This window comes from Dreissena polymorpha, chromosome 6 (genome assembly GCF_020536995.1).
Source record: "Dreissena polymorpha isolate Duluth1 chromosome 6, UMN_Dpol_1.0, whole genome shotgun sequence".
Taxonomy (NCBI): domain Eukaryota; kingdom Metazoa; phylum Mollusca; class Bivalvia; order Myida; family Dreissenidae; genus Dreissena; species Dreissena polymorpha.
This window is the reverse complement of record NC_068360.1, coordinates 100156744-100228832: the sequence shown is the minus strand read 5'-3', so window position 1 is coordinate 100228832 and position 72089 is coordinate 100156744. Positions and strand designations below refer to the sequence as shown.

The window sequence follows — 72089 nt, the reverse complement described above, 5'->3', positions numbered from 1 at the left end:
TGTTGTTGTTGCTGCTCTTGCTGTTGTTGTTGCTGCTGTTATTGTTGCTGTTGTTGTTGGTGGTGGTGTTGTTGATGCTGTAGTAATTAAAGTAGTAGTTCTGCAGAAGTAGGAGTAGTTGTTACTTTCAAAGCAATTTCTACAAGTTTAAATTCCTTAACCCTGTCCAAGTGGTATACACACACTGTTTATTCTCAATATCAAACTCAGCAAGTCCAGGTTGTCAAATAACAATCTATCTGATAACCCCAGCGTGTGCTTTGCATCAGATGTTGGGTATGTTTGCTGCAAACCTATTGGTTATAAGATATAACAGCCTTTTCTAATTGGCTGAATTCAAATACAAAAAAGTTTACCTGTTAGATTGAAACATGAAACATGGTGGACAATGTACTGGTTTAACTTGTTAAAATAAAGTTAAAGAAATTTAACAAACAGAAGAGTTCATGAGTTTTTCCATTACAAACACTTTCTTAAAATACTTATGTATTTATATCATTTGGAAAGTGACACAAAATATTGCTAAAGAGTGATGCATACAGTGTTTGAGCAGTCTGTCTAGGAATAGAACAACAAATGAAGGTTTGTGATTTTTATTATTTCTAAATATTCCTTTAAATTTAATCTTCTTATGACATTATTGTAGACCTTTTTATGTGCTATTTGAGGTTTTAGTATGGCAAATATTAGTTTAAAAGCAGATGTCACCCAAATTTTCACCAAATTTTCACTTAGTGGAGTTTGCAGGTTGAAAAAGGAAGTAATAAGCCCTATGTGGAGAAATTAATAATGTTGAATGTAGTATCGGAATTTTATCATGCAAGGTTATGGAACTGAGGCTAAGGAAGTTTTGTACTGTGCATGGTGAGCACTCAATGCTCATTAATGGTGTTAATGTTTATTATTATCCCCCGCCATAGGCGGAGGGATATTGTTTTGGCGTTGTCTGTCTGTCCTTCCATCCTTCCGTCTGTCCGTCTCTCCATCCGTCCGTAGCCATATCCTGGAAGTGCTTTGGCGGATTTCATTGAAACCTGGTTCGAGTATATATATGGATAAGAGGATGATGCACGCCAAATGGAATTGTACACTATCTGTTAAAAACGGGGTTATGGCCCTTTGTATCTTTAAAAAATGCTTGTTTGAGTGTCAAATATAATACTTATGTGTCCAGAAGCATATTGGCGGGGGATATCAATTCAACGTATTTGCTTGTAAATAAAAAATTAAATCAATGGAATTGGTTTTTAGGTATCTGAGTGTGCATTTTCATACCAATAGAATTACACATCATTCTAATTATAGCAATAATAAATTTGTACTAATCATACCAACAAATTAAGTTATGCTTAGTGCTTTGCGATGTATTCACTTCGTTTTTAGTTCTCTTTCTAAAGACCATTTAACAACTTAATATTTAAAACAATTCGTGAATTACGTACCCTATACACTTTCATTATGTGCTTTAATTACCATTAACCAGTTGATGGAAGATACTGCAGAGTTTGGCAGGGAAATAATCCAACAGCAAAGCGGCTCTTTAAGCGCATTTACCTAAAGGACTTACAGGGCCACAAATTCATGGTAAATATTGTCATGCCCTGGGCTAGATAAGTTATTTAATGTTAACCACCTGAAAGTATTTTGTCTTTTTGGAATTCAATATATTGGTCTTAGTCAGTTACACTTTTCTGGATCCTGGGATAACTTTAAAAGTTCTAAGTATTTTTTCATGAAACTTGAAAAATGAACAGATGACAATAAGGACATTTTGCACGTCATTTCATGTTGTTTATAATGCAAGAATTCTGGTTGCTATGGCAACAAATATATTTAACAAACTTAAAATAGTGAAGTTAAACAGGTAGGGGACCATATTGCTTTGCAATCTCTTGTTATAGTTTGAATGTAAATAACTCTTTGCTTTAGACATTTTTATGATTTTTTATTCTGTAGAGCACATGTGAGCAGTATACAATGTACCTCATACCAAAAAGGACCCGGAGGCAGTGACTGGTGTTCAATATTCTCAGAAGAAAAGGAAAATGGCAGTGGAAGACTTGGACAAACATTTTTAAAAACTAGCCTCTGTGTTAAGCCTGGCAGACTGTGGCTGGTGACATGTTTTATTTTGGTTACTTCTTGTATAAAAGAGACCAGTTATTTATTTTGTGAATTGTATTTTGTGTTTGTTTTTTGTCTTAATTTATTAGGTTTTTTTTTAATTTAGGAATTTGAAACTTGGATAATTGAATAAAGTCCGTGTTCAACAGTACTGAGCATACTATAATAAATAACAAATTTACAACAGTTGTTAATTTGTTTTGATTATTATTAACTATGCTCAGTACTTGAATACTGGCTGTCTGCATAGGAATTTGTTTTCTAGAAAGTTGGTTTCAGACTTAAATATTTGAAGTTAACATTCGGAACTTTTCTAGAATTGTACTGGAACACATCAACTAGAACTGAACTGTTATCATACTGAAAGTGTTCTAGAATTAATAAGGAACAGTTGTTGAACGTTAAAATTTATGAGAAAAAACTCTAGAACAATTGTGCGTGATGTGTGTGTGCATGTAATTGTGTGTGTTTATGAACATATGTGAGAAAGGAAGCATACTTGTCATAAGAGAAATGTAAAATTCTACTTCTATGTTTTATATTTTGCCTTTTATAAGTTTTTCTTTTCTCACCTGTATATGCGGGCATGTTTATGGATGTGTTTTTGAATGTGTGCATGCATGCCTGTGGTTAAGAGAGTTGGTACTTTATGAAAATGTAAAACCACTCATTTTTGACTGTGACTGCATGTGTGTGGTTAATGATTGATGCCAGATCTTGTTCTTGTTTAACTTCTATGATGAAACCTTTAAGTTACATTCACATTTGTTTTTCAAAATGATAAAATGCCTTTGATCTATAATCTGTTTTTTTCTATTTTATTCCAGTGTTTTATTAAATTCCATAGCTTTTCACGGAATTCCATATAATTCTATGGAAATCCACGGCATTCTATGGAATTCCACGGCATTCTATGGAATTCCACGGCGTTCTATGGAATTCCACGGCGTTCTATGGAATTCCACGACATTCTATGGAATTCCACGGCATTCTATGGAATTCCACGGCATTCTATGGAATGCCACGGAATTCTATGGAATTCCACGGCATTTTATGTAATTCCATCCCATATCAAATCCCTCTTTTTTTTTTTTACTTTTCCATTGATTGCATGGAATCGGATGGAAAGTTAGTGCCAATACTCCACGGAATTCCATCTAACGATTTCCATAGAATTCCATATGATTCCACGGCAAATCTACAGACGGATAATGGCGTAGTGTTCAGCAATCAGGAGACCCTCTCGAATCTCCCCCTTAGGGTAGGTTGAACAACACTTCATAGAGCAGTCACCAGCTGATCAGGTCTGAAAACTATACTGTCATGGCCTTTGCAAGGTGCGTCTTGTGCATGATCTCATTTGAGATCAGGTCCTGAAAGATATTTTATAATGTAAGTGATAAATATTGCTGTTATGGTATATCTTGTTACTATAAATATTATTAATTTAAACCAAAACAAGTTTGTTTGCTTGTTGTTTTTGTTTGTTTATTTTTGCAATTTAAATCCTGTGATCACATGTGACTTAACGCTTGTCATAAATAATAAAAAGAAATTTCGTGTGGTAGAAAATACTGTTTGAAAATGTACCAAGATATGTGGTCTCATTTGGCTGTGTGGACTGGTCGGAAGTGTGACGCCTTTCAAATGCTAAAACCTGTATAGTTTTACCTCTCAACAAATCCAACTTTTCTTGGTCAAGGACAGGGCTCGGTTTTCCCACTCCTGATCTCCTCAAGTTGGCCTGCTCGTGCAGGGTAAAATCTGGTGTCAAAATCCATACATCAGTAAGTCCCCCTTCTGCTGTCTTTTGGCAGGAATATTCTATCCAAAGAATCTAACAATCAATGTAAATTTCACCTTGGGAGTTTAACCTTCAAATTTAAAATATAAAAGTTTTCATTCAATATGTGGGAAAGAAATCTGTTCATTAATGACCAGAAATAGGTATAAATAACATTTAAGATGACAATAATCATAAAATACAGCCATAATTATTCAAATGGTGTTGTTTTTCCTTATAATTGCATTACATTTCTACTTATCCATTTACATTTCCCAGTGACAATACATAAATATGATAATGATCATAATTAATTCAATATAAAACTAAATAAAAAAGTGATGTAAAAATGAAAATACAAACCTAAAACAACTGTTCTTCAGTATTCCAAGATAACAGGCAGTTGATGAATTATGAGACCATATCACTTTAACCATCCACTTTGAATCTCCTTTGCAACAAACTTATTGTTGATTTACACATTGTAGTAAATACACATTGTTTTCACCACACAATACTTCATGCTGAAAGTTATTCAAGACATTTTAAGGTAGCGCACCTCTAATGGGCACATATCCAAATATAATTTAATTAATTATTTTCTTAATCAGAATCATTTCACTGAACTACATTCAAATTTGTAGGTAGGCTTTCCATGCTTTAAAAAAAAATATACCGATTTTTTCAAAACGACCCTCACGATCAGCTTTTGTCCAGTTTATTTTCACCCCTGGGGTATATAAAAGGCTATAATTCATTCAGATTTCCAAATATGGGCATGCAGTTGGTGTGTACAGATGCAGTAAAGGTGTTCAAAGTTTAAACAAGATGAAATAAGTATTATTTTAAAGACATTTATTTTTTACAATTTTTTATCTATGGAATAGCGCCATGAAATGTAAGTGATTTCAGCCAAGTAAAAATTGAGTCGGTTAAAAACAAAGTGTCATAAAATTCTAAATAGTATCATTTAAGTTATATTTTAAACTATTTTTTTTATAGAAACACTATTTACAGCAAAAATACCAAGAAATAGACAGATATACCGTTTACTTTTTGAATTAAAAATAAAAATACAACATGCATCATTCGTATTTTCAGCAGTAAATTACCCAATTTAGTCATAACGTTGTTTTAATTTTAAAAATTGAAGGATGTTCTTACAATTTTCAACATATTTGACAATAAATATAGCTTATATGCTATATTAAATCAAATTACGTTAGAAAAGAAATCAAACGCGTCGCAAAAAGTATGCGATGTCGGCAGGATTCGAACCTGCGCAGGAAGATCCCAAAAGATTTCAAGTCCATCGCCTTAACCACTCGGCCACGACAACTTCACATCAGTGCAATCTTTAATTAAATATCCATAAGTAAACAGGTAAAAATGTTTGTCGATCTTTGAAGTAATCGCGAAATCGTATTTTTCAGATGATAATTGGATCGAAGTCAATATTTATTGTAAAAATAATGTATTCTAAATGAATTAGGTAAACACATATCAAAATTCGAAGTTTGAAAAAAATAAAATGCATCTCTCGGAAATAAACGATCATTTGAGATCGGCAATGACCAAAAATAAATCGCGGGAAATCATTAGAGGTGCGCTACCTTAAACTAGAATTATAAGTCTTAATGTTACTCAATTATACCTTAAAGCTCAAAGTCAGTTGATGAAAACCCCCTTTGTTTTCAAAACATAACTTCCTGTCTCCAGCCAATCAAAGTCGCTTGTTTTCAAATAGATGGTGGCTCAGCCAATCAAAAGTCTATCAACACCCCTTTGTTAGGCCTATAGATGGCACACTGATACTGTGATAAGGATTAATGTTTATGATTTAATGGGGGGGGGGGGGGGAGGGCTAATCTCTTATGTGCATACATGCCATAATTTTTTAGGCCCAAAGCGGGACATTCCATAAAAAATTGTCGGGACATTTGACCCAAAAGCGGGACACCTAAAACGATATATCATTCCACCTTTACTGTAGTCAGTATAGTACTAACAAATACTCTTGATACATTTATTCAAGACATAAAACATCTGATATGAAGCATGGAGTCTAAAACATAATAAAAGTTTTATAAAATAAGACAATAGCTTATTGAGTAGATTCTTATAGCCTCAGTTCACCAAATATAATTAAATGTAAATTGAAAGGCATCAGTTGTTATGCAAAACAGTTATGTTTATTTCACTGGAAACTATTGCATTGTGAGAGGTGCCTTTAATTATGTTGGTATTCCAAAACTATTTGTGCAGTTAGAATATTTACTTTACACTAGGTTGAAATGTATTGTAACATGGTTTTGCGGCTGTCTATTATTTATCAATAAATAATGACCCTGGGGCTTACGTAACATGGTTTAGCGGCTGTCTACTATTTATCAACAAATCATTAGCCCTGGGGCGTATTTAACATGATTTAGTGGCTGTCTACAATGTTTTAATAAATCAAGACCATGGCGCGTATGTAACATGGTTTAGCGGCTGTCTACTAGGCTTCAATAAATCATGACCCTGCGGCTTATGTAACATGGTTTTGCGGCTGTCAACTATGCTTCAATAAACCATGAACCTGGGGTGTATGTTGCATGGTTTAGTGACTTTTGATCGAAAATCAAAATCGATTTTTATTTGTGTCAAGTTATTTCTTGGTTTGAACATGATATATCTTTTTTTATTGCTTAGTTATAAAATAAAAAAAATGCTTCAAAATAGGGATAGAAGTGTTTTCAGTATTATTTTACTAAGGCACTAATGACTTATTTGGCTGGATGAAAGATGAACAAGATGTTGAAATAAAAAAAAATGTTTTTTAGAAACCTTCATTTGGAAATTTTTAGGTCCCCTTTTTGGGAAAAATATATACTTTGTATGATCCGGATCAAATGATTGGGGGTACATTGTTTTTGGCCTGTCTGTCTGTCATTGTATGTGTGTGTCTGTCCCAAAACTTTAAGGTTGTTCATAACTTTTGCAATATTGAAGATAGCAACTTGATATTTGGCATGCATGTGTATCTCATGGATCCGTGCACTTTGAGGGGTGAAAGGTCAAGGTCATCCTTCATGGTAAAAGGTCAAATGTATGGCTTCAAGGCAGAGTCAAAACTCTAACCTTGGTCATAAATTTTGCAATATTGAAGATTGCAACTTTATATTTGGCATGCATGTGTATCTCACAGAGCTGCACATTTTGAGTTGTGAAAGGTTAAGGACATCCTTCAAGGTCAAAGGTCAAATTTATACTTCTAAGCAGCGCAATAGGGGGCATTGTGTTTCTGACAAACACATCTCTTGTTCCACTTAGGATATGCATATTATTGATATAGCTATGTCTCTATATATATATATATATATACAGTCAATCTTGTGGATGCGACCACTTGTATTAAGCGACCTTTGTCATATGCGACCATTTTGAAATCCCTCGGAGCTTTTTCGCTATATAATGATATTGTATTCAGCGACTTTTGTCTCACGCGACCAGCGACCGCTGATTTCTATGTATTTTGATGACCAAATCTTGAATTAAGCGACCACTAGGAGGTAAAAGTGGTTAATGTATTGATCTTTCAGGGACAAATCCGTGTTAATTGTTTATCTAAGCCGATTAGATGTACTGTTACACCGCTGCTTTGTTTTCACACCAACCATTATGATTATGCTTTGTCTTGTTGACCGGTTCTGACCGGTATTGTTGTAGACTGCATATTAATTTACTGAGTTCAATAATAGAGGAACGTTTTATGCACAGTCTACAGCTTAAAAAGTTTACTATGTGGAACGTTAAGAGACAACGCCGATTTTTCTCGAGTATAGATAACAGGTGCAGAAACAATGCACTGTACGCGACAAACATTTCCTGAGAAGTGCGGAAAATAAACTATTAATCGGCAACATCTGTCGAAATCCGTACATTACCAATTTGTAATTATGCTAATTAGTAGATATTTGTTAGCCAATCACATTGTTATTTACTTAAAAAAATTCCAATCAGGTCTGTTTGTTTGTTTTCAATTGACGTGTTTTAATTTTTTCAGCTCATTATATATCATAATCGAGTCAGATTTCCTTAAGCGTACATGCAGAAATTAAAATGTCAAACGAAAAGTGTTAACGTTGAACGAGAAAATTAGGGTTTCGGAATCGTCAAAGAGTAAAAGTGCACGTAAAATTGCAGATGAGTTTGGAGTCGGTAAAACTCAAATTCAGAACATTCTTAAGCGTAACGCCGAGACGCTTGAAGACGTGGAAAATTATGTGTCAGTGAAAAAAAACGTGAAAAATATTTCCTTGTCTATGTTGTTTTTGCAAATAAATATGTACACACAATTCATTTATAATATATGATAATTTATAATAAGTGAAAAAATAAAACACATTATAAGTAAAATATTGTTTATGTATTGTGTTAATATTCATTTTATTATAAAAGTTAAAATCATTGTTGACAAAAGAGATTATCCTTCATATAGATTAAAATTGAGGGTAAGCATTCTTCTGGAATGGCCTTTTTTATTTAAAGACCATTTTATTAAGAGACCACTTTTGATTACTCCCTTGAGTGGTCTCTTAATACAAGATTGACTGTATATGTTTTAGATGCATAATAAAGACAAGAGATAGATGTAAATCTGAACTCCAGACTCCCTATGACCCAACCCCCTCTTAAGAGGCCACCCCGCTTAAGCAGCCAATTTGGCCGTTTCCCTTAACTGGCTGCTTAAATGCTGGACACTTGCAGACAGGGAATATAGCCGTAATGCTCCAACATAAGACCCTGTCTTTTTGGAACCTCATGAGAATTGGGCTATGAAGAAGAGACGACCCCCCAGAGTGGCGTTAAGACAATATTTAAAAGGGATATTTGTAATAACCCTTATAAAAACAAGGATAATGATTACGTGTCGCCAAACGGTCACCTTTATAGGGCCACATAAAAATTATACGTAAAAAAATGAACTTTACAGTTAAGAATGAGACAGGACAGATAAATTTATACATTAAAGTAGATTATTTACATTATGTACAGTACTATATGCCACCCTGGAGGGTTTAAAGAAGGAGAGATTTGGAAGTGTAGGCTGGCGTGAGTGGGGAATAAACCAGAAGGGGCATTACCAATAGGTTGGTCTAAGGGAGGTAATTGTGGAGGTGGAGTCTATGACGGTTGTTTCCCATGGACCAGAGGGAGTGCACGGTAGGGCCACGACTTTTTTTTTTATTGGTTTACAAAAATTATTTTGAAAATGGTCCATCGGGCGGTCGAAAAAAAAAAAAAAAAAAAACATCATTGGAAAAATAAGTTAATACTAATAACATCAGAACAAAGACATCATATCTTTTATAACCTTAACACAGAGACGAAAAATCAAATTATGCAATGAAACACATCTATATCTTCAAATGAAATGAGTCACCTAAAAGCACCTTTTGTAACATCAGGCAATTTTAAACACTCCATTAAATGACATGCGTTCTTCTCCCATTAAAACGAAAAACTGCGCTTCATTTCCGTAATTCGATGCGCACCATTACGCAATGCGATGCCCGTTGCATAAATCTTATATAAGATAAACTACTCATACACAAAGTATGTGTTTGCTCTTATTGGACTTATGACATCGTCCATGAAAAAAAATCGACGTAGATCGATCCCCGCGGCGTGGCTGTAATGTTTGTTAAAGTTGTTGTTGTCATGAAAACTCGTTGATTTACAACGCAAAACGTCTTATTTGAACTGACGCGAATTAATACAATCATATTTGTCAACTTGGCTTTTGCTTTATTTTGATAATTTAATCCAAAGTTTAATGTTTGCAAGTGTTTTTACTGGAATTGTAAACAAGGAGCCAGTTAAAGTCTTCCGAAAATGTGCAGTCTGTGTGAATTGACAGTTTGACGTCATCAAAGGAAAGCCGCTTGCTGTCTGAAGCAATAAAGCGACAAATTTCGCGCCGACAAAATTGGCTTCCTTTGTCTAGCAATCAACATGCCGAACCAATCGTGCGTTTGTTTCTCAATTGCAATACTCCAATTTAATAATAGCACGTGCATAGCTCCGCATTCGAATCTTTTGCAGAGAACGGAGGCGGAGTTTAACAGTTAATTGAGCTAGTATTTTACGCAAGTTGAGTTCCGATTTGCCGAAATTACTCGGCCCTAAGCATTAAAACGACAAATACATTTATCAATGATTTTCCGAGATATACCGATTTGTTCCGATTTCCAAACTTTCTGTACAGTTCTTATAAACTATGGCGGACGTGTTTACAAAATTCCCAAACACATACATCGTAAATAATGGCAGTGTTTTATTGGATTATTTATACTAATTATCAAATTGCAAGGTAATACTTTTTTATCTACTATAATATCGGGTTTGTTTGATATAATAAACATGTTAAACAATATAGTTGCGTCACAGACTCGGAAATAAATTTTGATGCGGTCGACATTTTACTGACGCTGATTTTCCTATTGTCTGTAATTAAATAAATTTTGAGAAGTGCCCATAAAAGGACTGGTACATACTGTGTCACACTGAAAAATATCCCGATCTCTGTAATATATGTGAACCAATCGTTGATTGTACTTACTTGATTTTATTCGCAACCGTACTCAAACCGGATCGTTTTTTTTCTCGTTTCGCTCGTTTTTCAGTGCGGTCGGGAATAAAATATATAAAAAAAAGACGATTTTCCGATTTTATTTTTTTTCCCATTTTCCAAAAATTAGGGTCGGCGGTTTTGTAAACCAAGAAATATAAAAGTCGTGGCCTAGTGGAAAAAAAGTATGAAAACAATTGAAGGAAAATTAAAACAGTGTGATATAAAATTGGTAAAAAAGACCAAATAATACCTCAATGCAGGGGAAAACCCACAAAGTGCTCTTATCCAACCAATATTAATTAAATATTGGGGATAACAAGAGAGAAAATAGTACAAAAGTACCTTATCTGCTAAATAAAATAGCAATTTAACACAAAAATAAGGACATTTGCTAAATAAAATAGCAATTTAACACAAAAATAAGGACATTTGCTATATCGAATATTAATTTAACACAAAAATAAGGGAATTTGCTGTATAAAATAGCAATTTTAACAAGAAATAAGGAAATGCAAGGTACAAAATTTGCTATGATGGAAAAAAAGCAATACTAAGAAAATTTACAATAATACCAAAGAATTGGTATTACCCTGGATAGGGCTAAATAAGGGTTTTGCAAGGTATAAGGCCCTGCACCGTGCACTCCAGTCCGACATGGCTCTTCGAATTTGAAGGGAAAAGGGTGGGGTGTCAAGAGGGAAGTGAGGGGATGCAATGCAGCCAACATACCCGGGTTACTGGACAGCCTCGTCCTTTCTTTTAAATAAAAAATGCCATAAAATATGAATATATTAAGAATCTGAATAATGTAAATGGTGGCAATACCATTGACCTGATTTAGAAAGGGCAAGGCTGAACAATAATCCCGTTAAAAACTAAAACAAAGTTGTGTCGCAATGACACAAATCCAACACAATTACAATGACTATACGTAACGTCAGATTTGTCTTAAAATTACACGGTTTAAAATAAATCTGTCACATGACTGAATAGTTTATTTTAAACTGTGTAATTTTTTACACAAATCTGACGTAGTAAACTGCTAATTTTCTCAGCAAAAATATAAAAGCAAAAACAACATGCAATTAATTTATAAATCCACCAGATGCTGGAGCCTTGACCACTTGTACATGTATATGCGAAAACATAATTAAGTGTCCTTGTTTATGTGTGAAATACATACACTACGGGCGGGAGCCAAACTTAATTGGCCAGACACATTAACTATGCTTACATGTAAATGCTAATACAATCCGCGCACATTAAATTTATTATGATCTTAAATATTATTATAATTGTTCTTTTAAAATTTGTTAACTACATGTACCTAATCATTTTAAAAAGATTTTTTATTTATTTTATGATGCACATCCACTCGGCATCATGTCGCGAATTGCGGCTTGCCTCGGTGGACAGATGCGTAGCTTCGCGGCGAAATGCGACTTGCCACCGCATACTGACGCGGCTTCAACAGCTGACACGGCATCAACTCGTTTCATCTTGCCGCTGGGATCGCTAAAAACTTTGTTCCGCGTTGGCTATACTGTATATTATTTGCGTATTCGCAAGGTTACGGGTTTTATTTTCTGCAGTCAAACGATATTCATATTTCATTTCATGTGCAAATGAGATATTTCTACATGTTTTCGGACAGTTGTTTTCGGAAACGGTACGGTTTGTCAATTTTAATTTACTTTCAGCGTTCTTTATAACATTTTTATAGAATGATGAATACATATGCGGTGTTACGGATGGTCTGGTTGACAATATTTTGTAATGTACTAACCAGAACAGGGGACAAAAATTCCACTCGTCCGCTTGTATTGACGAGTGAAATCTTGAAAGGACGAGTGAATTTCCCTAAAGCTCTCGTCCTACAGTGAAAAAAAGCTGATGTTAAAATATGTATTTTCTGACCAGTAAGACTCTTTTTCATTAAATAAAATCATTTTCTTAAAGCATATCTATTCCGAAAGTAGCATGCAAATGAACTGGAAATTGTAATTGTTAATTTCATACAGCAGGTGCGCGTTGTTATGCGAGACTGTGTCCCGATTAAATATTGGGTTTTTGGTGTAAAATTTGCGCGTCCATGATGACAGGGAACCATCCAATTGCATTCACGGTAAGTATTGATATTTAAAGAATTATTTTACCGCTAAGTACGGTTTTAAACCAGTCTGAATTTCGTCTGAAAAATGTCTGACATACGAGCGTTCGTTAAAGGGGGCGGGGGAAATGTTCAAACGTCCGAAACGGAAAGCACGTAAGCATAAGAAAAAAGGAAAACAGCAGTCGGTGTAACTTTATTAGTCATATCACCCCTTTGCAATCTTTATTTCACACATATTTGAAGGACGAGTGCATGTGTTTGCAGGACGAGTGAAAATTTTAAAAATATTTTTGTCCCCTGCAGAACTTGCACCTGGACAGACTTTAAAAATTGATTAATTTGAAAGGACAGATTTCTTCTTTTATTAATAGTATTTTAATAAAAGTATTTATCGTTTTATTTTAAAGTATATATGTATGTAACTGTAGCTGATGTCTGGTTTGTTAAGTCACACCCACAACCTTGATTGTATTCTTAATTGTAAAGACATGATAATATTTTATAATAAAACGACACTGATATTAAGCTTGTTTTTAAGTATATATTATAACTTAAATCCATTAGATATACATTTGATAAAACATAGATAAAATGAGATTAATTGTTTTTTTCTTTTTGCCTTCAGTACCATTTTGCTGAAAAAGTATACGTCTGTTTTGGCTACTACCCGGTATTTTTTTTAAGGAAAACATTATGGCTATTATTTTCTGAAGGCCAGTGTGAGCACTGAACTACTATATGAACACTGTTGGAATATTGATGATACCTATAACACTAAGAAAATAAATTCATGATGGAAAGTCTCTTTAGAAAACTTTTATCATATTAACACCATAAACAAATTCAAAATATACAATAAAATAATTGGTGAAAATAAATAAAAAATAAATCTGCGAGCCATACTTTTTACTCATGAATTACATGTAAGTAGTCATAAACACAGTGCTGTTGACCCGTACTTTGTTTGTTGATACATAACATTTTACCCTAACAGTTCACATGGTGTTAACCAGCCTCTGACCTTAACATCGTTATCGAACACTTATGCACTTTTTCGGCATTTGATGTTTTACCCAGCTTTTCACCTTGAATGACCTATACATAAAACCAGCAGACACGATTGAATACATTCAAATATTTTATTGGTTGATTTGAGAGAAATCTCTTGAACAGACTACTCACTGCATATTTAAACGACAAATAGACACAAATTGTGGCCCAGTTGCATTACTGGTTATGTTACAACCCATCTCGCAGAATTTCAGGGTCTGTATTTGGTCACTTAATTGTCAGGGGAAGTCTTAATTGACTATTGATAAACACAGTTTTGCATTCAAGATTAGAAAATAAACACTGCTTAAAATACATAACACAAATGTTTGCTGTACTTGATCAGCACCTCTGGAAATCATTCTAATAGGCTACCCTTATTTACCCGGTTTGCTATATTTGCTATTTTAAGTTCAATTTTATATTGAAAAGCATTGTGCTCGATTGTGCCATTTACAATATGCTATGAGATTTTTAAAGACCTGTGTCATGCAAAAATGGGTCTTATGCCATATGCGCCTATCATAGCAATAGCTCACCCAGCCTACGCATCTTGCAGTCTGATCAGGAGATGCATAATTAGACTATGACAACTTTGAGTGAATTTATAGGGGATAGCTTGGCCTCTGACCAGACTGCGCAAATGCGCAGGCAGTGCTTGAGCTAGGCTGGCCCAAACGCCGTAAGACCCATTTTGCATGAAGCGGCTATGAAAGTGTGATTTAAATGTATCAAAACAAAACTGCCTGTTAATCAAATATTAAAATACGATATATTTCGATAGTGATAAAATAAACTCGTAGTAAGCCATGTGAGAACGATATGATGTGAACTCCCGTAGCATATTTGTATCTACTGACACTAATGTGTGGTTTGACATAAATACACACATTTCATGCGGTGACCGTGTATATGCAAAATTGTGGAAAAAAACCCATAATTATAGTTATTTTATTTCAATTTAATTATTTAGACACTGTTATTTTCAAACTTTATTTCAAAGTTAGTATTTACGCCGAATATCTATTGTAAAGATATTTCTTGTTATATTAAATTGTTTTTTTTTGTTTTAGCGATTATAAAGCATTTGTGTTCTTGTCTATAGTATACCTGAAGCTATTTGTGAACTCATGTTCAACGCTTTATAAATTGAGAACAGTGAATCTTAACAAAGTTTACTATGTACTAATGCAGTGTTTATGAAGGTCGATTATGAAATTAAGGAATACAGTTCCCGTCTGTAGATCTGCCGTGGAATCATATGGAATTCTATGGAAATCGTTAGATGGAATTCCGTGGAGTATTGGCACTAACTTTCCATCCGATGCCATGAAATCAATGGAAAAGTGAGAAAAAAAAAAACAGTCGGGGGACTTGATATGGGATGGAATTCCATAAAATGCCGTGGAATTCCATAGAATTCCGTGGCACTCCATATAATGCCGTGGAATTCCATAGAATGCCGTGGAATTCCATAGAATGCCGTAGAATTCCGTAGAATTCCATAGAATGCCGTGGCATTCCATAGAACGCCGTGGAATTCCATAGAACGCCGTGGAATTCCATAGTATGCCGTGGAATTCCATAAAATGCCGTGGAATTCCGTGAAAAGCTATGGAATTTAATAAAAAGCTGGAATAAAATAGAAAAAAAAACAGATTATAGATCAAAGGCATTTTATTGATTTTGAAAAACAAATGTGAATGTAACTAAAGGTTTCATCATAGAAGTTAAATAAGAACAAGATCTGGCATCAATCATTAACCACACACATGCAGTCACAGTACTCAAAAATGAGTGGTTTTACATTTTCATAGTACCAACTCTCTTAACCACAGGCATGCATGCACACATTCAAAAACACATCCATAAACATGCACGCATAATATACAGGTGAGAAAAGAAAAACTTATAAAAGGCACAATATAAAACATAGAAGTAGAATTTTACATTTCTCTTATGACAAGTATACCTCCTTTCTCACATATGTTAATAAACTCACACAATTACATGCACACACACACATCACGCACAATTGTTCTAGAGTTTTTTCTCATAAATTTTAATGTTCAACAACTGTTCCTTATTAATTCTAGAACACTTTCAGTATGATAACAAAAGTTCAGTTCTAGTTGATGTGTTCCAGTACAATTCTAGAAAAGTTCCGAAGGTTAATTTCAAACATTTAAGTCTGAAACCAACTTTCTAGAAAAAAAATTCCCATGCAGACAGCCAGTATTCAAGTACTGAGCATAGTTAATAATAATACATAACAAATTAACAACTGCTGTAAATTTGTTATTTATTATACTATGCTCAGTACTGTTGAACACGGACTTAATTCAATTATCCAAGTTTCAAATTCCTAAATTAAAAAAACAACAAATAAATTAACACAAAAAACAAACACAAAATACTATTCACAAAATAAATAAATGGTCTTTTTATGCAAACCATAACCAAAATAAAACATGTCACCAGCCACAGACTGCCAGGCTTAACACAGAGGCTAGTTTTTAAAAACGTTTGTCCAAGTCTTCCACTGCCATTTTCCTTTTCTTCTGAGAATATTGAACACCAGTCACTGCCTCCGGGTCCTTTTTGGTATGAGGTATATTGTATGCTGCTCACATGTGCTCTACAGAAAAAAAATCATAATAATGTCTAAAACAAAGAGTTATTTACATTCAAACTATAACAAGAGATTGCAAAGCAATATGGTCCCCTACCTGTTAAACTTCACTATTTTAAGTTTGTTAAATATATTTGTTGCCATAGCAACCAGAATTCTTGCATTATAAACAACATGAAATGACATGCAAAATGTCCTTATTGTCATCTGTTCATGTTTCAAGTTTCATGAAAAAATACTTAGAACTTTTAAAGTTATCCCATGATCCAGAAAAGTGTAACTGACTTAGACCAATATATTGAATTCCAAAAAGACAAAATACTTTCAGGTGGTTAACATTAAATAACTTATCTAGCCCAGGGCATGACAATATTTACCATGAATTTTTGGCCCTGTAAGTCCTCTAGGTAAATGCTGTTGGATTATTTCCCTGCCAAACTCTGCAGTATCTTCCATCAACTGGTCAATGGTAATTAAAGCACATAATGAATATATTGAGGGAACGTAATTCATGAATTGTTTTAAATATTAAGTTGTTAAATGGTCTTTAGAAAGAGAACTAAAAACGAAGTGAATACATCGCAAAGCACTAAGCATAACTTAATTTGTTGGTATGATTAGTACAAATTTATTATTGCTATAATTAGAATGATGTGTAATTCTATTGGTATGAAAATGCACACTCAGATACCTAAAAACCAATTCCATTGGTTTATTTTTTTATTTACAAGCAATACGTTGAATTGACATCCCCCGCCAACATGCTTCTGGACACATTAGTATTATATTTGACACTAAAACAAGCATTTTTTCAAGATACAAAGGGCCATAACTCTGTTATTAACTAATGGTGTACAATGCCATACGGAAGGATGGAAGGACGGACAGACAACGCCAAAACAATATCCCTCCGCCTATGGCGGGAGATAATAATAAACATTAACACCATAAATGAGCATTGAGTGCTCAACATGCACAGTACAAAACTTAGCCTGCAGTTCCATAACCTTGCATGATAAAATTCCGATACTACATTCAACGTTATTAATTTCTCCACATAGGTCTTATTACTTCCTTTTTCAACCTGCAAACTCCACTAAGTGAAAATTTGGGTGACAGCTGCTTTTAAACTAATATTTGCCATAGTAAAACCTCAAATATCACATAAAAAGGTCTACAATAATGTCATGAGAAGATTAAAATTAAAGGAATATTTAGAAATAATAAAAATCACAAACCTTCAGTTGTTGTTCTATTCCTAGACAGACTGCTCAAACACTGTATGCATCACTCTTTAGCAATATTTCATGTCACTTTCCAAATGATATAAATACAGAAGTATTTTAAGAAAGTGTTTTTAATGGAAAAACTAATGAACTCTTCTGTTTGTTAAATTTCTTTAACTTTATTTTAACAAGTTAAACCAGTACATTGTCCACCATGTTTCATGTTTCAATCTAACAGGTAAACTTTCTGTATTTGAATTCAGCCAATTAGAAAAAGCTGTTATATATTATAACCAATAGATTTGCAGCAAACATACCCAACATCTGATGTACAACACATGCTTGGCTTATCAGATAAATTGTTATTTGACAACCTGGACTGGCTGAGTTTGATATTGAGAAAAAAACAGTGTGTATACCACTTGGACAGGGTTAAGGAATTTAAACTTGTAGAAATTGCTTTGAAAGTAACAACTACTCCTACTTCTGCAGAACTACTACTTTAATTACTACAGCAACAACAACACCACCACCAACAACAACAGCAACAATAACAGCAGCAACATCAGCAACAACAACAGCAGCAACAACAACAGCAGCAACAGCAGCAGCAACAACTGCTACTACAGCAACAACTGCTACTACTGCTACTTCTATTGCTACTACTATTGCTACGTAAACTGTTAATGCTACTACTTCTACTACTACTACTACCACCACAACCTCTACTGATATAAAAAACACTACTGCTACTACATCAATTACTACAACAACAACACCTACTACAACAACAACAACTACTACTACTAATACAGCTACTACATCTACAACTACTACTACTACTGCTGCTGCTGCTGTCGCTACTATTAAGTCTATTTGGCTATTTGTAAGTGTAAGGTGTTCTATATGTGTTCTTATTCCCCATTAGAACTTTTGTAGAACTTACTGGTTCTTAAAGCGTTCTAGATGTGTTCTAGAACTACATTTTAAAACATTTTTAGAAATTTTTGACCATATTTTGTCCTTTAAATGTTCTAAAAAGGTTCTTCAAATTATTGGAACAGTTTCAGTCCTAAGCCATTTTCCACAAATGTTCTGGATTTATTCTAAAAAACCTGTTTTGGAACAATTCCAGAACATACGTTTTAGAACACAAATATGGAACAGTTCCAGAACTGTTCCAATTTCTAGAACAAATTTATAATTATCTTTATTGCTTTTTCTTTTAAATACAAAATACATTATGCAAATAAATTCATACATGTATTAAACTACAAATACATTTCAGACAACCAGCGAAAATTTTCTAAGTTATTTTCCATTAATTTCCATCCAAGAAAATGTATAAGTTATTTTCCATAATGATTTCCGTTGAAAAAAATGGCTAAGTCCAACTTTCCATGGTGTTTTCCATACATTCCGTGGAAATGCATGGAATTTTAGTCGAGATTCCGTGGAATTCCATAACAGCTTCAGATGGAAAATTGGCAAGTGGATGGAATTCCATCAAATTCCATGGATTTCCATCGATTTCCGTAGAATTCCATAATATTTTCTATGGAATTCCATAGAAAAGTGCTAATGACTATGGCAGATCTACAGACGGGCTGTATGCGTTTATATAAAAAATATGTTCAGAAAAATCCAATGTTTAAGTTTTATTGGCCTAATGCCTTTTGCAATAGAGAACTCTCCTTTTGTGTGACATAATGATATACTACGTATCCCAAGCAAGTAGAGAATGATGTTGGTGTGACATAATGATATATAACGTCACCCATGCAAGTAGTGAATGATATGTGTGCATAACGATATACTAGGTATCCCATGCAAGTTGAGAATGATGTTGGTGTGACATAATGATATACTACATCACCCAAGCCAGTACTGAATGATGTTCATGTGACATAATGATATACTACGTCACCCAAGCAAGCAGTGAATGATATGTGTGACATAAGGATATACTAGGTATCCCATGCAAGTTGAGAATGATGTTGTTTATATTAAGAACGAGAATGCCCTGATTACAATACATCGATTTAATTGGTATGTTCTGTCATACTATCAATAGAGCCATGAAAACACCTCATTAGGTGATAAATGCAATATTTATATTGGTCTTGAATAGCTAATGAACACACAAAACACAAGTATTTTTTTAAAACAATTGCAATTGTATATATGCCTTTACTTCTACATCCTGTATCCCTGATTTGTCTTGTAAAGCAGACATAGCAACATACATGTATATGAGCGAGATAAATGTTATATGGTTTCAGTTTTATAATAAGATATATGTTTACCTTTTTGGAAATAATTCATCTGCTAATTATTTTTCTGTTTTGAATACACAGTTGATGTACAGAGGGCACTTTGGCAAGCATGGGTCTCAAGCATAGTAAGCAAGAGAGATAGAACTTGAGCCAGACGCTGTACATTCACTGAACTCCATCCTGTCTATGCGAACAAGACTGTTGTTGGAACAGTTTTATATTGACCAGCAGAAACTGTTACTCAAGCTAAACACTTGACACTATAATGGCTCCCTCCTGTTTAGGTGGAAGTGACAGTGGTTGGGATAGTTATTTAGTGAGCAGCAGCAAACTCAAGTCAGACACTGGACATGTACTGACATCCAAACTGTCTAGGTGGAAGTGACTGTGGTTGGAATAGTTGTCTAGTAAGCTACAGAATATTTCAAATATTATTCTAGCTAGGCACTGGACATGACCTAACCTCCCTCCTGTTGTGGTGAAAGTGATTGTAGATGAAACAGTTGTAAAGTGAGCAGAGGGACTGTAACTCAAGCCAAACATTTGACCCTATAATGACCAACCTCCTGTTTAGGTGGAAGTGACAGTGCCTGGGATAGTTGTCAAGTCAAGAATCAAAAGCCAAGTCGTGTCAGGTAAGATTACATTTATATCAATAACATCCGCAGCCTCAGTGGCATGCAGCCCAATCACAGATTGTGTGCTCAACTGAGGTTAAGTTCTTAGATGTGTGCTATTGTGATCAGTCATTGTCTGCTATAAAATGTGTGTTGCCTGTCATGTGTAACGTAATGTACATATAATATATATAATAATAGAATTTATCTCATAGAACCTTCGGGTAGGGTATACATATAATATATATAATAATAGAAAAAAATCATTTGAAAGAGTGAGTTGTGTAACGTCATAGAACTTTCGGGTAGGGTATACATATAATATATATAATCATAGAATTTATCTCATTGTACATTATTGTGTTGTTATTGTCGGGTTATTGTTGTATAAACAAACTAATTTAGGAAATAGAACCTTCGGGTAGGGTGTAATGAAATTTGAAATTGATTATGTAGATGTGTAATGTAATGGGTTATAATGAATATGTTACTTTATGAAAAGTCAATAGAAATATTTCAGCGAGATGTAACTAACAGAAAACATGGGGGTCGTGACTCGCAAAATGCATATAGGCAATTAGTAAATCCATTAAGCAAGATTCGTGACTCGTAAAATGCATATAAATGGTTGGTAAATACGTTAAGCGAGAGGACTGACGTTCCGATGCGTGTTCCAGGTGTGAATACACCTGTGAACACAAATTGGCTTGTCAAATTACATAGGGGCCCGCGATTACAGGCGGTGTAAAATCTGTAGGGATCATACATCATCTGTCTATATACGTCAAGATACACACATTGACGTCCATTACTTGTTGACAGGCGTGGGTCACGAATTAAGCGAATACACAACGGGATCAGTATAAATAATCCTCAAAATAAGCAGACGGGGCCTCGCTTTCTCTTAGGAATTATTCACGTTATGTTATTTACTTTGACTTTGGAATTATTATAGTACAATTTTGGTGTTAGAGAATAGAGTAAAATAAAAGAAATATTTTAGACATCAGAGACTTGTTTTATCTTCACTAATGTACATCCGATTACGTGACACATGTTTTGGTAACACAGGAAAGAAGTTAAACCACCAGACATTTTGCAGTCCTACATGTTATCCAATTGAGAAATAATCTATATTTGATACTATCTATTGTAAATTTGTGTTGAACCAGCGTTTTTCCTCACCACTTTGAGAATGGTTCTGGTACTGATCGCATTGGGAAATTAAGTGGCGTTTTCATCCAAATTGGGAAATTAAATAATTATGCTGAAAACATTTTGAAACATGTACGAATAATAAGTTGCATATTCACATCAAAGTTGTAATTTCCTGCGAAATCTGTCACAATAACACTAAACTTATTAACACTCTTTTACTGAAGCAGCTTTTATTCACCCTGTACATTTATTTTATTCAATGTATACCCTACCTCAAGAAAATGTTTGTTCCTATCAAAACGATCATGTCGGATCTGATCAAAGTTTAATTCTCGTAGACTGGTGTCTGCTTCAACATCCAGATCTGGGTATGAATTTCCCCCAGCCTCAGCCATTGTTCATATAATTAAAACTCTGTGATTAGTTCAACTGTTAGCTGTACCTGAAAAACAGGAGCAATAATTATAATTCTTATTAAGTGAAATGAAAACATGTATGGTTGACCATGTTTTTAGAAGATCCATTAAATTGAAATACATTTAGGAAAATTACATACAGAGAATAACTTTCAACTTCAAAAATGGTACATATTAGGTGAGATAAACTGTGATCATTTCTATTATTAAGTCACAAGTCCCTCTAAGTTAACAAATTGTTCAATTTACTGCTCGTGAGCCGCCACTTCTCCACAGTAAACAAATATTTTTACAAGACATGTATGTCAAACTATTTCTGAATAGTTAATCAAAGCCAGTAAAATGGTCAATTTATAGTCGATGTTGGTAGCCAGTTAATTTATTATTCATTGTTGTTTGTAGTAAAGGTGGTTATGAACCAGGAAGGTCAGTTGGTCAAGTGCCTAGTTGCAATAATTCAACTCTCAGCTTAGAGCCACCATAGCAAAAATTATCAAAGGCTCTGGGAGTCCGTTTATATGGACTAGTCAAGTGCCTAGCTAGTGTTTTATATAAGCGGGTTATTGCATGGTTGACTTTTGTTCCCATTATTATTTAGCAGCGACTTGAGCACAGATTTTGGCATTTTTGAGAAAAAATTGTAAATTAATTTACAAACACAACTGTAATTTTGGAATAGTTTGAAAAAAATGGAATGACAAGGGAAAACACCTGCTCTGGGAATCAAACTTGCTACAAATACACCACAAAGGCTTATGCAATCTGCAACATAGTTTAAACCCTGTCTATGTAATACAAGCTTTTACCAAATTATTAATGAAAAGTGTTACAAACGCTAGTTAGTGTTTACTATTTTGATTGATTATTAATAAAGTAACTGATTTTAAAAAAAATCTTAGTCACAAGTATTATTGTATTATAATGCAAACATTCTTTTTTGAATCTATTACAATTGTTTTGGGAAATGTCATTCACCAACCTGTAAAGTTTTTTTTTTAGTATTTCAGTTTAAGAAAGGAGTTATTTGAGTAGGCTTTAAAGATTGATGGGGAAGAATTGAAGTGTTCAGTGGCAAGATACTCAATGGACCTGTAATTTTGTTATCTAAATAAATTATTTGTGGGGCCGCCTTATTTGTGCAACAGCAGCAAACAAATATATTTCACTGACTGTATCTGATTATGTTTTTCGTTTAAAATGGGGATTTAATTAATCGATGTATTGCTTTAGTAAATTAAAATAAAAAGATAAATAAATTATAAATCCTTACCAAAACAAGACACTTAGCAATTCTTACAAATAAAACATTTTCGTGCACCTAGAAATATTAGCCAATCAGATGCGCTGTTACAAGACTGGTTACGACAGGTGTCAGACATTTGTAAACAAGAAGTTGACAACCAACAAAATATGCCTGGTATGTATATTAAATTTAGTTTTCGATATGTTCCATTAGTTGTTTTTTACACATACACATTTTGCCTTATAAATATGGTAGTCGAGATAATTGCTTGAAGCCAAGACAGCTAAAAGACGACAATTTGTGATATTATAATGGGATTTGTGAATTTGTCAACGTCCATCCATTGGCATAAATAAAATTAGAGTATCATTGTGCATATCATGATATTTTAATGTTTCAACTTTTATCTACGAAATGTATTAAATCCCAAACTAAAATTCTGCATTATATGTTACATTTTTCTACAGACCATCTTTATTTCTTCGTGGTCTTCAATGTCTTATTTTAGTCCATATAAACGGACTCCCAGAGCCTTTGATAATTTTTGCTATGGAGGCTCTGGGATTCCATATGCACCCCTTTTTATACATGGGTGCAGTTCAGCCCACAGAATCCGTGCGCTTCACTAAACAGACGTCGATGGAGACAAATTGAGGAAAATAATGAATAAACATGTTAAATTTTACCTGAATGGCAACCTACTGATGTTATCCTTTGCATGCATCATATAAAAACACGACGATGTTTCAACACACTTTTCTCGCTGACATGTTTTTGTTTAAATTTGAAACAGTGTATTCCATATCGAATACCACATCGTTATCAACTTTATAGGCTGGAACACATAACCCGACATGCAAAATATTGGTGTGCTGCGACCTAACCAATATTGTCAATTTTCCAATATGGTGGAAACAGCGTACAAAACCAAACCAAAGTCATATTAAAAATCAATTATTTCTTGCTTTAATGGTACCATTTTGATGAGTTTGTGGTTTAAATAGGTAAACTTTAATAAGTAGTTGCAGTTTCAGTGTTTCTTAACCCTTGCATTGTTGATAACATTTTGCACCCATGGACAAGAGAGAGCGCATTGCAACTCTAAGCAGCCCATTGGGCTATAAAGCTTAGAGTTGAATTATTGCAACTAGGTCTTATTTACGCTCAATTGGTCATTGTCGGCTCGGGTACTACTTACATGTAACCCTGGTTACTCTTAAGTATACTTACATGTACCCAGGATACAGTAAATATACTAAATTGTACCCGGGAAATTTAACGCTGAATCAGTCGTTGTCGGCATTTATTTAAAATTAATTATATTCACATTAATGTAAATTTTCTGTAAAATGGCCTCTATATTAATCGATACTCATTCTCAAAAAGCATGTTGATGAGATTTTTTTAAAGAGAAGTTGGCTTAAGATAATCAGTAGCTCCTTTTACGACCGGGGCACATGTAAGTATACTTAAGAGTACCCGGGGTACATGTTAGTAGTACCCGAGCCGACAATGACCAATCAAGCCTTATTTACACCTATGTTTAAAATAGGGATTAAATCACGAGTGCGAAGTTATAAAAATAACTTTCGGCTGTTCTGTTGATCAGATCTCCGCCCTCAGTGACTTTCATTAATAAAATATCATATAATTACGCTGGTGGAAAATGTATCGGCATGTTTTGTTTAGTTACAATGCGTTCTCTAAGTGTATAAGCTCCGCCCATAATTATTGCAGAATAACCTATTTACGATTTTCTTCTTTGTTTATATGAAATTTTGCAGGTGCTGTGTAAGAATATAAAATATTTGAGCTACTCAATCGGAAAAAAAGGATAAATGTTCACAATTGCTTTCAATGTTAGGTTCAGAAAGGTTTAGCTCATTTGATAGAGCGCTGAACTACAAACCCAAGGACAATGATATAACATCTATGGCTGATCTCCCCTACCTTTGATCACAGGAAGTAAACTGACTGCCAAAATATGGCTTTGATACTGTTGATAATAGAAAAAAATCAAAATAAATAAACAAACAATATAACAAAAATTAAAAACAAGCTTAATATGGTCACACAGAGCCTTACTAGCAGTGATGACTAAAGCTTTAAAAAAGTTCAGATGTATCTGACTGTGAAAACTAAGTATAATATTGCAAAAATTGATCTTGGGTGAATGGTCTTGAATGCTTGTTGACAATATTTTTAATTGACATGACGCCTTATCAGTGATCGCTCCGCCCACTTAATAACGTGGCTAAGCGGGAAGAAAACCTAAACAAGCTAACACCAAATTGGCTTCTTTGCCTATAGACTGCATATAGATTTACGCGATATTCCAGGTGATTTTATGGACTTGTTTAACACAATATTACACTTGTTAAGAGGTTGATGCCATTTAGTTATTCTGCAAATGCAAAAAAATATACCATTTAAGAGAACATCAGCTATTTATAACGGGTAAATCGGTACATTAAACACGCTCTCAAACGCTTGCGCGCTTACCGCAATCGAACCCATTATTACGTGTAATGGTGGTATTTGCAATAAATTAACACTTCACCGGTATTTACCCGTGTTATTAACAAAATTATTACCGAAACATTCCCCCCTACCCGTGTATTTGACACGAAATAGCTCTTTATAACTGGGAATTCGGTGAAGTTTTACGCGCTTTCTGACGCCGGGTGGGTACCCCAATCCCACATGTTATTGCGTATAAAAGTGATATTAATCATATTAAACATTGGTTATGGGACATTTATCAATCACTATAATTTAAAGCGCAAAAACAACACAGTAAGTTTGGACATTGTCTGATATAAAATTAGCGTTGTACGAAATGGAATACGGTCATGCTATTATAAATTAATAAGGCTACCAATATCAGACGCTCGCGCAGGTACCAACTTCCCCGAAGTTACCGCATTTATTGGTTAACTAATATCAGTAATAATAACTCTCATACAATAGCATTTATCGATACGTCTTTATTAAAATAATAACAGATGGTTTTCACTTGTTTCTGACACACACAGAAACGCGATTTTTAATGGGGATTTCGTAAAGTTACACGAATTGGGTACCAAAATTCTCAATTATTTTACATGCACACATGACATAATACATACTTAATAATGCTTAGTTATTGCTTACATGACATTTCAAGTTTGTGAAATAAAATAATGTTCTATAAAGGGAATCTCGGTAATTCTTGAAGCTTCCACTCGCTCTTGTCAAGACCGCATTGCCGCGTTGGAAATGGTATAAATTCAATTCATCTAACTTATCTTTCTTGATACCAAATGTCAGAGTTGCATTAACCCTTTTTACACAGTTTTTGCCATATTTCATTTCCGTTTTTTAATCCAAACAAAATAAACGAAACTCGTTTCAAAAATGAGATCTAGGCATTCGAGCTCCTAGTGTGGATTAAAAGCCTTTATTGGTGACACCACATGAGTGCAAATGTGTAGATACCGTTAATAAGATAATATATCACATGTCACCTTCAAATAACATGTATGATGTCAATTAAGTGCATTACTATCAGAGTAATAAAACACAGCATGAATTAGGCTTCATGCTGGGTTTTATTTCTCTTTAAGTAATGCAGATGAACCTCGCTTCTGACCTAGTAACTGATAAAACTATTTTTAAAAAGTGAAATATTATGTGATAATCAGATCGATAACATAAACTATTTAAATCTGCTAGTATATCCGATAAAAATATATTATAATTGTCTTTGACAGTGTTGAAGTTCAGTTGTTCGTGGTGACGACCGCATGTATTTATACATCTCTTACACTTCCCAAGATCTCTTTTCGGCTTGGAAACGATATAAATTAAATGTCACCAACTAATCTTTCAGGATATCGATTTTCCGAGTTACATAATCCCCATTGACACCGTTTAATCGTTTTTTTAAAGAGGAAAACAAAAGAAACTCGTTGGAAAAAAAGTGAACCTAATCATGCAGCTTGTCTAGAAATTGGCGGACAGGTCGATGCTAACGAGTGCGCCCGATTAATCGATCGCTGATTGGTGGATCAATATTAGTGGGCGGAGCGATCATAGATAAGGCGTCATGTTAATTGTTTGTTTGCCTAAATAACTTTCTGATTTTTTATTTTTTTATTTTTAGCAAAGCCAGGTAGGAAATTGAGTGTACTTGTGCAGTCATGGCTGTTGTTGACAGTTTGTGGCATAGTTATAATCATTCATTTTTATAATAACATTTCTAGTTAGCTCTATATTTCATGCAAAATTCTGCTATTAAGACAATAAATAAATGACATATTAATTTTATGGTACATATTTACTTTCGTTTTAACAAACTAAGAGATTTAGCAAACAACATAGAATTCATTTAAGCATATGTGTTGTGCTGTACATGTTTCTGGTGTGTCTAGGCAAATGTGTGTGCACTCTTATTGGCTTGCACTTGTATTTATATTTGGAGTGGAAATATTTTCTGTATTGAAGTCGTATATTTAAAGGTGTCTTAAAATTTGCTTTTAAATGACTTTAAAATAAAATATACAAGATGTTTGGAAAAAGACTTGCATGGTTTTATTTTTAAGGGCCATCATTAATATAAATTGTAAATGAACCCCCCATCCAAGCATTTTGTGCTGGATGGAGGGGCATTATTGGAGAATGGCCGGAGGCCGAAATATACAAGCATATCACTCTAGTGACCCGCAAAATAGTCGCACTTTAAAGGTCAAAAAATGACCTTACACCACGTGATCCAACATACATATAAGCTCGAGATCCACGTGCAAATCTCATAGTTTTAAAGAAATTTATGTTGGCTTCTTAGAAAAAACAACAAATAAACATATGCATATTACATTATAAGAAAAAAGCATATGTTAATCCTCATTTTAACTTAATATTGTGTAAGTATTGTTACACAGACTCCAAGGACTAGTAAATATTTTTCAATAAAACAGGGTGGGCGTAAGAGGGAGGGTGCTTGTGCTGTATTGTGCTGTTTTGTACTGTTTGGGCAATCGGTCACTTGCCTTAAATAAAGGACCAACTAATTGTTTTTAATGAAAATTCAATACTGCTCCAGCAGCTGGAGTTTCACTTCTTTATATTGTATATTTCGGCCTCCGGCCATTCTCCAATAATGCCCCTCCATCCAGCACAAAATGCTTGGATGGGGGGTTCATTATTTTCGATGGCCTACGGCTCTCATATACAAGCATGTTTAAAGTGAAGACAACATAAATATAACCATGTACATTTAATTCACTTCAGATGCCACATACAGTCTATATTACTTTGCTTCATATACTCAAGCATCATCTGAACATAACAATATTGAAATGTTGAGCATTATTATGCAGAAAGAGATATAAATCAAAAAACAATTCTGCTTAAAAAACAAATCATAATATATAAACATATTGAATTTAATATGTTTAAATCTTATTACCGTGAATTCAATACACAATTCTGGTAGTTACTTTCAATATGATCGTTTTGCACATCTCTAAGATAAAAAACCTTGAAATTTTTGGCTGAAGACCAATTAGCGGTCTTGAGAATTTCAGACATTTTACACCCAGCCCTAGAAGCTGCAGATGATGAAGCTCCCCGATAAGAATGAGCTTTATATTTAACAATGTCTATTCCTGCTAACAAAAGTACATTCTTTAACCAACGAGCCAAAGTGCTTGAAGAGACTGCTTTATAATTTTTAAAAGAAACAAACAATTGAGAATCTTTTCTCAAAGACTGTGTACATTTCAAGTAATACTTCAATGTCAAAACTGGACATAACTCCTGTTCCTCGTATGAACATAATTTTATAACAAAATTTTGACCTGGTTTAGTGGTTTTCAACTGATCACCACAATCAAAAATTGCAACATCTTCCTTTATACACAAATGGTTAATATTCAAAGCCTTCAGATACTGCGCTCTTGCTGCCGTACACAGAGCTACTAAAGACACAAGTTTAAATGTTAAAAGTTTCAATGAAAGGGATTGTAATGGCATCCATTTTGCAATAACATTTAATACCTTTCCTACATCCCAAGTGAAAACATACCTAGGTTTTGGAGGGATCTCTCTATTAAGACCCTTCATAAATCTATTTAGTACATTAAAATTCAAAACAATGTTAGGATTTAAAATCTTGACCGTCTCTAAAATCACTGACTTATGACAACTTATAACACTATACGATTTTTTCAACTGTTTTAAATAAAGCAAATACGATATTATGTCACTTTCAAGCGGTTAAATGGAATTGCACATCCGGAGATTACACCACATATGCCATCGTGTCCATGCGGATGAGTACTGTTTTCTTGTTCCTGGCCGCCAGCTTTGAAAGACTGAGTCGATAGCCATTTGCGGAATGCCAAAATTCTGCAATTCTCTCCGGAGACAATCGCTCCAACCAACTGCAGATGTTTTTTCATTGGATGCAACTCGTTGTTGTGAGGAAGGGTAAGTAGGTCCTTGTGTCGAGGCAACCTGACAGGAATAGAAACAAGTGAGTCCAAAAACAATGGAAACCATGTCTGGTTAGGCCATAATGGACATATTAACAATGCTGCTTTAACCTGATCCTCCTTTATTTTATTCAACACCATGCCGAGTAAACGAAATGGCGGGAAGATATAGGGTTTCCATTTTGACCAATCTAAAGAGAAAGCATCAGTATATAAGGCTTCAGGATCTGGGGTCCATGATACATAGTTAGCCAATTGTTTATTTAATCGAGATGCAAAAACATCTATATTTGGAATCATCAACTGTGAAAACAATCTTTCAGTCACTGATGTTTTTAATTTCCATTCAGATGTATCTGAAAAATTCCTAGAAAAATAATCTGCCTGAATATTGCAGATGCCTGGCAAATGAAAAGCAGAAAGATATATATCTCTTTTAATGCACCATTTCCATATCTTTTTCGTTAATTTGTCCATTTCTTCAGAATTCATACCACCCATATTATTAATATATGATATAGCTGTGGTACTGTCACTCTGTATGGCTACATGAATACATGTGTTATTGCAAAGCCAGGTCTTCAAAGCAAAGAAAATTGCAAGCAATTCCAAATAATTAATATGAAAAAATGATTCTTCGCTTGACCAACGCCCACCAGAAGCTTGCTTTGTGTCAATAAAAAATGAGCCATAACCTTCACATGAAGCATCCGTTTGTATAGTGAAAGATATACGGTCTGGTCTTATTTTCCTGCCATTTTTTGAACCAATGTTCATGACCCACCAATGGATTTGTTTTTGTGCTTTTTCATCCAGAGTCATAATTGACTCAAAATCTGTTGTAACTTTTAACCTGAACTTTACATCTTTCTAAAGTTCTATAATGGAGTGGTCCTTCTAATATTGCAAAAAATGTACTAATTATCAAGCCAATAAAGGACGCTAAATCTCTTGTCTTTACCAGTTTCTTTGTCAATAAATGTTCGCCAAAACTTTTTACTTTACAAATTTTATTTTCAGGCAGAAAAACCATGAACAAGACCGAATCAATTATGTAACCAAAATAGGTTATTCTTTGAGTAGGAATTTTTACTGACTTTTCATCATTTATGAGAAATCCTAAAGATTCCAATTTTTTACTCATCATGTCCATGTTGGTTCTACATATTTCCTTTTCTCCATGCATATTGATACTATCATCAATATAGTATGAACATCTAATGCCCATTTTTCGGAAAAAGGCATACACTGGCTTTAATACCTTGGTAAAACAATAAGGAGCTGAGCTTAAACTAAAACAGAGACACACAAAATTATATAATTTATTCCTCCACTCAAATTTTAGATATTTAAAATATTGTTTGTCAATAGGTATTGACCAATATGCTTTTTTTAAATCCAAACTTGTGAAAAAATCATTTGGTTGTACTAATTCCAACACAAATGGAAATGTTTCTTGTTTAAATTTTTGATAATGAACAAATTCATTTAGACTTCGTAAATTTATTATCGGTCGAAATTCTCCATTTGGTTTTGGAACAAGAAAAATATTTGAAATAAACTCATTACTTTCATGAACTGTTGGAGTAATAGCCCCATCCTTCAACATATTTTCAACTTCATTATCAATTAATATTTTTTCATAATCATTAAATGAAATTTTATTTGGAGGTTTCTTTTGATATGGAGGATTATCAAATACAATTCTGTATCCTTGTATGGTTTCAAGTACCCATTTATCTGATGTTATTGTCAACCATTCATTGTAACAAGCCTTTAATCTATCAGAATTGCTTTCAATTACCTTTATTTTGAAGACCTTGGCTAGTTTGGGGCTTGAGGTGCAGCTGTGCTAGACTTCTTCTGTTTGAAGTCATGTCTATGGCCGAACTGCCCATACTCGGTCACTGCCGCCTGTCTGTTGGAGCCATATGTTCCACGACCATATGGGCGAGCCCTCCATCTTCCAGTGCCCCGTCGGCCCCTAATAGGACCAAGAGAAGTGGGTTTTATCATGGGATATTTCCCAACTCTAACGCTAGTTTCACACTTTTTCAGTTCTTTACTCACATCATCACCAAACAAGTAATTTGTAATAGGTGTATTGATATTGCAAATACTTGCATATTTTTGTTTAAGGAAAAGTCTCAACAAATACCTTCGCCGAACACTCATATTAAATTGGACTTGACCAAGCATTGTCAATGAATCTGCAATGAGTGTTTTTATTTCTGGAACTTTGCCAATATGTGGCTTTAAGAGTTTAGCCAATGTTAAAATGGGTATCATACCCGCAGTAACCAGATTCTGAGTATCCCGTAATAAACGGTCAGTGGTTTGAACCCTACGTTGACGTGCGAGATCACCCCAAATTTCCTCATTAACTTTTGGTGCCGACATAAATTGGCAATTTGAAGGTATTTTGTATTTGTCTACCGTTTCATTCACATTACACATATGAGTGCACGAATCGTTGATTAATTTGGCCAAGGACTCAGACACTGGGTCACCCAACTCTGGTGCCTTTAATTTTGCCTGTGGCAATGAATCATCATCAGGATTTTCATCCTCAAAATCATCAAATAGCGAATCCTCAAATCTGTTCGAAAACGAACAATTTACGTTTGATTTTGACCGGTTTTCTTTATCAGACATTTCTACCTCGTAACTATCGCTATCTGAGCTATTCAACATACCACGAGTAGGGATCGAAGCAGTTGGTTCCTGTAACCCCAAAGCTGCCCTTAATTTGTCCACAGTTTCGGGAGTGAGCTTATTTAAGTCAACAATGCTATTCGAGCTACCTGACGCTACATCGTGTCCGCCATTGTTATTTTTATCAATATGAGGCTCATTACTCGGTCTTGTTATTCCTCGGTCTTTATCGTTACGCGTTACCTTGCGTACAACTGACCGCAGTGGGGCTCTCTGCGGGGACTTTCTAGTTATCTCGTATTCGTCATTCGACCCAGAATCACTCAAATTACTTGTATCAGATTTGGTATGAACTGAATTGTGTTCACTGTGGTCAGAGAGAGACAAGACATCGTCTTGCTTACCACTTCTCTTGCGCCTTGACATCGTCAAGAAAAAATGTGGGCTTTAAAGAAAAGCCTACAAGTACAATTCAACACAAGTTGAATAATACGTACGTACTATATTATAGTAAATAAACAAAACAACACCATTAACAATTCGCGTTTGAATTTCAAAAAATTCAAGAGCATGCCACGTGGTCACTTACCAAACCAATGTTTAGCTGTGTTGAAGAACCTGCGACCGGGTTCGCTAAAATGACTATGAGATTTGCACGTGGATCTCGAGCTTATATGTATGTTGGGTCACGTGGTGTAAGGTCATTTTTTGACCTTTAAAGTGCGACTATTTTGCGGGTCACTAGAGTGATATGCTTGTATATGAGAGCCGTAGGCCATCGAAAATAATGTTCATATTTTACTTGTTTAAGTCAAGAAAAAGTATGCCAATATCCAAGGGGCTGTGACTATTTCAATCTGCATTAATTGTTATTATCTGCTTGTACAATCACAGTTAAACTGAGGCCCACCAAACCATTATATTGTCTGCTTGGCTGATAGCCCCCCCTCCTGCCTTTTAGTAGCGCCAGGCTTTATCTTTAGTGGTTGGATTGAAGACTGATAGATATTTCATAAGTACATTAATTTCATATATAGCTCAGAAAAAATACGCAAACATCCATGAGGCAGTGAATGCTGGGGATGTTGTGGCCTTGGAGACGATGGTGAAAGCAGCGGCCAACATCAACGAGGTCAACGAACGAGACAAGTTCACTCCCCTGCACTGCGCATGTAATGTGGGGGCTCTTGAAGTAAGTGCATTAAAATTGTGAAAATTCAAAAATAAATCTAAAAGAAGCCCTATGATAACTTAGCCTTTATTAACAGGTTTTCAACTAAGGCTAGCATGCAGCCGGTTTCAAGAAGGTGGTTTTTGCTCAATAACTTCAGTTTGTAGTATTCAATATTGTATACTTGTATGCAGACCCAGCTTGAGGCATGTCAGCCTGGTCAAGGTTGAGCTCACTGTTACTTAAAATAGAAAAACAGTTTTTGCTCAATATATAATTTGACTAGGTGAGGTCACTGTTCCTAAAAAAGAAAACTGGCTTTCATTCAATAACTTGTGTTCGGATGGAGTTATTTTATTGCAATTTTGTATGCAGGTAAATTACATGCAGACCAAGCTCGGGAGCATTTGGTGCCAATGATCATCACTGTAACTAAAATATAAAAAAATGCACGTAAATGGGGATTGCACAATTATCTTAAAAGTTTAAAGCCTGGTTTTGTGGCGTTGCCATGTTTATTGTTGATCTTATAGAGTAGAAGCAGTTACCGCCTCTAAAAATTTCAAATCATGTAGTTTTTCTTCAAAACTGATCTTTCGCTAATATTTTCATATTTTGTTGCTATGTTAATATTTCATCAAAATGCCAAATGTAATGTTAAGTTCCTGCACCACCACCCTCCCACCATCACACTCTGATAAAGATACAAGAGGTCAGAAAAAGTTCTGAAGAGCATTGGATTTTTGAGAAATCAAAATAGAAACTTATAGTGACCCTATGATAACCGACAAACTCAATTAAAAACTTTGTCTTATTTACATATAACTCAATTTAGTGTTTACCGTATTATCTATATACTGCAATGAACCAATAAAAATGCAAACCCCATATATGAATAAAAAACCAATCCCATATTTTTACTTAGAATGATCAATCTGTGGATGATTGAATTAATATTAATCAGTGTTCGACCAGGCATGTGATTATTTCATCACTAAAATGCATACAATTGTAAATTCTTTCTTAAATCAGAAATCTATGTATATTTTTAACTTTATGATTTCAGTGTCTTCACTGGTTGCTATGGCACGGCGCTGACACCACGGTTACCACTCCTAAGGGTTGGACCCCTGCACACATAGCCGCAATACGGGGTCAAGACGCATGCCTACAGGTAGATGTTTTTTAAAGGAACTTGGAAAGAATAGAATAGCAGGGCGCTGCAGCCGTAACATCCCCCTCCCCCTTTGCTGCACGTCTAGATTTGTAAATTAACACAAAAACTGTAAATCTGTAGATTTTGTGTGTGCTGATTTTTAAAGCAAATGAAAAGACTATGGTTGAAAAAGGGATGCAATACTTTATATTTTCTATTAAATGTTAACCTGATACTTGTTTCTAAAAATGCGTTATTTGATTAAACTAAATGTTTTTATAGCACTTGGCATACTGAATTTACGCCATCTTGATTGGAACAAAATGCCACACTCATGACTGGAATTAAACACTTTTTAATAAAGAAAGCAATAAACTAGTAATGATATGTTTTGATAATTGGCTATAAAATTGTTTGGTTTTGTTAAAAATTAACTTTGGATTTGGGAGCGATTATCCCAGAATTATAAGACATGTTTATTTAAGTCATGATAAGAAGCAATTGATTAAGACTGGTTGATTTGGATCAAAATTATATGTTTGGCAAATACCTGGGTAACCAGGGTAAAATGGACCCACTATTGCTCCAAATCAATGTTTTTTCCCTGAGAGGTCACAGGGGCAAGTCCACCCTATAAATACACTCTTATGAAGAGGCTGATGGACCTGTTAATAAACTTCGAATTATTGTGTTCTTTATATTTGAAAAATGGCAGAAAGTTTCTTTATTTGTGATTTAAAATTGATATCAGTCGACTCACTCCAACGTTGTATATTCTCCTCCTCAGGGTCTTGCAAACAACAACGTGAACCTGAGTGCCAAGGACCATAGAGGCAGCACACCGGGCCACCTGGCCGCTGCACACGGGAACTCCTTCACCCTCAACACCATCCTCAGATCTGGCACAGTGAGTAACGTGAACATGCGCAAGATATTACTGTTGAACCCTTTACCACTTAGATACGTATTTTGAGGCCTTTGTAGTCACTTAGAAAGTTAACTGAATTTAAAGACCTTTCTTACTTTCTTACATGTCCAACCCTTAGATCCTGATGAGCAGAAAACAGCATAAAACCTGAACAGATTGAGTTACTCACAGACTGTTCTGGTTTAATGCTGTTTGCACATAGCATATGCTCATAGCTGAATAGCTGTTTTCACATAGGCATTTAAATGATTTTCACTTAGTTTCTAAGTAGTAAAGGGTAAAGAGATAATAATACTGCATTCATATATCCAAATAAAAACACCAGATACTTAACTCTTCCCCACAGCCGTATACTCCCACGTGGCACAGTGACTAACAATAACAGTTGTACATTATTACTGCAGACCCCATGTTTCCCGAGGAACACTTGTAGGGCTTTACAATTTACAAAGCATGTTTATTTTGTGAGTAGTGAGAACAATTTTGTAATATTATCAATCCAGTGATGGCCAGCTTTCATTATCGGTGTTTAATGTTGGTTCATAATAAGATAAACATTACTCAAACTTTGTGTTGTTCTTATATTTTCTAAATTCTTTGTGCTTTTATTTTAAACTTTTAAATGATTTTCAAACAAACATTTTGTTATATAAGAATTTATGAGTTTACCAAAATTATCCAGGAGTTACATGTAAAAGGGATATATTTACAATTCAGCATTGCTTTATTTCCTGACAACGTATTTTGTGCATTGAGTTGCTTTTATTTGAATTTGTTAAAGGGATTTTTGAACCAACAAGGACTAAAGGTACTTGTTCTGAAAGCCAGGATGGCTTATCAGACTTGGTTTGTTTATGTACTAATAGCTTCTATTAATACCGGAGTCTCAATGTGGGTTTTGTGTGCGTTTTACACTTAAATGCTACACTAAATTAAGCATGTTTAAAAAAAAAACATTTTTAAATTACATATATTGAAAAAAATAAGCACAACAATCTACTTTGTTTCTGTTTAAACAAACCATAAAAAAACTTAACAGATACATATAATCAATGTAATGTATACATGTTCTTTATAGTTTATTCAATATAATATATTTCGTCAATTTTAGTGATTTTAACTCTGTGTCAAGCATTGTGTTCAAAGCTGCATGGTTTAGGCATTTGTGTGCACTTGTATTATAAAATAGTAATTGTGTTATTTATTAACTCTTATTTTCAACATCAAATGTATTGAACAAAATTTGATTGTAGTATTTTAACAAGAACATATTAAGTCTGCATGCATTTATAAAACAGCAAAAGTGACGATGAATTAAATGGCTTTTACAAGTTCATTCCAGTATTAAATATCAATAAAGTATGCATGAAATACTGGGTCAGTCATGGATGTCAGTAATTCAGATTCTAATTATGCTAAACATCTAATGACGTCACGTCTGTAAAAAAAGGATTTTTTATTATGCTTTGGAAAGGATCTAAAGCTGTGTTCCTAGTTGAGGCTTTGGCTTGAGTCAGAAATTTAAATAACTAAGTAAGTTTCATCTTTACTTGTTCATTGAGACTGGACATAAGCATGGACACAACTATACCTCAGTGATTTTTTTTGCTTTTATTTGTTACAGCCTGTGCCATTTGAATTGGGAAAATTAGCGTGATAAACTGTGAAATTGGGAAAAATAGCGCGATAAACAATGAAATTGGAAAAAATTAAGCATTACAAATATGATTATAAGTAACAGAATTATTATTGTTTTTAAATGCATGTTCAGGGGGTTTTCTAGCCATTTTGAGAAAAAAAGTCTGGTCAAATTGGGATTTTTTTCAATCAATTAAAAAGGCGAATTTGAGAATTATTTATCGACAAAAATGACTACATTAAAGTTATATATTTTGTTGGATGTTAAAGAAATAAAGTTGAAATATAGAGTTAAGAAATCATAATTAAGTCATAGGAGACTTGTTTCTTAAAAAAAAAAAAAAAAAAATTTTTTTTTGGAAATTGTTCTTTTTTGGGGGAAATTTTGGTCAGATTTTTGGGGAAAAACGTGCAATTTTGCAATTTGGAAGCAGCCGAAAATGGGCTGTAATTTTGAGCAAAAAAATCACTGTACCTGTTACTCAAATCAGTTTCAATAAAGTTGTAATTCCTCTAGCTAGTCACCAGGTGTGGTGATCTTAATGATCACTGGCACAAATGCATTTTTACTGGCCAATTGAATCAAATATACTTAACCAGAAATTTTGCCTGCCACAAAGACCAGCAGTCTAGAATTTCTCATTGACCTCATACTTTTTTAAGGGATTTAATAATAAACTTTCATTTTTTGGAGAATTTCATTAAATATGCTTAATAACAAGTCTTTTGTGTTTTGAATGGTCATTTATTAAAATAGCAATTAAAAATTCATAAAAATTATTGCCTACCCTGGGATTCGAACACACTCTAGTGTGCTTCCACTGCACTACACAAACTTTAGTGTTGATCATGTAAACATTAACGCTATTTTAGTACTCATTGTATTTATCCAATTATTTAGGAAAAGCTTTGTTATTTTACCGTTTTTAAATGATTATCTTCTATTAATCAATCAATATTTTAAACATGTTTCTTTAAGTGTTCAAACATAGTATGTATATTCTTTTATGAATCTATTTCATTTATTGTTGAATTTCTAACAATTACTTTGAAAAGCATAATTTTATCATCAAACAGGTAAACAGGTCCCTTGAATTAAATAGCAAGGGCACTTCCTCTGTCAGAAATCAGAACATCTGGCTTAGTTGGTTGTGTAAAAAATGGTCCCTGTTACTAGCTTTGTCTGAGGTCACTTATAGGCTTTTGCAGTGACTGTCATATGTTTTCTCAGGACATAAACACAACAGACAAGAATGGCTGGACGCCGGTACATGCTGCCTGTTACCATGGGAGACTGGGCTGTCTACAACTACTCAACAAGTGGGGCGCCAGTATTGACGAATGCGATAATATCGGGAATACCCCAGGTAATTTGTTGGTGTTTTCTTAAGCAATTTAAAAGGCCGCAGTGTGATAATAGGTTAGATATATTCTTTTGCAATTATGCATGAGGTGTTTTGATCATCTTTCTGATTCTTAAATAAATGAAGCACTGATTTAACCCAGTGAACAAATTAACAATCTTAACTTTGTTGTTATCAAACAGATAGGTTAACCTTAAAATGGCTTGTTTTTTGGGGCATTTTTTTAACATGAACAATCGTGTTGATAACCTTTATATTTGTATTGAGATTAATTTTAAATTTAAATTAATTTTAATTTCTAATGTATATATTTTATTTATGGTATTCCTTTCATTAGAAAAAAACAAGAATTCTATCTATCAAATTATCATACAAAATGTATTTTTGTGATTGATATAACTTAAATTTTACAAACAATACACTGTAACTCCAATATAACGCTCTCCGTTATATATAACGCTGAATCCAATATAACGCGGGGGGTGCTTGGATCCCGTTTTTTCTCCAACCTTCCATTTCTGATCTAAATCCATGTTATGCGACTTCATGTATTTTCAGAAAATTCAAAGATGGCGGCGATCACAGCTTGATTTCTTTATCTGTCCGTTAAACTGATTTTAATAGATTAGAGGTTAAACGAAACTCGACAGCTAATTTGTGTTAATCTGTTGTGTAATGTCAAAAAAGATGTTAAAAACGCGCTAGTTAGTGTTTATTACATGTATTCCCTATCAGAGCGGTTCATTGTATAAACTACGGCTGTGTTATCATTTATTATATGCTATACATGCTTGATAAATAAAAAGATCCTTGTGTATGTTTAATGTTTCAGTACGTGTACAAAAAATGAATTAAATAATCCTGACCATTTATTTGCATGCTAACACAATATACTTGTTAACAGAGATTCACTTCAATTCTTGCCCGTTATCAGAAATTCCGGGGAAGGACGTTTTTTGCATGACGCGTATGGCACAATAAAACATTTATTTGTACATGTATCGTATTGTATTCAATCTTAATTTAAATTAGCTCATCCAATGAAAGCTTTGTCCCATAATGCACTGTACTCTTTTTCTGAAAAATCATGTAGGCATATGATTGTGTTTATGAAATTCATAAACATATTTCTCGTCAAAAATGTTCAAGATTATTTTTTCGTTAGTGATGTTGTAATAATATTCGATTATCAGATACATGTGCACATTAGAAAAGTGGTATGTATACTGTTATCGTTAGATTCGGTTTATATGCATGTTTTTGCGGATGACAACACAGCATGGCAATACACAGGACCTATATTATAGGCTATACTATACCTGTTTTTACAGTCCCCTGCAATTATGAGCACCAAACTAATATAATGCCAATCCGTTTATAACGCTGTTTCGCGACTTGGACCCCATTGATCGCGCTATATTGGAGTTACAGTGTATTGAGAAAATTGATGCTAAGTGGTGAATTCAGAAAAAAATTCAGTGTGATATAGACGTTTTTTGTTGGTTTCATTAGATAATAAATAAACTGGTCCACACTGTTGATTTCAGCACACTACGCAGCAGCCGAGGGTCACCTGCCCTGCCTGAAATTCCTCGTCAGCACGGGTATCAGCCCAACACACGTGCTGGGCGCCCGTAACGACCAGGGGGAGACACCTAAGGACCTTGCCCAGCAGTTCTACAAGGACGCCATCATTGAATACATCAACGGCATCGAGTGGGAACGGGATCACCCAGAACAGACTGAGAGTGAGTCTAGGATGTATTCATCAACCCATTTTTAGATTTAAGAATTAAGAATAGACTTACAACCCAGAAAAGTACATGCAGGGTTTGAATATATACATGCTACCCCTGGTGACTATGTCATGAAGAAACTATTGTTGTTTTTATGAAGAATGGTGTAGTTTAAGGAGGATAAGTCTTCCACTAACCATATATTGCAAGTTTTACTCAGAATTGAAGCAATTATTGAAAATATTCCAATTTAAAGAAAATTCTTTTGGTTAATACAAACCTATGACTTTATTGTTGTATTTGTTTAACCCAGTACCATTCAGATGCATTTTAACCTTTTTGTATTCCATTAGAAAAAGTAATTAAATTTGAGTCTATTACGTTATGGTTGTATTCGTTTAACCCTAAACAACACTTCCCACCTGATCTGGTTTTTGGTGTAAAGAGACTTCCTTCAAATGAAAAGTACCATAAAAGTGTCGTACCTGATTAGCCTGTGAATGCTGTTCTGGTGTTATGCTGGTTCAGGTTGCATATAGCCATTTTTACTTTTCTTGTGAGTGGGAAAGGGCACGTTTCATTGCTGGAATTTTCTTTATCTGACAGGGATTTTAGTGAAGTGTAGTAGATGCTGTTTATGACTTCATGGTGATTTGAAGTAATTGTTTCTTTTATTCAGTACTTTTGTATGTTAAAGACTTTATCATTACATGACTGATCATGTGTAAAAATGTTAATTGAAATCTTTTTGCAATAGTGAATGTTGTTTTCGTAACATATCTGGAAAGATGATTGTTTATTACTAAAGAATGACTGCATTTTTTGTGATAATTTTTCAGATCTGGCATTCCCTGCTCATGTGGCTGCATTCAACGGTGACCTTGACCACTTGAGAATGCTGGTGGAGAATGGAGTAGTGAACATCAATGAACGTGATGACAAGGGCTCAACACCCGCGCATAAAGGTGCGATATCTGTTAGGCTCTTAGAAGGCAACAGTTTGTTGTACCACAACAACATTATATACAGTGAGCAAATGGTTTGTTCTACAATGACAATATTATTTACAAAGAAAATTTGTGCTGCCTAAAGTTTCTTTTCACAGTTAATAATCTATGTTTTTATCAATACAAATAAATGTACGTAAAACTCACATTTAATATGCCTTGTATAGGAAACAAAATACTCCAGATGTGATCAGCACAGACAGCTCCTAAATATTATTTCGTATAACAAATGTATTGTTTCAATGATTAAATAATCCATGCCTCCTTGGAAATATCACCAATACTTTACTCATCAATCATGCTAAGGTTGGTCAAGCGACTAAAGCATAGTTGAACAAATAAAGGTTTTTATGGAGGTAATTAAAAAAGTTGGTGTTGACTTAGGAAATATAACTGTGCTGTCAAATTGTATTGCAGTCAATATTTTTAATGGATTTCATAATGGGTAAAATGGCATCATGTTTCAATTATCCATATGGTATAAACTTGACCTGAAGCGAAAAATCAAGAATTGTTGTTGACAACATAGGGTAACTCAGTCCACAGTTGTGTATGCATTATTGACAATATTCGAGTTCTGTAAAATGTAACAATAACTATGAGATATTGACTCAAAACTTGCAGTATCCATGTCATGAATATTGGAATGATGACTTATAGATAGACTAATTGTTGTTAATAACAGGGGTAACTTTAAAAAACGTGTTTGCATAATTTTCCATTTTTCAACTCCCAATATTCATGATCGGTGAAAATTGCACAATAAATAAGAGATATTGACACAGAACTATGACAGAGTCAAAATGATCAATTATTTGATCATACATTGTTTTCTCAGCTGCTGGGCAGGGCCATGTGCACGTGCTACAGTGGCTTATAGAGATGGGCGCAAACCTGTCAATTACAAACCAATCAGGCGAGACCCCGCGTGACGTGGCCCGGAGATTCTCCAAACTGGCGTGTGTCAAGCTGCTTGGTCGAGATCCACTACTCAGGGGGGAACAAGAGGAGGCCGAAGGTTTGTAACAGTACTGTCGAATAATTTGATGGAATAATAACACACAACTTAAGTAACATATCATAGAGATCAATTTAGCTATTAAACACGACGCTTTCCAGTCCACAAAATATTATAATAAACAAGATATTTTAGACTAACAAACTTGCATGTGTCAAGCTGGTAGGTAGTGATCCACTACTTAGAGGAAGCAGTTGCTTTGTAAAAATAGTTAAGGTTGCTTTATTTAAAGTAGATTGTTTGTAACAGTAGGTAATGTTGCTTAACCATTTATTACTCAGATATGCATTTTGACGTGTCTGAAGACCCTTAGAAAATCAAATTAAATTAAAGACCTTCATAAATAGATTCTTCTTTTCCAACCATTCGATACTGATGAGCCACAAACAGCATAAAACCTGAAGAGACTGCAATTAACTCACAGGCATTTCTAATTCTATGCTGGTTGCATAAACCATTTCCACTTCGCCTCTGAGTGAGAAAAGGTTAAATTGGTTTAAATATGACCAATATCTGTTTTTAATGTTTAGACAATCAAAAAAATACATTAATTTGTACTGTATCTTGTTTAGCAGAACCTCTTTGACTGCTTGACAGAATTGGCTTAAACTTACTACAGCATAATTTGGCGGTCTAGATCACTTGACCTTAGTCATAATGTTATATGCACTGTCGTTGTTGCATCAGCGGAATGTATCAGGTTAGTTAAATATGGTCATTTATATTGTCTCTTGGGTCCTGATACCTTTTTTCAGGGATCATATACTCAGCTTTTGTTCACTCATTATGTTGTGAAGCTTTATGAAGTGAAAGATCATCATGCCTCACACATAAAGTATGTATTTAGGATGGGACAAATGTTTAAGATCAGGACTAAAATAGTTATCAAGATTTTTCTTTCTTATTGGTCCTGATTTCATTTGCAGATCTTGGATATCCCGCACACCTTGCAGCATTTTCTGGAGACCTGGAACACCTGGCATCCCTCATAGAGAAAGGCGTCAGTAATATCAACGAGCAGGATGAGAAAGGGTCTACTGCTGCACATAAAGGTTAGAAGGCCACAATAGTGTATAATTGTTTTTAATCAGCTAGCCAACATTTACATGAGTTTAAATTTATGCATGAATACAGTGTTTTAACAGTTTTGGGTATGGAGCTGGGGTACTTTGGATTGAGAAAAATTGCATCGTTTTGACTGAAATTTGGAAATAGGTGTTGGGTTTTCTAATAACAAATACTTAAATATTGAGAATAAAAGAGTTTTCAATATTATATTTACTAAGGTTCATCTTAGAGACCTGATAGGGATATAATGGTTGAAATATATTTAAATTTATTTGGAAATCTTCAATTGGGAATTTTTGGCAATCATTTGGAAAAATTGTGAGATGGAAAAATCGAGCAGAATTGCGGACCCAAATATGAACAAACATAACAAGAAAATATTAAAATACAGTTAACATCATCTTACAATGTTTCAAGTTTTGTATTAGCAAATATGTATATATATATATATGTTACAGCTGCAGCCCAGGGTCATGCCCACATTCTTAAATGGCTGCTAGAAAAGAATGCGGACATGTCGCTACGCAACACTCAGGGTCGTACACCGCTAGATGTGGCACGCAGATATGGCAACAAAACATGTGTGAAAATTCTTGGCGGAAACCCAGGTAACAATTTGTGAATGAAGTGGGTCAGTTTTAGTAAATTATTAGACTTTGCTTTGTCATTTTTTGTTCTGTGAGAATCTTTAAATTATATATTTTGTTCTTCAATGTTCTGTTGCATGTGTTGTGGAATATACGGTAATAGGTTTGGGGCATTTAGATAATATTGTCCATTATTAATGCGGCGAGTTTGATTTACGCGTCTCAGATCTGTTTTCCCACCCTCTACAGATGACTTACAACACCTGGAGGAGTGGTCGGATGAAGAAGCAGGAGGGACAGAGGGAAATACAGACGGGGCCTCCATCTCTGTCAGCGATAAACAGAAGAAAGAATCCCGAGGTAAGGGAAAATCTGTCTAATTTGTTCTTTTCAGGTCTAATCAGGTCTGCCCATGTAGTGGCAAAGACACATCTGACCTTTATATAAACTCTGAAATTCACACACTAAGTTTAGTACTTATCAGCCTATCGTTTTGCAACCAGACTCTATTGAGCAATAAACTCACTCACTCAGTCATGTCTTCTAGTATAGTCTGGGGCTCGAGGCAATTGTGATGAGTCAACTCTATTAAAATATTAAGACTCGTTAAGTCCTTCTGAATATTTAGCCGTAATGTCTTTTCTCCTGCCATTTTCCTGGGTTTTATTTCTAGTGGGGTTTACATCATAAAGCAATTGGGAGTAATGGGCAGGAAATTGGCCATTCCAGTTTCTTGTATGGAATGTTTCAGCTATAGTTGATATCCTATCCTTGTGTGTAGGTCTTCAATTTCAGATGGCGTTTGCACTGACAATCTGGAGAGTCTGTTAGAGACATTTATTCTGGAAGACTTCTTATTGCTTCTAAATAATAATGGAAGTCATTCAGCTTCGGAATCAATATTGTAGAACATTACTGATGAAGATCCCGATCGTTGTATGAGTGCATAATTCTGTGGATCTCCAAAAGGGCCTTTATTACAAAGTGCGAAATTGGCCTTTTAAATGGTTAACCATGTTCGGCATTGGGTTTTTATTTTCATTGGCATTTATTCTCAAGACCTCCATCTTCTGGGAGTTGATCATCAGTCAAATCCTGATTGCTTTAGTGTAGAGGCATTTAAGTTTTTAAGATGTCTTGTTACCTGTTAGCAAGGAGATCAATGTCATCTGAGTAGTTCAGCTTCTCTTAGACTGAGGTCAGTGTAGCAAGGAGATCCATGTCATCTGAGTAGTCCAGCTTCTCTTAGACTGAGGTCAGTGTAGCAAGGAGATCAATGTCATCTGAGAAGTCCAGTTTTCTCAGACTGGGGTCAGTGTCCACTGCAAACTTTGTCTTTTTTCTCCTGTGACATTCCGTTTGATTGAATAACACATGCAACAAGATACAGCCTATACTTATAAATGGTTATAAATCATAATCAGCTTATTGTCAATTGCTCGACGATAATGCCTTTTACATGGTCTATTTACTTTAATAACAAACATTAACACTGTATTCCACATACCCAATCAATATCATTATTAGGTCGGGCCCGACGTAAAGTCGAAGACTTGGAGCGACTGCTGGAGATTGCCAAGAAGAATTACACGCAGCTTGGCGGGTCACTGCCAGAGGATCGCAAGAGGCTACAGACCATCAAAGACAAGGACAAGTGAGTGATGAATGCTGTCATAGCCTTGCATTTGTGAATGCAGTCGTAACTTTGCCTTTGTGAATGCAGTCGTAACTTAGACTTTGTGAATGCAGTGGTAGCTTTACCTTTGTGAATGCAGTCGTAATTTAACCTTTGTGAATGCAGTCGTAACTTTGCCTTTGTGAATACAGTTGTAACTTTGCCTTTGTGATTGAAGTCGTAAATTTGCCTTTGTGACCATGTTCAAACCTGCAGGAAATGTGCAGTGAATATCTGTCAATGAATCCTTTGTTTCATCAGTTGTGTGTTGATATTTGTATTGGCGATAAAAAGAAAATGGCTTAATCCAAAACTTGTAAATAATGCAGGTCTTTTCCGCTCCATTTTGGGAAAAGGACACACTGGAATTTTGGGAATTTTGCGTCATGAAAATCCCCATTTTGGGAAAAAAAATATTCGCAAAAGTGGTTCAATTGGGAAAAATAATTGCATGTCAATAGTGTTTCTTATATTTCAAAGAAGCCATTAACTGGTAAATAACGACTATTTTGATAACATATTATTAAAATTTTACAAAATATGATGAACATGTGTGATACGTGCAGGTTTTTTTATCTTATTTTTTGGAAAGAGCCTAGCTTTTTTTGAGGGGAAAAAATCGCGCGAAACGCCGGATTTTGGGGAAAATAAGGAAAGTCTTAAATAATCAATTTAACATATTTTACTTTTTATGCTCCCCAAAATAAATTTCGGCGGAGCATATAGTTGCCAGTTTGTCCTTCCTTACTTACTTACTTACTTACTTACTTACTTACTTACTTACTTACTTACTTACTTCCTTACTTCTGTCACACTTTTGCTATCGTTTCTCATAGCGCCTTCAATATTTAACCAATCGCTTTCATATTTGGCATGTAGGTACCTTGCATGGACCTCTACCTTTTGATGAGATTTGAGGTCACTGAGATCAAGGTCAAGGTCACCGAGGCTAATAATAGACTTCCTTTCGTCACACTTTTGTGACCGTTTCTCATAGCGCCTTCAATACTTTACCAATCGCTTTCATATTTGGCATGTAGGTACCTTGCATGGACCTCTACCTTTTGATGAGATTTGAGGTCACTGGGTCAAGGTCACCGAGGCTAATAATAGACTTCCTTCCGTCACACTTTTACTACCGTTTCTCATAGCGCCTTCAATACGATACCAAGAGATTTGAGGTCACTGGGGTCAAGGTCAAGGTCACCGAGGCTAATAATAGACTTCCTTTCGTCACACTTTTGTGACCGTTTCTCATAGCGCCTTCAATACTTTACCAATCGCTTTCTTATTTGGCATGTAGGTACCGTGCATGGACCTCTACCTTTTGATGAGGTTTGAGGTCACTGGGTCAAGGTCACCGAGGCTAATAATAGATTTTTTAGGTGTTTATTAACACATACATTGACAAAGCGCATCATCGCGGAGCATCCATCAGTTTCACTGATATTCTTGTTTACAACAAATTCAAGGCAACAGATTATTTAATTATGCAATATTTTTATATTTTCTACACTGGATTAGGTTAACTTATATATTTAAAGGTTTAAAAAAAAAAAAAAAAAAAAAAAAAAAAAATTGTGTTTGAATTGGGATTTTTTTTTTCAATTGGGAAAAAACAACCAGATTTGCATTGGGAATGGGGCAGATATTCGGACCCGTGGCATAGGGCGGAAAAGGCCTGTAATGCAGAGGAAATTTCTTTAAAAGATTTCAGCGTTATTACTTTTTTCAAGTAACATTACCAAAGCATTGAGTTATTCTAACCGAAATATAACGTGTACCTTGAGGTTTTAGCTAGGAAGTGTTATTTGACTTGGCACAAAAGATACAATTTTTGCAAAATCAATCTTCAATCTTTTTCATTATAAAACTAGGAACGACATGGAGGCACTTGTATACTTGTTATGAGTGTGAATCTCTTGAGTAGCTAAGTAATTCTAATCAAAAGTATCTATGCCGATGTCTTCTGATTGAACCATCTATGAATAAGAGACACAACTTGACTGCAAGATATTACATCGTTAGAAACTAAGTAATTCTCACACATATAAAACTGGCAGCTATATATTTATAAAATTATCAATGAACTAGAAGCTCAGCTCGACTACGAGCTCTTATGTGTTGAGTAACTAAATAACTGTCACGGAAATAAACCATGCACCTGTCTTTTTATAGAACAATCAATGAACTAGAAGCTCACCTGGACTACGAGCGATTACGTCGTGAGAAACTGGAGGCCCAGCTCGACCAGCTCGAGACATGGCTGACTTGAGCTACCGTCTGCAGGCAAAACTAGGGGATGACAGTGATGTACGTGGAATCATGTCTTTTACGTTTGTAAATATGCACATTTTGGTGTGCCAGGGATAAATAATCAATATACTTACAAAATTAAGCGTACTCGATATTATGTGTTAAAATGCACCATCAATGTTTTGCATCATACACTCAGAAAATGTATCAATTTACTTCGTATTTAAAATTTAAAATGTTCAAATATTAATCAGAGATTATATAAAATCATTAGAAAAATACCAGCATATAATCATTATATACTTCAGTTTTTATAAATGCTAAAATATTAAACTAGGGTTTAACAAACATGATTCTATCCAAATATGTATGCAATTTTGGTGCAAAACTTGCTTTTCCCTTTGGAACACATTTCATAGAATAATAAAATTATGGTCTGTGTTATTATGCCCCCCTTCGAAGAAGAGGGGGTATATTGTTTTGCACATGTCGGTCCGTCTGTTTGTCAGTCTGTCGGTCTGTCGGTCCGTCAACCAAATGGTTTCTGGATGATAACTCAAGAACGCTTAGGCCTAGGATCATGAAACTTCATAGGTACATTGATCATGACTGGCAGATGACCCCTATTGATTTTCAGGTCACTAAGGCAAAGGTCAAGGTCACAGTGACTCAAAACAGTATAATGATTTCCGGATGATAACTCAAGAATGCATACGCCTAGGATCATGAAACTTCATAGGTACATTGATCATGACTAGCAGATGACACCTATTGATTTTCAGGTCATTAGGTCAAAGGTCAAGGTCACAGTGACTCCAAACAGTAAAATGGTTTCCGGATGATTACTCAAGAATGCTTACCCCTAGGATCATGAAACTTCATAGGTACATTGATCATGACTGGTAGTTGACCCCTATTAATGTTCCGGTCAAAGGTCAAGGTCACAGTGACTTGAAACAGTAAAATGGTTTCTGGATGATAACTCAGAATGCTTAGGCCTAGGATCATGAAACTTCATAGGTACATTGATCATGACTTGCAGATGACCCCTATTGATTTTCAGGTCACTAGGTCTAAGGTCAAGGTCACAGTGACTAGAAACAGTAAAATGGTTTCCGGATGATGACTCAAGAATGCATACGCCTAGGATCATGAAACTTCATAGGTACATTGATCATGACTTGCAGATGACCCCTATTGATTTCAGGTCACTAGGCAAAAGGTCAAGATCACAGTGACTCGAAACAGTAAAATGGTTTTCGAATGATAGCTCAAGAATGCTTAGGCCTAGGATCATGAAACTTCATGGGTACATTGAAAATGACTGGGAGATGACACCTATTGATTTTCAGGTCACTAGGTCAAAGGTCATGGTCACAGTGACTCGAAACAGTAAAATGGTTTTCGCATGATAAGTCAAGAATGCTTAGGCCTAGGATCATGAAACTTCATAGGTACAGTGATCATGACTGGCAGATGACCCTATTGATTTTCAGGTCACAAGGTTAAAGGTTAAGGTCACAGTGATTCAAAACAGTAAAATGGTTTCCGGGTGATAACTCAAGAATACTTGGGCCTAGGATCATGAAACTTCATAGGTACATTGGTCATGACTGGCAGATGACCCCTATTGATTTTCAGGTCACTAGGTCAAAGGTCAAGGTCACAGTGACAAAAAACGTATTCACACTATGGCTGCCACTACAACTGACAGCCCATTTGGGGGGGGGCATGCATGTTTTACAAACAGCCCTTGTTTCTATATTCTAGCCAACACTGTTCATCAGCAAACTCGTTTGAAAAGCACTTAAACAGTCCAAAGTTTAGTTATACAGTTCACAGATCAAACGTTGAAATGTTCAACAATTTATTCAATCACACAAGTATACTCAAAATATTGTTTGTAATGTTAAATATTTTTGAAGACAAAAAACCCTGTCCCTGTCGTCCATAAAAAACTATATGCATAAAGAAAAGTAGAAGTCATTTGTAAATTAGAATTGTATCTAGACAATATCAGCACTCTAGTTTAACTAGAATACTTTCACATGCCTTTATGTTGATATGATATTGTGTTCTGAAAATTTATTTTCCTGTTTACTGTTTATGCATGTTTACATATTAATTACCGTTATTCCTAAGCAAAAAATGCAATATTTTTCTGACGCCACATAAATTATTCTTTATTTGTATAAATAGCTTTCTGTGTATGACACCTAATTAAAAGCTGTTTTTAGATTTTCAATTATTGACAACACATATAGTATTGTATTTATGTCACTTTTATGATTATTGTCATTGACAATATCCTATCCTATTTAAATTCATGACAATCATATAAAATGTCCTCCCTTGTAATTGATTCATTTTTAGTCGGAATCTGATGCTGGATACGGGCACCAATTAAGACAGTCTACAAAACAACGAGTTGTGAAGAAGCGCTCTGGCTTGAAGAAGAGATCACAAGACGAGGGAGGAGTGTTCATCAAAAGAAATGTGTCCAAAGAGAAACGAGGGGCAAGATATCAGAAAGTTGTATGAGAGATAAATGTTTTTTTTATAGGCGGGTCATTTTTTAAGATCTGGGTAAAGCTGTTGAAGTTTTAAGTCTGTTTGCTTAACCCTTTACCACTCTAATACATATTTTGACTCATTCATAGTCCCTGAGAAGGCTAAATTTAATTAAAGACCTTTCTTACTTTCTTCAAGTTTTACAGGCTTCATTTCCAACCCTAAGATACTGATGAGCAGCAAACAGCATAAAGCCTGAACAGACTGCGAGTTACTCGCAGGTTGTTCTGGTTTTATACTGTTTGCATATAGCAATTTTCACTTTGCTTCTGAGTGGGAAAGGGTTAAATTTAGGTAACATTATAGTCTGCCAGGTTGTTTCTTTTGTTTTCGCATAACACTCAGTCTCATTTGATGAAGAAGGTATACATAGCTGTATTTTAGTTAATGTTAATGTAGTGCATTTTAATGTTGTTTTCATTTTCTGAAACGATTTATTCAAGATACTCTATTTATATTTTATATCTTTATCTACCTATATGGTGAATATATTGCTTCAGTATTTACGTGTTAATACATATTAAAAAACATTTTGCATTGTATGTGTTGGTTACTCATACTGCCAGAAACCATTATTCGCAGTTTTTTGTTGTTTTAAATGCATGTTTAAATTTGTTTTCAATATCATATCAAGGTGTGTATTGTTAATTAATTCATAATGTATAAAATATCTTAAATGCTCCAAAGAAAACACAAACATACATTTATTTTATATGAAAATGGGTAAAAATATAAAATCGTATTAGGCAATAACATTGCAAATTAAAATCTAATTGTTGTTTTTTAAGCTTGCATTTTGAATCTTCATTTGGTGTTTTTTGGGATTACAAGAATAATGTTATGATGGAAAAAATGCTTGTTTACTTAAATTTCATCAAATATAAGAGGGAATGTCAAAAGATAATATTGTTCCCAAATAATTATGTTCCAAATATGGCATTAGTTTTCTATCAATTCTGGACATATATGATTTTTATGCTCCCGGTAGGGTGGCATATAGCAGTTGAACTGTCCGTCAGTCCGTCTGTCTGTCCGTCCGAAATCTTTAACATTGGCCATAACTTTTGCAATATTGAAGATAGCAACTTGATATTTGGCATGCATGTGTATCTCATGGAGTTGCACCTTTTGAGTGATGAAAGGTCAAGGTCAAGGCCATCCTTCAAGGTCAAAGGTTAAAAAAATAATCCAAGGGAAGTAACAAGCTTTAAAAGGAGATCATTTATATTTATCATTTGGCAGGCTCAGATCATTTTCACAAGGGAAGTAATATTTATAAAAGGGATATAATCAAAAAAATATAATAAATCAAAGCGGCGCAAGGGGGCATTGTTTTTCTGACAAACACATCTCTTGTAAATTTGTACTATTTGCTTAAGCTGCCATAGCATTTATTTTACAAACATAAAAGTGAATATTTTATTACAAAACCATCTCTCCGTGACAGTCAGCAGATAAGCCAAACAAGATTGTAAGTTGTCACGATTTCAAGGCAATGCTATTAAGTAACTTTGGATATTTTGTAGCTTTGATGAAATGTGATAATATGTCAATAAAATCCCCAAGGTCTGAATTAATATATGAGCACACCTTATAACCATATGGTGTGTGTGATTGTGAATTAAGTTCAACCTTTTCATATTGTATGGTATTATTTACATAATACAATTATGTACGTCTCACTGATTGTTTACCAATGGACACCAACTGAAAATATATCATACAGTATTCAACGCGCAAACTTGCTTGTATTGTCATTGAATTATCATAATGTAGTAATAAATATTAACCTGTGTTTATTGTTTGATTCATGAAAGCAAGTAGTAGCAAGTTATTTCTTTCTTGGTATAAAACATCATTGCAAAATACGCACTTATTAAATATTAAAATTTTAATAATTTAATTTTTAATAATTTCCCATTAATTTAACCTCTACGTTGATATCGACCTGCTACAAATGTGTCTGATATGTAGATTATATCTGTTTAACAGGCGTTTATAACAGTCAATGATAAGTGGTTCGTCTTATTATTCTGAACCAACTATAGTTACCTTTGTCGGTGAAAACAAATCAAGATGCAGGCTTTCCAGCGTTCCTAGTATTTCCTAGTTTAAAAAAAAATATGCTCCTAGTTTTTTTTAGTTTTGTCAAAAACCTCCTAGTATTCCTTGTTTTTCATTTATTTGGCACTTCTTTGGATAAGATAAATCTGTCTTTTAATGTGTTTTAGAGATTTTGTTTCAAAATAGGACCTTCAGGTTATTGAGCTGACAATATTTGGTAGTCTTTGTGGGGTCTGGTGTCACTGATTACATAGTCTACCCTTCACAGGTGATACCTGAAAGTTGGACTGAGCTCTGTGATGACTACACATGAAAACTTATGGCTATATTCTGAAACGTTCCTCCACTCAACCCAACCTCAGTTAAATCCAATCAGTATAATTACGCACATGATTTTATCTAACAGTCCTCTCTTTCACTCACACTGGTATTCACAAATGTTAGGACAGCTTAAGGTTTCTTGACTGAGGGAGGATATGGTGAGGTAGCTAAGTTGTTCTTTGAGCCTCACTCAAAGTGTTTTTTTATGAATACCGAAACAGCAGCTCGTACAACTATGTGTTTATTGTGTTCGTTTTTGTTATTTCAAAGTGTGGGTAATTTAAAAAAAATACACTGTATCGCGAATTTGGAACCACAAAATCTTGTGTTAATTAATGGATATAATATTTATTCTGGAGCACTTTGGTAATGGCTCTTTTTTTAGATTTTATATACCACTTTAATCTTGTGCGCATTAAGAATAAGATAGTAAACAACATTTAATTTGAGGAAACCAACTTATGTCAGTACTAAAAATCGCTTTTTGTGACATTTTTTCAGGTGAGAGTTTAAATTAGTGTTTTGAATGATAATATTTTAATGCGAGGATTGTTGCCTATCAATTAGTGTCGTTTAAAATTAATTGCATTAAATGTTATATAGCCGTCATTTACTTGTAATAGTATAATGATGCATATTTACAGCAATGGTCATGTATTAGACAACGTTCACAGTTAAAGCGGGTATGCATGACCTTGACAAATGTTTGTTCAACAAAAGTAAACGTCTTAAAATTTGATATACATGCAGTTCATTATTAATTTATAGACCCTTTCAGAATGACATGTGTCCGAAAATGTAAATTTCGGAGGATATTTAAATCAGAAATTACACTCAACTGTACAGACAGTTTTTGCATCATGTAATAATAATAATGAAGATGATTCCATACAAAAACCATTTTGTTGGTTTATAAGTTTTATTTGCATTTTTCAATTATTATATCGATATTTAACATAAAATTACTCTTATCTGTAATTTGTTGAAGTAAATATGCTTTATAACAATGTTCAAGTGAGGATATTGAAGATTTGTTTCTCAATTCCTGACTCTTATTTTTTTCATAGGATAATACAATAACATGCAAATCTATCACTATAGTATGTGTGGTTTGTTTGTCAAAACAAGATCTTTTTGCAAAGCTGATCTAAGACAGTGGGATTCGTTATTTGAAAATGTTATTAGATCATTTATATATGGAGGTGCTAAGTGGAAAATGGTTTTATATTTTTGTATCACAGTGTGATAATTTACCCTGTCATGAAATGTCATCCAAATCAATGTTTTAAATAGTTTAATGTAGATTATGCATGTACACTGTAATACTAAATGTATATTTACTGACTAGGCCAATCATTATTGCTCATAATGATAACATGTCGCCGTTTACGATTATTTTTACGATTCAGACCAAAATCATTCGTTTCGCACTGATTTTACTAACACACAAATGCAATGGTTGCTGTTTGAAAATATATACGTATAAGCTCTCTCCTTGTCGGCATAAAGCGCATAATTGTTCTAGCTGCATCAAATGAAATGTTACGCCACCAAATGTTCTTTGTTCTTGAATATTTGGCGTTCTTTCAACATATGTGATAAAACTATTACAGATAGATATATGTTAAAATCACTTAAATGAATATGATAATAGTACATGTTTATGCCGATAATTTAAACATATGAAACCATTTATATGGTTTGATTTTAATTTAATAAATCAAAGTGGAAGCTGCGTTTAATCAATGTTATAAAGCCAGCAGCTGCACATAACCTCTAACCTGTAATAAATATACATTTGTTAGTCCGATAGTTTTATCACATCACATCACATATTTACATTTGAAAATGATATTTCATATATGCTTATGGTGTGATGTAAGTTGGCATCTATGGCTTTTTAGTTTTTGATGTGGTTTCGTAAGTGTTTAGAAAATTTATTATTTGTCACATAGAAGATAGAAGGCTTATATTTAAGATAGCAAGTATTAATAGCATACCATAGTTTAATTGTATTGCAGACCGTGCAGATATTGTGCCTACTTACTGAGGCAACACACTGAAGACTTTGAATCTACAAAACAAATAATGATGATACTACTAGTAATAATGTTTCTGATAAAGTCGCGCTTCGAATATGCTACCCATTCCCTTGTTATATTCGTACGCATTTGCCTTTTGATTTTTTTATCAAGTTGTATATGTACAGAATAAAAAAATACATATAGAATCACTGAAATATACAAAATATTTTTGTCAGCGCGAGCAGTCACAAAACAAGCAGTGTTATTATAACATAGCATTAACACTCGTCACATACCATATTGAAAAAAAACATTAATGAAATTGTGTTCATATAACAATATTTGATTGTAATATATATTTAGTATATGATAAAAAGGTGATTGTTTCCACTAAATTCGCCAAATAAAATAAGGGTAGGTATAGGTAAGCGTTTGTTTTTCATGGAACCTTTTTACTTAAAAACAAGCTACTTCATAATGCACCAACAATATCCATAGACAGAAATAATCATAATGTCTATGCAACATCCTTTCAAAGTATGTAAAGTTGGACATAAGAAAATGCCCCCAAACAATCTTCTGCTACAAATTTGATTCGAAATAGCAAAACAAATTTAAGGGTCGCAACAAAAAAATAGGGTTGCTCGGGTTATAAAAAATGCACATTTTTTCACACATATGAATATGTAAATTACACATTTATATTGTAATAAACCAATTATTTTGACATTTTGTATTTGAACCGATTGTATACAATAGGTGCCCAACAATACATATTCACACACATTCACGCTCTGTCGACTCCTCCAGCTCTCCTCGACTAAGTAAACACTGTCAATACCAATCTCTACCTTGACTCAATGTAACCAAAGGCGCCCTCGAGCCTTCTTTAGTCAAGGTTGAGGTTGAGTGACGTTCTTGAATATAGCCATTAGTCAGCTTAACCGTCCTGTTTTATGAAATGTGTACAGTTACTTTGGTAATCAGGTAGGGAAAGGTCGAAAAGGTAATACATTTCTTAGTCGTAAATCCTAGTTTTTGTTTCAACCTTCCTACATTTTCCTAGTTTTTTCCTAGTTTTTTATAAATAATGTTCCTAGTTTTCTCAAAGTTTTTTCAAAGGTGCTGCTGGAAAGCATGAAGATGCAACACAATAAACGACAAATTCATAGCAAGCTGAAATAAGTTTAATAAAAAGCAACACAAGTGCAAAACAACATATTTTTTTATATATTAAGTGAAAGTGCTCATGATTTACATGGCAAATTTCATACACATATGCATTCCTGTTAAAATGCGTTTCAGTGATAACTGGATTATAATTTAGTATTTGAGCGAGAATGGGGGAATGCAGGTATGATGAAAACACGACAGGTTAATGTCTATCATTTTTATTTGGTTGTGTTAGCGGCCAGCTGAATTTACAGAGCATATTTTGCAAAACAGGTTAATGCTTAACATTTTAAATATAAAAGGTTCAGCACGAGTAAAAATAATTGCTCAGAAAGTCTTGATGTTATTTTATTCCTGGTCTACAAAACGATAGGGCACATTCCTATGGAAGACGTATGAGTATACAATAAATTCCATACATAAAAGTCACTTAACATATAAAACAAAGTTGGTTATACTTGACTAGTAATACAAATATATAAACAGAGACCATTATTTGTTATTTAATATGTTCAATGTCATATCAAGGTGTGTATTTTTAATTCAATCAAAATTTATTAAATATCTTAAATATATTGTTTTGGGAAAACAAGAATAATAATATGACAAAAAAATGCTTGTTTACTTGTATTTTAACAAATAAAAGAGGGAATCGTCAAAAGATAATATTGTTCCTTAACAATTGTGTTTCAACTATGGCATTACTTTTCTATCAATTCTGGATATCATATAGATATATAATTATGATTTTTAATTTGTTAATTTGTACTATTTGCTTAAGTTGCCATAGCATTTATTTTACAAACATAGCTAGAAGTTAAGAATTTACATTACAAAATCATCTCTCCGTGAAAGTCTGCAGATGGATAAGCCAAACGAGATTGTAAGCTGTCAAGATTTCAAGGCAATCCTGTTTAGTAACTTTGGATATTGTGTGGCTTTTATAATGTGATGTGATAATATGGCAATAAAATCATCAAGGTCTGAATTAATATGTCAAGTCAAGTCAAGTAAATTTTATTTACAAAGTCGGACACACAAACAGGTAACAATAGCTCTAATGAGCTTTTTAAACCGACTTACGGGTACATGTAAATTCATACACATAAAGCATGTTAAGATCAATGTTTAGATAATGTTAAGACAAACAAACTAAATAATGCATGTATTATCACATTCACTTTTCTATATGTAAGTATAATGCTATTGTAGTACATCTGAGGTAAGGTACTAGGTAGGATATAGATACATTAAACCTATAAAACCTGACCTACAAACACTATACAGGTATTACAGAGTAAAAACTTGTTATGTAGCTGCTGATCTTGACTAAAAATGTCTAAAAACCGCCATAAAAGAAAGAGAATAAAAACACTGAAGGACGAATATGGACACAACAGTGCGACAAGTAAAAAATGTAGTAAGAGATCGACTATCCCCTCAAATTAGATTTGTGAGGAACTAAGCAGCAGGTTACTCACAAGACAGAGTATACATATAATAAAATTTATGCACTTTAAGCAAGGATAGCACATTGTTAAAACCGGACATTCAAAATAGACATAGACTAGTACAAGTATGACTAAACGCATATGATTAAGACTAGTATTTAGCCCATATAATCAAGCACATGTAAAGCATTTAGAGCATTGCAGACTAATAAAGCAAATATAAGCATGAACTAATCGTTCTAGACTTTGCTAAGCTATCTATGAACTATAAACTAAAGTAACAGAGAACAAAATGACATAGGAAAGCTGGCAACATAACATGGCAAAATAACGAAATGACAGAAATCCAGGTATATCGCTGCCAAGGCTATTGAAAAGACAATGTGAACATATCTTATTACCATATGGTGTGTGTGATTGTGAATTATGTTCTACCTTGTCATATTTTATGGTATTATTTACATGATACAATTATGAACGTCTCACTTACTGTCTACCAATAGGTACCAACTGAAAATATACCATACAGTATTCAACGTTCAAACTTAATATGATTGATCATTATCATAATAACAATCAGTATGCAAGACAAGATGCAACACAATAAACAACAAATTCAAAGCAAGCTGAAATATATTTTAATAAAAAGCAGCAAAACTGCAAATCAACATATGTTTTATATATTAAGTGAAAGTGCTCACGACTTACATTGGCAAATGTCATAAACATTATGCATTCCTGTTAAAAATGCGTTTCAGTGATAACTCAATTATAATTTAGTATTTGAGCGAGAATGCAGGTATGATGAAAATACGACAGGTTATCTGCTGAACATTTATAGATTAGATAAACAGTGTCCCGCTTTATAATCGCAATATTCTTACTAATGAGTGTTTTCTGTTTTTGGAATCATTTTATGAGAATGGTCAGTTCGCTTCTTTTTAAAAATTAAAGGGAGAGCACAGCTGCTAGATTGACTTTTAAACATAGCACAGTAGTGTCCCCCAGCATAATAGTGCTTTCACAATAACGTTAACTTTTCTAATTTGGTTCTCTTAGATATTCATATAGATTTCTCTATTTGTGTATGTTCGGTCATTAAATTATTTACACTCCTCTGCATCATCTCGCTCTGATCAGTCACAATGAGATAACGAACATTGCGTGTCTTTAGTAAGTGGGTTGCTCTTGACAAGACTGTACCAATGCCCAGGACAATTTTCGTATAACAGCGCTCATATGCAAAGTACAACAGAACAAACTTAATATTCAGCATCGCTATGCGAGTCTTTCTTGTCAATGCCAGGAATATTGCTGTGTATCTGGAATCTTTCTGCCTTTCTCTAGCCTGTTTTTTTTTACAAATTATTTTTTTGGACATGATCCTTGATATCTTGGCATGTCCTTTTCAAACCCTTGCCCGGTTGATGCAGCTTTCTCTCTTCGTTCTTTCTTAGTTGGTTGGAACAGTCTGTCTTTCGAATGATTATTTGACAGTCGTTTTGGACCTTGCTGCCTTGGTAAGGAGTTTTGTTTCTCTTGTGTCTTTCAAGGCCAGTGATGGTTTTAAGCTCTTGAATATGGCTTGATCCCATGGCGCCAGTGATTGTTCCGGCCGCATCGTTCTGCACCTTGCTGACTCTGCCCCCCGCCCCTTTACGTTGTGCCGATTATCTTTTAACATGAGCTCTAACCACAGCTTTGGCTCTACCTTCGACTTTCTCTGTCTTATGTTTCTAGGTGAGTTGTCTTGTCTTGTTGTCTGTCAAAATACACGGGAAGTTAACGGCCTGCAGCGTTTGTCCGAAAAGCTTAAGAATGGCCTTTAGTTATTTAGCATAATGGCGTATAATACGATTATACAAACAATTCAGAAACTTATAAACGCGGAGGAATGGCCTTAAGTTATTAAGCATATGGCGTTTAATGCGATTATACAAACAATTCAGAAACTTACAAACACGGAGTTATCCATATTTGTGCCGTTAAACTATGTATTAACATAAAAATATGCTGTATTTTTACAGGAAATTGATTAAAAAATATATATTAACACAATATTGAATGAACATTAAATTTACATTATTCAACGATGATCCGTATGTTATGTTTTCGATACTGACATAAATGTGGACCGTTTCGTCAGGTCCGTGTGGAACGTTGTCCGTATCGTCCCACGTACAACAACAATCAAAATGGCGGGAAGATATGGCAAGTAAAAATACTTAGAAAGTAATTATCGAATAACAAGGTCAAAACGGATTAGATTATTACATCATTAACGCACTTTGTAGATCGATGTTTACTAAATTGAAAAACAACGACTATTGACGACAGTTTATTAAGATACTTATTAGGTAATTATTATTTGATATTTGTAAAGCAAAACATTGACATGAAGCATGCGTCTTCGTAGTATTGGCCCTATTAACCCATTCATGCCTGGCGTCCTGAAAAAAGGACATTGCAAACAGCGTAGACCCAGATGAGACGCCGCATCATGTGGCGTCTCATCTGGGTCTACGCTGTTTGCTTAAAGGAATTGTAGTAAGTAATATTCTAAATATAGAAATAAATATACTAGACATGCCTAATTTTGGAAATAAATTGATCCAATTTACAAGGATGGGAGAGTCCACTGGGCATAAATGGGTTAATGAAAACATCAGTGCAGTCTTCGAATTAGCCTGTAAGCCCGAAGCCCGAGTCGATTATTGGGCCGGTTGGTCGATCCTTAATGCTTATAAAATAGCCCGACCGGTCGATTAAATATTTGAGCGTAAAATTGTAAACAAACTGAAACTACTATCATATCAATAACCTGATTTATACGCCTTTATAAGAGGCACGATTAAATTCGCTAATTCAATGCCTAAAATGACGTTATACGTGTTAAAGAATTGCATGAACACATGCGGCCAACATTTTCTAAAATGTCATGTAAACATCCAAGTATGTTGCTATTTAAAGTAATGATGCAATTGACGCCCAATCGAGATGGGGTTATTCAAAGTGAGCATGCGTAGATCATGTTCTGGGATGTTCGCGCATAGACACTTCGTAATGTTTTAAAATAATGACCAATCTAGAAGCGTATTTAATTTTAGAAGCGTTTTCCGAAAATGTATTTATAATTCATGAAATATGGACGAAGTAATTTTTCAATAAAAAAATAACAGAGTCTGTAAAGGGATATTGTACGCATTTGTTTAAAAACAAATTGATCCTTATTACAGTTAGATTTCCATGTGCTTTAATCAATTATTCTTGCGTATTAGAAGACGTTTTTTTCAACTTATTATTAATAATTGTAGTACTTTCGCTTATTCTGTAAGCTTGTTCTGCTACCTGACCTACTTTGCTATTTATAATCTGTTTACGAATGTACAATACTTTTCACGGTTGACACATGCTTATCAAAACATCAGGAGTAAATTAAAGAAGCAGACATTGTCACTTGGTAGATTGGGCAATTAACACACCCAGTGGCCTTTTGTTCTTAAGCCACATGCCGACAATTCAGAAATTCACAGGTGATTGTCATTGTAATTATAAGATAATAATCTGTTATTTTAATAGGTTGATGTATTTTTCAAGTTCTTCGGATATTTTTTAAACATGATAATAATTGAATTTGCTTTAAAATAAAACCAAACACCATTCAAACTGACTAATGGAATCATTGAATGAGAACATGTGTAATTATAAAGTAACAATAAGCAGCATAATTACCTGGTGCATTTTGTATAAAATGCATTTCAAAAGGAAACAGAATACCCTTTATTACTGTAATCACATGCATCTGTTTTTACTAATGGAAGTAGATTTTCTGATTGTTAATAACTATTTTGGTGTTCCTGGCCAATAAAGTCATTCAATTTATATTGACCTCTTTGGGCTATTGAACATGTCTTCGGGCTATTCAAAATTCCATCTTATTAGCCCGAAGGGCTATTTGGCTTAAATATTTAGTGTGAAGACTGTCAGTGACAAGATTGAAAAACATATATGTTTAATACGTCAATCTATAGTTTTATGTGTATTCTTGGACATAACAACAAAAACTGCATTAAAATTGGAATAAATGTTTTGTCAAAAATACTGGGGAGACTATAGTAGGTTTTGGCGTGACGTCACAAGAGGAGTTTTCCGTTACTAAAAAATAGATTGGCCGTCACATTCTCGATTGCGGCCATTTACATTGTATCAGAGTAAAGGTCATCGGAAGACAAAATACTGAATATTTCACAAAACAAAACTATAAATATCCGTATTCTTTCTTAAAGTTAGACTCTAATAAATGATATTTCAAAAATAATAAAACATATAATAATTTGAATATAATTATAAGTGGTGTGGATGCGATAGTGTTATTTTTCATCAGCGATCGAAATTTAGTGTAAGAGATGCATTGAATCAGTTATAAAACAAAGCCCTAGTACAGCGCAATACATTACAATTTTTAAATGTAGTTTTAATTTTCTTTTACATTGAATGAAATTTGGTTTCGTTTACATTGAATGAAAATATTAATAAATTTTAGCATTCAGATGGAAAAAAAACACCTGCATATTTTGCTAATTGAACTGTCATCGCATGTACATGTAAAAGTCTTTACTAGTGATAATGAGCAATACAAATCTAGCATTTAATGATACCATAAATCTATACATTAAATTTATTTTATGCAAGGTCTTAATAACCCTAAATGATCAAACTTGATTTCTTTTTTCCATGATGATGTTTCGAACACTGCAGTAACGCACGATCTTTACACGTCATAGCGGAGTTTACATTTGCAGGTACCCGTTAAATACGTTATTGTGTAGCAGTACATGTGTACAATATTTTTAATTTATCGTTTTAAACACTTTATTGTTGTGATTAAACTGGCTAATATAAATACACTTTATAGTTCCTGTTAAACCATTTCGGACAAATGTCTATTTTTTAAAATTATGTGCAAATATTTTATTAAAGCAACTGTTAAGTATATGGTTTAAATGACTACTCAATATGCCAAGAGATGACATTGAGGTATCATAAATTGTGTTTAATGACCTACCCCATGCCAGTATAGGTCCCTGGGTTTATGACACCCTGTTTTCTTAGTAATTGTCTGAACAGTATTCGATCATATCGAGATAATTGGTTTGTGATGAACAAAGGCGCAATTAAACACTGGGTTTAAAATGCTGAGACAAATAGTGTCAGAATTGGTGTAAACAATTAAATAAAGACAATAACATTTATCAAGAGGATTTAGTTAATCTGTAACATGGTAAGTTTTTACAGACATATGATATAGGTACCCCCAGTTCCTATATGTTAATTACATAAAATCAATCTATTTGTTGTTTGTTTTCGTCCTTATTTCTGTTCGTTTTAATTCATTTTATTCTTACAGAATTTCAATTTTTGAGCACAGTCGACTCGCGTTATCTCGATATTCTCGATATGTCGAAGTAAGCTCAATGTCCCTACTTTTTTCCTTCTTTATCTATATTAATAAACATCGCATATCTTGATTTTCGTTATGTCGAATAATTCGATATCTTGATATAAAAATCTGTCCCGAGTCCCGATTTAACATGTATTTATTGTGGTTTATCTCGAAGTGCAAAAACCTGTCCCAGTGTCAGGTAAGGTGAGAAACGTTTTCTTGGATACTTCACCGTCCTGCTTCGCCCGGCTGCTCCCGATACGGTGCGGTAGATAATTGATTCGTTAATTGCATCAATGACCACACGTGTGTAATGTCGTTAGCCATTACCACTTGAGTAAGGCCTGTCACTTTAACTGCAATTAATACACTGCCTGCAGAAAAGCCAAAAGACTAATTGTTTTTACAAACAACATTCCAAAATGCATTGAGTTATATTTTTGCGTATATAAACCGTTGCAAATTTGGATTTTAATGAACGCCAATGACTATGTGCTGCTTTGTTATTGCATGGCAATTGGTCGGAATGCTAATAAAAATATTACATATAAGACTCAGAATGGCTTTTCATTTTTATTTTATCCTGTACTAATAATCGATTGAACTTTGCATTTCAAATTACAAAATGTACATGTACAGTTCAGTATTCCGGAACGTAATTTACGCATGTTCAGATGGAAAACCCTTGTCTTGATGGGACGTCAATTGCATCATAACTTTAAATAGCAACATTACCGGATGTTTACAGTTTAGAAAAATGATAACAGCATGTATTCATGCATTTCTGTAACTCTTAAAACATCATTTTAAGCATTTAAATTAAATAGCAAATTTAATGGTGCCTCGTAAAAACGCGTATATATCAGGTAATAGATAGGGTAGTTATGCCACACAATGACGGCTTTAGTAATACCACTTAGCAGGTATTTAGATGATAAAAACCAGGTAACTTTTCGTCTATTTTTTTTCTTTGAAAACACCTAATTGGATATCTCGAACTCTCGTTATCTCGATATTTTTTCTTGTTCCCGCCGACTTCGAGATAACGAGAGTCGACTGTATTTTGTTGTTCTTAAAAAGGGTCGCGAATATGTGTCAAGTAGAGATTGTTATGGAATCTTTATCACTATGAGGGTCTGTTCATCAAATGCAACAAAAGCGAAATGGCCGCAGTTTTGACGGCCAAAATTTGAGCATGTGCAAAAGTGTCGTCATTATCGGAATCCCCAAAACCTCCTATAAGCTCCATTTAGTAATCAGTATCATGTACACAGTTTCTCATAATATGGGCCCTTCTGATAAGTTGCTAAGGTTTGTTACTATGTGCATGTTCTTTTTCTATATTAAATAGTTTCTTAATGGAAAACAATACTCTTGTTCATGTTTTTATTCACAAATAAGCTGCTTATACAACATTTGATAAACCTATTAACAAACCAAAAACAAACTAACACAATTATGTAGTGTTTTTCCCAGGCCCTTTTTCCATGGCGCTGTGCCATGCCGCCTTTCTTAAGCGCAACTCTGCCCTTTTCAAAGGCAAAAGCCACCATGTGCCCTTATTAATAACATTTTAATTGCCCCTGGACTAAACTTCTAAGCCGACAAGTATCAGAGAATGGCCCTAAGGCAGCGAAGATTTGCACGGTTGTGAATCAGTCATCCGTGCATAACCACGTGTCAGTATCAATCGATAATTTCAGTGGCTGTGTTATACCAAGCTTACTAAATGGTCGGTAATGTGTTCTCCTCCATGATAAAATTACTTCGGAGACTTTTGATGAAAACCTTGATGTTTTCCTCGCGGAAATAGTACATTTCCTGCATAATTCAGTAATCACAAAACTTATTTAAACGCGTAATTAAATTAAAAAAACAAATAAACAAGTTTTGTCTTTCTCGTTATTCTCTTTAATTATAAATTATTGAGACAATAACAGTAACGTTGACTAATTAAACAAAAATTCTAATCGTGTATTAAGCTGACATATAGATACGATTTTACGTTGCCAAATGCCCACCTGTCGCTTACATCATTTTAACAAGATGGCTGACTTTACAGAAAATATATTGTGACCCTCAGCAAAAATGGCAAATAACGATCAAATTTACGATTGCGATCATACATTTAGAAAGGATTAATGAGATCCCTGTGATAATCAACGATGCATTAAAGGTTTTAGATACCAACAACGTATTTATTAGTAATTACTCTGTGGATGTTTATGGCACGGAAACGAGTGTTTGAAAATTGTTAGCGTTCAGTGCAAAGTTAAAACATCTAACAAGAATAGATTATCCTAAAAATAGCGGGATAAGACAAACATGGTTTCATTTAAATATTAGTGGATCTGTGTATAATCAGATTCATATGCATATATTGCTTAGGCCTAAATTAAAATTAAGTTTGTTTGCCCTTTACCGACCGACCCACTTTTTACCCCCTGACCCATAAAATTTTATTGTGTTTTCTGAAAACGTATTTTTTTATTTTCGTTTTTTTCGCCGATCATAAAAGAGCCGACTGCAATATTTATTCGTGCGCATATTTATATCCCTGTCTATTCTTATCGCCCCTGACCGATCTAGGTTTCTCCCATGGTTGGAATTTCATATGCCCCAGAATAAACAGTAATGCAAGCGTCTATAACCAGCATCGCGATCGGCAGTGTTCCGTGAAAATGGCCGAACGACATCATACTTAACTATTGGTTCGCGAAAATAGTCGGACATATACGAGTTTACGTTCGTTGCACACATGTTGTTAACGTGATACAAGATGGCGGACAATAAAAAGAAATAACGATGCTTAGCAAGGACAAATAACTATCGAATTTACGACGGACATCATATAATTAGTATGGATTTATGAAAAGAGCGTGTCATTCTACGATTGAGCACACGTTTTAGATACAAATAACACTCTTTTTTTTTTAAGTGTATGAACTGAATGTCACAGAACAAGTGTTTGAAAATTGAAATGCATTCTACTCGAAAAGAAAAATACATCTAACAGTTACAGGATTATCGTTCGAAAATGCAAAATAAAAGACAAACATGATTAGATTTATATGCAAGTGGATCTGTGTTTAATCAGATTCATGTGCATATTCTGCTTTATTATGTTTGCCACTCTAAACAGTTTACTGTAATGGCATGTTAGTGAAATGGATATTTAAAAGTAAACTTATTTAATATATTTATGACTCTTAGCTAAATAAATCGACAACACTCAAGTATATATGTTTAAAGCGTTAATTTATCCACAAACCGAAACTAACACGCTTAATTTATTTCCCCAAATCAAGTTTTCATGCTTATGTTTGTTGCAATAATACAACTCCCAGCTATTGACCCTCTGAGCTGTACGTATGTACTCATAAAAGCTCAGAGCATTCAAGAAGAACTAATGCTTATGTTCAGTTTGCCCTTTCGTGAATTTACTTTGCCATGCCGAGACTATGCACTAACTGGTCAAACACTTTAAATTGAGGCCTGTAAAAATTTCAACTGGCCTGTGAATTGTTTCTCCTGGTAGGCAAGTCTGGCCTGTAAAATGTGACGGTCTTTCGCCATGTCTGAATTTTTCCATTAAAGGTTTTGGGCTGTCTTTCTACACTCCTTAAATGCTTGTTGCATGCTAATTAAGCCCAATTTAAGGGAAAGGTTTAAGTTAAAAATAAAAGCTGTCTGGCAGTTAAATAATGAAAAATGCATTTGAGCAATTAACATCATATAATGAAATAATATTTGATGTAATAACACACAAGCATGCATTTGATATTAATATATGCAAGAAACAGCAAACAAGATAATGTTAAGCTACATAGGGCTTTGGACACTGCAACAATGCTTTAATAACAGTGTTTTAAATATTCATAGACTATTAGTGTATTAAAAATATAAATTCTCAAATAAAATAAAATTATTTTCCTACGTACAGTACAGCCAACGCGGAACAAACGTATTTCGCGATCCGCGGCGGCAAGCCGAAATGAGTCGATGCTGTGTCAGTCGTTGAAGCTGGGACAGTATGCGGCGGCAAGTCGCATATTTCGCTGCGAAGCTTCGCATCTGTCCACCGAGGCATGCCGTGATCTGCGACATAATGCCAAGTCGATGCGCATCATAAAATAAAAAATCTTTTAAAAATTATAAGTTACATGTAGTTTACAAATTTTGAAAGAACAATTATATTAATTATTGAGTAAATTCTTGGACTCAGAGCCGAATTTTTTACCTTGGAATTTTCGAAGATATCACATCTTCTTCATCAGCTGATCACTGGCTAACTGACGTCACAGTCACATGACCGGTGAAGGGTCACGTGACATGAGGAGACTGTCATAAACCCGGGGTAGCTCGAGTCCCTCGTCCCTGTTAAGTGATGGCCGCCGCTGTTTAATCTCAATTGCTTCTTTCACCTTGCGTTTCCATAGATGTTCTTCGGAGGTGAGTACTTTAGTTTTGTTAGGGTCGATCTTGTGACCTGTTTGTTTACAATGTTCATATATGGCAGAAGAAGTTTGTGTAAGGTGTTCTTTCAATCTAGTGTCTAATTGTCTCGCTGTTTCACCTACATAGTCATTTTTACAGTCCTCACATTGGACATGATAGATCACACCACATTTCTTCATTTTATCTGTTTTGTCTTTAACTTTGGTGAGGTTCTGTCTGATGGAATTGAAAGGTTTGTGGAAGATGTTGGCTCCATGTTTTTTGAATACTCTAGCCAAAACTTCTGAGGTGCCCCTGATATAAGGTATTCCTGCAGTCGGTCTCTTTTGTGTTCCCTTATCTTTGTCTAGTGTTTTCTCTTTCTTTTTGGGTAGTCTGAATATCCAATCCGGGTATCCGTTGGTTCTTAAAGCGGATTTCACATGTTTGATTTCGTCTTTCTGGTCTTTTTCTTTTGTTATTAGGGTTTTGGCTCTGTGTAGTTTATGACAGTCTCCTCATGTCACGTGACCCTTCACCGGTCATGTGACTGTGACGTCAGTTAGCCAGTGATCAGCTGATGAAGAAGATGTGATATCTTCGAAAATTCCAAGGTAAAAAATTCGGCTCTGAGTCCAAGAATTTACTCAATAATGCATCAACCAGAGCAGAGAAACCTCCACGAGCGTAATTATATTAATAATTAAAATCATAATAAATTTATTGTGCGCGGATTGTATTAGCATATACATGTATGCAAAGTTAATGTGTCTGGCCAATTAAGTTTGTTTCACGCCTGTAGTGTATGTATTTCACACATAAACAAGGTCACCTAATTATGTTTTCGCACATACAAGTGGTCAAGGCTCCAGCATATGGTGGATTTATAAATTAATTGCATGTTGATTTTGCTATTATATTTAAGCTGAGAAAATTAGCAGTTTGAAGCCACATCAAAAATCAAGACGGTGAAGACGTATTTGTTGTTTTGTTAATTATCAGCTTATTATAACAATTGTTTGAATATGCGTATATAAACACGTTTTATTTTGTTCATATTATACAGTTAATATCGTTACTAATTACCCGATAATCCCGTATATTCCAGTTTTAAAGCAAATGCTGGTAAATATTTACGATACACAAACATTCTCCATATTTCCTTAAGTATCAAATACATTTTGGCATTTGTTACTTTTTAAAGAGATGATAAAATAACGTCTAATCGGGGCGTTTTTTTTTCCACTGAACACGCGATTTATGCCTGATGTAATGTTCATGTATTTATACAACACAAAAACACCAACACTTTCCAAACGACGTTCTACATGTCTGCATAATTTTCGTGCGCTTTTTATGAAACAAAGGATATTTTAGCATTGTTTATTTGACGCTAGAATTTGCCAAAGGTTGTGTTAGCATTAAAATTCGTAAGTGCGTTTCGGATTTTTAATAATGATAATTTGATAATCGAACGAAACATTAACAGTTGCGCTAATTAATTCAACGATAATTTGTTAAAGCGCATAACGTGTCATCTCGCTTATTTAAACGTGAAAATAATAATTATGAAACCAGCATAAATCTTGGTTTCTACGCTACACATACATGTATGTACATGTAGGTGGATATCTTTTCACTCCATCCGCCGCGTACGTATGCGGCGGATTTGCTCTGCAAAAGTACGCGAGGTTAATACAGACTCGGCATTGTTGCGCGGATCGATGCCGAGTGCCACGGCCATACGCCGCGTCAACACACGATTCGGCCGCCGCGTACTAATAATCTGGCCGTGGCGTAGCCGCGGATTATGTTTGTGCCGTGTTGGCTGTACTGTACCTACCCACCTGTAAAATTTAGGGTCGGTAAAGGGCAAACCAACAATATTTTAATTGTGGCCTTAATTATGTTTGTTATTCTGTACAGTTTACTGAAACAGCATGCAACTTAAGGTAGTACAACTGTAATGGGCAATATTCCAAAACCCATTAAAAGTAATATTTTCATTAACTTCATACCATATGTGGTCTTCTTACAAATTTTTAGGGTGGCTTTCCATGCAAAAAAAAAATCGTGATTGTTTCTGTATGATGACCCATAATTTGAATTTTCTTCTAAATTAAATTACTCCTGGGGATATATAGATTCAATAAACTCATATTTGTTAACATTTTTTGTAAACAATGTTTGTATATTTAGTACAGGATATGATTGTAGATGATAAAATAACTTAATACAAGACAATTGAGTGATAAAAATAATGAAAAAAATCTTATTTATTATGTAAGGTCCTTCAAAACTACAAGTTCGACCCGTGTATGCAAAAATCACCCATACATTTTTTTTTTTTATAAGTTGTATGTTATTTCTTTGGAATGTGAGCATTTATATTTTAGCAGAGACATGTGATCAGCTAAAATCAAAGTAAAAAATGCAAATTGCCCGAGTATATTTTGAACAATTAAAAAAATCTAAAAGGACTATTAAAAATATTTTTCAAGAAATTCAAAGCCACATAATGGCAAATGGTCAAAATATGCAAAAAATGCAAAATAAACAGAGTCATTTCAGTTAACACCTTCAATGTTCTTACTCTCTTTATACATATATTTAATACATTATGCAGTTATGCTAACTCTGCCAATGTAGGGATGGCGTTGGTGAGGTGGGGTGCAGGGTAGGGGTGGAGGCATGAGTAGGTCTGAAAAGTGAAAAAAAAACATTTGTATAATAAGTATTTTTTGCTGTTTACCAAGATCTATAACATTGTAAGATTTAAATTCAAATGACCACCAACCTAACAAGCTTGTATTCATTTAATAACAATGTACAAAGAAAAAAATTAATGCAAAATTTCATAACGAAACTAAATAAGCGTATACTTATAAGTTCCTTTGACATGGACAGGGCTTTGTACTCTATATCCTGCAGTTAGTTACAAATACTCAATCAAATTTGGTGAAACTTCGCTTGCATTTAAAAAGCAATGTAGGGATTACATTGTAAGTACAACCCCTCATGTTTCACCTTTCTGTGATTGATCAGGTCACTGTTACTAAAAAAAGAAACAAAAAGTCACACAAAATGGATCCTACAATAATTAAAAAAGTACTTAGGGTGCTTTGATGAAGTTTTGTGCACTTATAAAGGGCATTAAGGAGATTATGCAGTACCATATTTCTTACCTAGTTGAAATCACTGTAACTTGAAAATAAATAAATAAATGCACACAATCTGACTCCTGTAATTACTGAAAAAGTACTGAAGGTACTGAAGACTGAAGTAAAACATGTAATTGAAATTTTCTTTCAAATCATTCATTTAAGTACTTACATATTTTAGAACAACTTCATGTAATACTTTTTTAGAAAAAGTGACTCTAGGCAAGCCTTCAGCATTTTTTTCGGCGTAAGCTGTCTTAAGCCAGCTTTTCACCTCTCCTGACCTTTGTAAGTGTCCAATAAAATTCAAATAAAATTTCCCGCGGCTAGGTACGAATGAATACACTTCATTTATTCCATTGGCTGATTTGAGTATTCCACCAGAACATTGGAAACATATCCGCGTCTTTGTAACACTGTTTTACTGCATGAAACAATTTTATTTCTAATGAAAAGGCTTGATAGATAGAACAGTTTTACACTCAATTCTCGACATCAATACAGTTTGTGCGTACACCTTTTATTTTCAGAGAATTACCAGCGCAACGCGTTTATATTTAAAGGCTATGTTCTCATATTTAGTACTTACTTCCATATTCTTGTCAACATGTTAACATGTAAAAGTATAAAGAGCAGTGGAAGCGAGGCCTCACTTTAATACATTGCATTTCACCCCGGGTCATTTCGCGGCCAGTGTATGAATGTCAGAGTTTATATACAGGTCATCACCGGAGTTCGCGGCCAGTAAAATAATAGTTATATAATAAATACGCTATCCGTGAACTAGGTGACCTGGACTTTTCTTTAGACCAGAAATATATAGATTCTTAATGTGTTTTTAACAATTCAATGATAAATATTATTTTTGATTATTATTCCACCATATTGACCAATGTATTAAGCATGAGCGCGATGATTATCGATACTGTTAATAATCGAATCGAATAGCAATGCCCGAAAAACCATTAAAACAGGTTTGTTCGAAGAACGCGCCTATAAATACGAATAGTTCTCGTGTGGCCGGTTGACTCGTATGTTTTAATTTCACTTCCATTCTTCTTTTGGTTTTCTGTTTTGTATCTATAGGTTTATGACCAGCAATATGTAATAATGTAAAATAAGCCGCGAAAACTCCGCGTAACATCCAGTACTGCGTGTGATGCAGCTAAGAACTGTACAGAAAAAAGACATTCGCTATCCTTGATCTCATTCATTGAACTATCAACGCCGTATATCTTTTTTAAAGATATTTCTTGTTTAAAATGAAAACATCACGTATTGCATCCTCTCCACCCCTGTTATTAAGCATTGTTAAATACACAAGTTTTAGCCCTGACCCAGCAATATTTTCAGCCATAATGCCCTTTCATTACACTTCATGAAATGAGTGGGTTCAATGTTGAACAGTTCTGGGCTTTAGCACTGTTGAAAGTAATTTTGTTTGACACAGCC

The 72089-nt window shown here is 34.2% G+C and overlaps 1 protein-coding gene, 2 long non-coding RNA genes and 1 other non-coding gene across 5 annotated transcripts in view; 2 read left to right on the top strand and 2 right to left on the bottom strand.

Moving 5' to 3' along the window:
• Positions 1–2766, top strand: part of LOC127836121 (uncharacterized) — a 2818-nt gene extending 52 nt beyond the window's left edge. Inside the window, exons 1-3 of the long non-coding RNA XR_008028605.1 lie at positions 1–582; positions 1484–1584; positions 1957–2766. The exon at positions 1–582 is cut by the window's left edge and continues 52 nt beyond it. This is a non-coding gene — a long non-coding RNA (uncharacterized LOC127836121). The remainder of the gene's footprint in view (positions 583–1483; positions 1585–1956) is intronic.
• A 2398-nt stretch (positions 2767–5164) lies between these two features.
• Positions 5165–5246, bottom strand: Trnas-uga (transfer RNA serine (anticodon UGA)). Its single transcript has one exon. It is a non-coding gene; the product is annotated as a tRNA-Ser (tRNA).
• Positions 5247–19942: 14696 nt separating this feature from the next.
• On the top strand, positions 19943–55395 carry LOC127836091 (ankyrin repeat domain-containing protein 42-like). Of its 2 annotated transcripts, XM_052362545.1 has the most exons (15): positions 19943–20458; positions 23337–23431; positions 33426–33580; positions 34626–34733; positions 35503–35622; positions 38513–38648; positions 40193–40393; positions 41221–41346; positions 42227–42406; positions 43333–43458; positions 43933–44082; positions 44311–44421; positions 45589–45715; positions 47915–48049; positions 50366–55395. In XM_052362545.1, the coding sequence occupies exons 2-14, from the start codon at positions 23425–23427 to the stop codon at positions 48009–48011; spliced, it is 1644 nt and encodes a 547-aa protein (XP_052218505.1). In that variant the 5' UTR covers positions 19943–20458; positions 23337–23424; the 3' UTR covers positions 48012–48049; positions 50366–55395. The 2 variants fall into 2 exon arrangements, with proteins under 2 accessions (XP_052218505.1, XP_052218506.1); XM_052362546.1 differs by lacking the exon at positions 23337–23431.
• Positions 28502–32597, bottom strand: LOC127836102 (uncharacterized). The gene is made up of 3 exons (XR_008028581.1): positions 32430–32597; positions 31538–31717; positions 28502–29755 (listed from the first exon to the last, which is right to left on the bottom strand). It is a non-coding gene; the product is annotated as an uncharacterized LOC127836102 (long non-coding RNA).
• Positions 55396–72089: the final 16694 nt, after the last annotated feature.

Bases quoted from the DNA above. Each gene is read 5' to 3' on its own strand.
- LOC127836091 (XM_052362545.1), top strand. The intron at 40,394-41,220 runs GTGAGTCTAGGA...ATAATTTTTCAG, and splicing joins TCACCCAGAACAGACTGAGA to ATCTGGCATTCCCTGCTCAT. The intron at 41,347-42,226 runs GTGCGATATCTG...TTGTTTTCTCAG, and splicing joins CTCAACACCCGCGCATAAAG to CTGCTGGGCAGGGCCATGTG.